This window comes from Diadema setosum, chromosome 8 (genome assembly GCF_964275005.1).
Source record: "Diadema setosum chromosome 8, eeDiaSeto1, whole genome shotgun sequence".
In the NCBI taxonomy this organism is placed as follows: domain Eukaryota; kingdom Metazoa; phylum Echinodermata; class Echinoidea; order Diadematoida; family Diadematidae; genus Diadema; species Diadema setosum.
Genome location: NC_092692.1, coordinates 7,390,947 through 7,451,894, shown reverse-complemented (window position 1 = coordinate 7,451,894; position 60,948 = coordinate 7,390,947). Strand labels below are relative to the sequence as shown.

The 60,948-nt window shown below is 40.9% G+C and overlaps 1 protein-coding gene across 2 annotated transcripts; it reads left to right on the top strand.

The window, feature by feature from the left end:
* The first annotated feature begins 5,674 nt into the window (after nt 1–5,674).
* On the top strand, nt 5,675–40,627 carry LOC140231651 (leukocyte receptor cluster member 8 homolog). 2 transcript variants are annotated; one of them, XM_072311805.1, is made up of 15 exons: nt 5,675–5,877; nt 9,098–9,375; nt 10,477–10,607; nt 11,330–11,705; nt 12,406–12,625; nt 28,061–28,093; nt 29,486–30,064; nt 30,608–30,805; nt 31,545–31,707; nt 33,164–33,253; nt 34,751–34,885; nt 35,363–35,431; nt 36,158–36,290; nt 36,991–37,198; nt 38,354–40,627. In XM_072311805.1, exons 1-15 carry the CDS (start codon nt 5,828–5,830, stop codon nt 38,517–38,519), a joined length of 2,829 nt encoding a protein of 942 aa, XP_072167906.1. In that variant the 5' UTR covers nt 5,675–5,827; the 3' UTR covers nt 38,520–40,627. The 2 variants fall into 2 exon arrangements, with proteins under 2 accessions (XP_072167906.1, XP_072167905.1); XM_072311804.1 differs by lacking the exons at nt 5,675–5,877; nt 9,098–9,375; nt 10,477–10,607; nt 11,330–11,705; nt 12,406–12,625 and adding an exon at nt 23,229–25,086.
* Nucleotides 40,628–60,948: the final 20,321 nt, after the last annotated feature.

The window sequence follows — 60,948 nt, the reverse complement described above, 5'->3', positions numbered from 1 at the left end:
TTTTGTCGACCTCAGAAAAGCTTTCGACACAGTGAACTGTGATATACTAATGAAGAAGCTTAAGGAAATAGGCATTGATGGTACCCCCGGAGCTTGGCTGAGAAGTTTTATGACGGACAGAGTCTGCCAAACATTGGTCAACTCCAAACTTTCCTCCGAATCTAATATAACGTGCGGGGTCCCTCAAGGGTCCCTTTTAGGACCACTGCTTTTTATAATCTATATCAATGATTTGGTACAATATATTAAAGTATGTAAAGTGCAATTATATGCCGATGACACCGTTTTATATTTTTCTCATTCTTCAGTATACAACATTGAACTTGCTCTTAATCTGGATTTAGAAAATGTGTATAAATGGATGTGTCAAAATAAGTTAAGTGTAAATTGTTAGAAAACTGTATGTATGTTATTTGGAAGCAACCACATGATGTCCAAACAAAATGTTTTACGAGTCTCGCTACACAACACTCCTCTGAATCAAGTACGTGTTTTTAAATACTTAGGTCTGTGGTGCGATGAAAATTTAAATTGGAAATATCATATTGAAAAGATGTTGATGAGTATTGGAAAGATGGTAGGTTTTCTCGGTAGACTAAGACACTCTGTAAGTGAATCGATTCTGAAATTAATTTATAAGTCATTGATTCTTCCTCACTTTGATTATGGAGACATTATATATGGGTCATCGTTTAAGAAACACCTAGATAAGCTACAAAAATTACAGAATAGGGCCGGCCGAATTATATTAAGATTACAACCTGATTCTCATGTTTCTGTTCTCGAAATGCATAACGCTTTGAATTGGCAACTCCTTGACCAAAGAAGGCATCATCACTCCCTTACTCTTATGTATAAGATAATGAACAATTTAACTCCTTCTTATTTAAAAGATGAATTTGAAATTGTAATTCATTCCTACCCCTCCCGTTTTGGGCAAAAATTAAGACTTCCCAAACCTAGAACTGAATATTTGAAGAAATCATTTAAGTATAAATATGCTAAGGAATATAATGACCTTCCAATGGATATCAAAATTTCCCCCAGTGTTCATATATTTAAATCTAAAATAAGTATGTTTAAGGTCACTGCCCCGTTGATTTAATTTTTTTTCTTTTTGCTGACGAAAAAGAGTTATTACAGAATTATTTGAATTAGTACAGGTTATTGAAAGTTATGATTTATCATTTTTCCACTCCCTTTCATTTGTATCCTTCTCTTTTGCTATTCGCCATTCGATGTTGTTGTTGCTGTTTTCTTTCTCTCAATCTATGTATACTGTATTTCAAGTATGTACATTTTTACAAGAGTTATGTATTTCACAATGTCACATTGTATTTGTATAACTTCCATGTTCTGGACCCCATGGAAGACCAGCGATGCCATGTTGGCATTGCTGAATATGGGCCATCCAGCCGTTGTTGTTTTTATACGGAAAATAAAATCAATCAATCAATCAAATCAAAGTGGAGAACGGCGCTATAGAAATTGTATGTATGTATTATTATTATTATTATTTTATATGTCCTATGGCTATGAAGGGACAGAGTGTTTTGCCTCTTACTGCTGGAGGGGACGGTATCATGATTACACACGACATTGCTCAGTGGGGCCCGGGAATCGAACCTGGGTGAGTGGGCAGAAGCACATATTTTTCAACCAAATACAGGTTTTCCCGCTTATTTTGTATTTTTGCCATTCAATATAACGTTAAAAGCATGCAAATGCAGGAAAGTTGTGATCACTGAGCGGTGAATGCTTGCGAATCCGTAGCTAATTTGGTATCTTGCCAGGGTACGTAAAAGGTTGCAAAAGAAAATTTGCGAAAAATTTTCCTTGTCGCAAACAAATTTTGAACACTCGTCGTTCAAAATTTCTTTGCGAATTTATCTTTCCGCAAACAGTTGCAACTTGCAAGCGTTTGTAAAACATATAAATCTTTGCAAATGGTCGTAAGACGGTGTCGCTGAAACTATATCACTTCGCCAACCGACACGTAATCATAATTAGGTCCTATATACTGTATGAAAGTGACCCACTGAGAGAAAATAAATTTGCCATGTAGGTGGCCATGCCGAAGAAACAACGCACAACCCTCTAATCGGTCAGAGGTCCATGCCGAGGCCCCGGCTGAGGAAGATAACTCCTTCCAGTCCAGGAGGGTGCTATTATTAACCCCCTTGTTGCTGCTGAACCTCTTGGTGATGGGGCCTCTTCCTAGCAGAAATTAATTTCCTTATTCTGGAAATCTATCTCAAAAATACTGTTCGATTGCGGTCAGAAGAAATCGGAATGCTGGTGAAGTTTTGCTCACCAGGGTTTGGTCCATCAGATCGCCTGGCATTTTCCAGGAGTTGACCAAACAGTCACAACCTAGCAGTGGATATTTTAAGCTAGTATCTCACTAAGCGGCGAACGTTTGCGGACGTAGCGAATTTGAGATTCACCAACTTTTCTGACGAATGTTTGCGAAAAATCAAAGTTCGCTTTTAGCGATGTTTAGCGACAATTTAGCAACACTAACGAGCAAATATTTGCGAAAGTGTTAATGAAACACAGGTGGCGACTAATGTCTATTAGCGACTGTTAGCAAATGTTGGCGACAGTTTTGCAATATTAGCAACTGTTTGCAAATCCCTTGCGACAATTTGCGAATGTTTTTGGACCTGGAAAAGTTCCAGGCGATTAGTCAGACCCATACAACGAATGTACAACCTTCCACTGCATTCAGATCTCTTGTGACCACCGTCCAAGATGGATTTCCAGAATATGGAAATGAATTTCTGCCAACAAGAGGCTCAACGTGCTGCTATCCTTGAAGAGCTGCTTTGCATGGCTGCTGCACACCTATACAAGCTATCGTGCAGCTTAGGAGAAAAAGATGGAGAAAAACAAGAAAAGAAGAAGAAAAGAAAGATTGTTTGGGTCGCAGAGAGTGGTTGTTGCAGAGGACAGACTTTGGTCAATATGAAAAGCTTTTGCAGCAATTACATGATGGAGATGTCAAGAGGTTCAAGAACTTTCTTAGTGTGGAACCTTGCCTGTTTCAGAAGCTTCTATATAGGAACCATACTGGTTACTTGCTAGCTATAGCAGTGGTGAATCAAATAAAGATGTTAGCGACACCGTATTACGACCGTTTGCGAATTCTTACGAGTGTTTTGCGAATGTTTGCAACTGTAAGCGAAAATACATATTTGCAAAGAAATTTTGAACATCTTTGCGACAAGGATAACTGCTTGCGACAATAAAAACCGTTTGCGAACTTTCTTGCAACTGTTAACGAACCTTTTGCAACCCTTAACGAACCCTGGCGAAATCCCAAATTCGCTACGTTCGCAAACGTTCGCCTCTCAGTAAGATACCCCCTTTAGTGATTGGCAATAGTTATTCATCTTCGCAAAAACTGTCGCTAACATTTTTTTTTTTTTTGCTTATAAAAAAAAAATACGGTCGCTAGATAATGGGAACCAACTGCCTTTCGCAAACACTTTCACAAACATTCACTCAAATGTTGCTAGTTGTTGATGCTAAATATTGCTAAAAGTCGCTAAATGTCGCTAATGGCCGCTAGGTGAATTATTCTGATTTTCGCCAACATTCGTCTGAAAGTTGGCGAATCCAGAATTCGCAACGTTCGTGCGTGAGGCATTGATCGCCGCGCATACCCCTTGCTTAATCGTCATTCGAATTCACTATCGCTCATTCAAATTGGTTATTATTTTGTTCAATAAACATTCCAAAGGTGTCATAAAATAGCTTACGATTCAAGTATGGAGCGTTCAAATTCATTCTGTCTCATTCAAATTTCCATATCCTTCCAAAAAACATCTTTAAATGACTCGTCCGAAGATAGAATAAAAACATGCATTTTGTGCAGGAATGAGCTTTCAAATTCATGTTCTTGCATTTGAATTAACATTTGTTTTCGTGATTTGTATTCAAGTGTGTCATCGAAAGTTAGATGAAAAGGAAACGATTTGAGGCATGTGCATACGAAATTATTTTCCCTCATTCGAATCATCCGTGCAAAAGAAATGCAAACAAATCATTCAAATTCAAATGACAGCAGAAGCTCAATTATACTAAATGTTCAGTACATGGTCATTCAACTTTTTAGATGCCCACTACCTTGGACTCTGTTCCGTCATTCAGATTCATGAAAGGGCAAGCATGTTTTAAATAAGTATGCCCTTATGCATTCGAACGTATATCATGATTTTGTATACCCTGTGCATGGATTGGTTACGTTCCGTATGAAAAAAAAAAAAAAACGGGTGAAAAGATGAAAACTAACGCATTCTGTACTATCCTACATAAAACAGCACATCGCAAATATAAACGATGTGTTTAAAGTTTTATGTAGACCTATCGTTGTCATGCAATATTGTGAAAGGAAAGACTCCATCACAAGATTAAAAATGAACACTGTTCAAAGAAAACAATCAGTAGGAATCTATAATGATTCTGTCATCATAATGATAAAAGTGTGACGTGTTTGATATACAGGTCTATACATACAATATAAGTATCATAATACATAAGGGCAAGAGACAAAGAAAGACACATAAACACGCCTGCAAATTAATTACGGAATCAGCGGTATAGTTGATTGTATTCCTATAAAATTATGATTCATTCATTCATTCATTTCATTCATTCACTGATTTATTTCCATTTCCAACAGAAACATATCATATTATATGCCTGTTGGAAACTGAAAAAAGAACAAATGAATTACAGAAATCAAATACATAAATTACAGAAATTGAATTCATAATTTTACAGAAATTTTAGAGAGAGTACATCACAATACATAGTTTACAGAATATTTCAATTACAGTATACTAGTATAGTCTGTATAAGGAAATGCTGGAAGATAAATCTGCCCTACTTTGGCTAAAGGAAGCAACATTTCTCGCCAAAAGAGCAAAATGTGTCTGTCATTTACACTGACGTTACAATGGACTATCATGATGTCTTATCGAACATATCTCTTAGTAGGATGAGTGTTTCTGCATGAAATTTGGCATGGAAGAAGAGATCATTTAATAACTTAAATTCGGATGGTATGTCACTTGCTTCCTTTTGCCAAAGTAGGGCAGAAATGCCCAGACAGGCTCCTCTGGAGTACTTTGTTATTTTGGGTGCACAAACGTTGAAATCCAATGCACGAAATTTGAAATGGTATGATACTGATAGTAGGATCCTTGATCATACTTAGAAACGAAGACCGATCGCTAATTTGAATGTCCCTAAAAATAAATCGAGTGCGGATAAAGAAAAACCAAACGGGCGAATTGGTATCACGTACAGTGTATTACACTCTAACCCCCTGGTACCCTTTGATGTAGGGTGGGTGGGTGTAAACGCGCGTGGTGTATGCCCTTACGCCACTAATACGGTGTATTATATTTCTGTGGTAGTGGTACACCAAAGAGATTTTTGATTTTCCCCATGTGGTACACTAGTATACGGTCTACACTAGAGCTCTGGGTGCATTGCAATCACTTGCAATGCGTGCTTCATGCTTAGCTTCTACAGCTGTATGCGACACACCGAGTAGAGTTCAATCAGGGATTCCACCTTCAATCAAGATGCTACGGCGCTTGGTGAGGGCGCGGTGCAATGTGGGTGTAGTGTTTCTAGTTCGGTGGTACGTACACGGTATGTGTGCGTGAGTGCGTGTGTAAAGTTCGATTCGGGAAGAAAACGAGTCATCGACGAATTTCAGAGTTCAAGAAGATTTGATGACCGAACGAATCTTCGGCTTCAGTGAAACGTTGTCACATTGATATTATTCTGATCAGAGTAATTCTACCAGTAGATGACGACCAATCCTTGGGGTGTATCACCTGCAGCTCAGGCTGCACAATGGTAAGACAAATTTGGAATCGGGGATTTTTCTAGTAGGATGTCTACTGTAGCAAGTTTGGCGAAAATAGAATGGGACATCTATCACTATCAGCGTTGCAATGCCAATGGTTTATACAAATTATAGACGCCATACGCGACTACGGTCCATCGGTCGAGGCGAGGCGTTGTTGTACGGGGTTTACGTTAGTGTACTGACTACTGTAAGTGCGGTGTATAACAATATATATCTACTAACGTTAGAACTCGTAGTTGTTGTACAGTATTTAAAATGTTACAATGTTACATGTTGTAATTACACGGTGGTATGCTGTGCCGCTGTGCCAGCATGCAGTAGAAGGGCCTATACTTGGGTGACCCGCACCTCGTCGTAGTTAATGTTTGCGCCTATTTGAATCATACTTCGCCACTGAAATTCTTTGAAATCCAACTCACATAAACTTTACACGAAAAATTCTGAAAATTCCAATGGAATCACAAGTTCACTGATCGATATCGAAAATTTGCTGGAATCGCCGTCAAACGCGAATGATGCAAAAAAAGTTGCGCGCTAAGGAAGGGGCCCGCAACTCGTCACCCGCGCTCCCATAGACAAAGCACGTAAAAGACGTGTGCAGGTGACCGTGATTTCTCATAGACATACACGTAAATGATGCGTGCGGGGAGAGTGGTGATACTTATAACACGCATTCCGATTAAATTGCAGATTTTCGCGAAAAACTGTTCTGTTTTCACCACAATCTGCTTGGTTGTGGTAGCCCTACCAAGTTTCAAGCGTACTGAACACAGTCCCGGGCATAAATTTTAGTTTAGTGCGCTTAAAACAATTTTAAGCGGGGTGACGGTATTCGGGCCCCTGACGAGGTGCGGGTACCTCACTATATAGCATTATTCACGTCACCTGTCTTCAATAACTTCATCTGTTTTGTCGGGCCTCTGGAAAGACATACTAGTCTTGCTCTTGTAATAGTGAAGTTGTAATGCCCTCCCACTTTAAGCTTCAGCTTCCACTGTAAATCTCTGTAAATCTATGTCAAACTTGATTAAATCTAAATTTTACCTTGTCTTCTTTATTGCTGTAATGTCAGCTGCTAGTTACGTAGTGCTACTATTCACTAATTTATTTGAGATATAAAAGTCTAGGGCCTACCATAAATAGCACCGTTACATGATTACTCAGCAGAGCAGAGCTGAGAGTAGATTATGTGTTTGTGAATTTGCTGTATTTACTTCTTTGACAGGAATGCATCGACTTCTGAATCTGACTGAAATCTGTTACTTTATATGGTTAACTGTAACAAATGCATGTTAGTTTCTTCCACAGCTGACTGCTTGGTAGCATATTCCAGTTTTACTACCCTGTGAACTCATGAGTCTTCACCACCTCGCTCATTGAGTGTTGTCAGTTTTACTATTGACTGATGCGCAATGATATCCACTCTTTCAGGCTACATGCTGACATGTCATCGCTGCCTGTGTGCATAACTCACTTACGTGTACAGTGTAGACATTGGGTAGGCCTACAATACCCTACATGTATGGTTGAGGGGTCTAGATATCGCGCACGAAAATTTGTGATGCTCTTATAATAGAAATTATTCCACAATCGTACCTGAATTTCTCAATAAATATCACGAAAATGCAGAAAAATCACCTCCCAGAATCTCCTGATGATACGATGACGGAGTAGTGCGCTGTCGCCGTTTGTATGTCGGACCTAATTTTATGTGTTCAATTTCTCGGGGTATGTAAAGGTCGTGCAGCTGCCCTATGTAGTTTCATGCGTGAAATTGTCTGCCCCTCTCTGTGGCTGTAACGTGCGTCGGCTTTCGTAGAATACTATAAACGATCGATCGAACAAATTACGAATTCTATCGGCTACGATCATACGAACGAGACAACATCCTTAAAAAAGATTTTAAGCTAAGGTAGGTAAATTACAAGGTAAAAAATTGGAAATTTAGTGAAAAATTTGTTCGAAATCAAAATTTCTTACCTGTTTCCTTCTCATGTTTAGCGGTTGTCCGGTATCCTTAAAAAAGATTTTAAGCTAAGGTAGGTAAATTACAAGGTAAAAAATTTGAAATTTAGTGAAAAATTTGTTCGAAATCAAAATTTCTTACCTGGTTCCTTCTCATGTTTAGCGGTTGTCAGGTATGTTTATTCCATGGGCGTATCGGCAAATCTTGCGCTTAGTCCTACGCGTTATATTGCTTGCTATACGCAGTTACACTATGCGCGATCATTAAGTCCCTGCGCGAGACCTAGTACCCATACTATACTTAGTATTTGCACACTCTAGAGATCTAGACTACAGTAAGCTTTCCGAACATTGACTGCCAACATTTGAATACCGGTACCGGTACTCCTTAGCATCCTTTTTGCATGCAGTCAAGTTTTGGCATGAGCGGTCAAATTTTGCTACCACATTGAGGGCATATTAAACCGCTTAGTTGAATAAACCAGTTCGGGGTTCCATTTTGAGCATTAGCAGAACAAGGTCATTTGTACCAGTGGGGCACGTTGGTATTTAGATTCACTAAGATAAGCAGCTGTGGTGTAACGAGTATTCGTTGATGTAATCTAAACATGGTGCTTGCCAGCACATCCACCTGGGGAAAAAAAAAAATGTATTTGGCAATATCAATAGAAAAAAAAATTGTTATGCAATACATTCAATGCAGAATTAAATGAAATAGATGCTTTCCCAAGTGTTAATTGGTGGGCCATTCTTGTCATCTGGTCTGCACAAATTCATTCTTTGTTTGAATACGACTGATGAATTTCATAAATTGTTACGTCTGGCAAGCTTAAATGCATTTTGTCACTTTGAAAACAAGTGAAGTGCCTAGAACCAACTGAGAAAAATGAAAGGTTATTTGTGCTCAAGTGCACATGAGCTTACCCCGAACTAGCTTATTGAGGTGGCCTTGCCTCTTTGTGATGCTGTCACATGTATCCATACTGCACCAAAGTGACAGCTTATTTCCAATCACTCATGTAAAATGTCTTGACAAATGTGCATTTGGTTTGTGCATACTACTTTAGTAGGTAGCTTGAATGTGATCTCTGTGTGCTCATCTGCATGAGGCAACATACGGTTGTAACATGTCACAGTAATGTGGATCATTCAGTATCACCAGGCATGGTACATGCACCATCTGTTCTGTTAGCTATACGTGCAATTTTACATATTCATGTATGTGTTTATACGCATGCACAGGTCGCAGCAGTTTGGTGGCATGCCATCAGCGGGTACCTCGGAGAATCCCAGCTGGGAGATTGCCCGGAAGGCCCTGGAGAAACTCGGAGACAGTGGTGAGGGGACAGGCGAGGACAGCAGTGCATCTACAGACAGCGCCACCAAGAAGGAGAAGTCGGGCGGTGGTAGCGGTGGTAGTGGGGAGGAAGGAGGATTAGGGGCTGGAGGCAAGATGGGCAAGCAGCAGAACGACCAGCCATCCCCAAACTATGTGAATACACCTCCAGTGAACATGTATGGTACGTCCACATATATATACAGTGTACTCCCGTTATAACGAACACAGTTATAACGAAATTCCGGTTACAACGAAGTAGAAATTCGGGCAGCAACATTATCCACTCTGTACTTCTTTATTGTTTATTTGTTTGGTTATAACAAAATTTTAATATAACGAAAGAAAACTGCTGGTTCCGAGGACTTCATTATAACGGGAGTCCACTGTACGTATAAAGCCAAATACTCCTGAACCAGCTTGGTGTGCCAGATGGTTGTGATCCAGGTGCAAGCCATTTCTCTCAGATTGCTTCACATGTTCTTGCATAATTTTCTTCTTCTTTGTTGTATGTGTGTGTTTGTGTATTTTACATATTATATACAGATGTATTTTGCTATGAGTGTGGGTGAAGAAATCATATTGAACATGTCACACTGTCAGCACCAAATCTCAATAGCAGTTTGTCCCAACCGATCTAGATCTGATTATGCTGAGTTATATCGTGCAGGAAATTGTCAAAAACAATTGTCAATGGCTTGGCACTCATGTATGCTCAGTTCTTTTCTTTTCTATTGATTTAATGTCAAGTGTGCTCAAATGTTGTGTATTCCAATCACATCTTTGCATGATGTGCCGTATATATCATTCAACAAATTGATTTGTCACCTGTACTAAAGGTCTGAGGTTGTATGAGGCTAGTTTTAAAATATTTGTGTCACAGAACAATGAGCGACAGGATGACGGTCGCTACCTGTGTAACAAACCAGTGCCTAGGCTAGTAAGTTGCACTCCTGCTGATATGTCATGCTTTGAGTGATGTGACTGTGGATGGCCTTTGGTCAAATGGCTGAATTGCCCAGATCTCTGCTGGCTAAACATATCTTGTGTCACCCAGCTTATGTATCAGGCCTGATCATCTTCTTATGCTGCCATCTCAGATATGTATGTCAAGGTTGGGTCTTTCTGAAAGATTTATAAATTTTGTAATGTGTACTTACGTGTTTTAATGCTTGCATTGGTATAAAGCTATTGGATGAGACTTTTGCTTTGAATGTGAATACTCTAGTCTTGATACAGATCTGCAGTACTGACCATGTCCTCTTTTGTCTGTCCTTTGCTACAGGTAACTACTACCAGCCGTATGGTGGCATGTACCAGGGCCAGTACCCTGGCTATGGGCCCAACTACGGCATGATGCCCGGTCACATGGGTGGCCCCTATGCAGGCATGCATGGCTACCCACAACATCAAGGGGTAGGTTTATGTATGATGCTAGCAGTGAGTGTCGGGGCTTTTTGTGTCAATGTGGAAAGAGTCATTAACTGGGGAACATCTGTTTAATTGCTGACACCTTCTATGGTTACTTTAAATCACCACCTTTGGCAGGATGTACTTGTAGTACAGTATTATCCCAGCATGAAACAGTTTCGCATTTCACCAATCGCGTTGGTCTGTGATCTTCGTAGTGTTTATTCAGTAATGAAACCAAAGAGATGACTGTTTTCTTCTGTTGTTTAATGGTGATTGTGATTGCTTTTTTGGAGCATCCTCGGCCCTGGGTGAATTACACATCAGGCTTTTTGCTTGCTTGTTTTCCATCTGTGATCAGATACAATATATTGATGAGTAATGATACAGTAGGTGTCAAATATGTGTGTAATGCATATGCTGACCACAGAATTGTCAGTGCTGTATGCTTGCCTGGCTGTATGCTATCAAAGGGATGGCTAGGTTGGTGCAGTGTTGTTCTCAAGAGTAGTCAGATATTCCAGCATGAAGTCACTTTGCCCAATCTTAAAGGAGTTAAAAACAACACAAGTCAGCAGTTTAATGTTCGGTACTAGTGTGATCAATGTTGCTGTCAATTTCCCACTGAAGTACAATACATCAATACAGTTTGCTTTATAAATTGACAGATCAGAATTGGTGGCAATCAAGACCTTAAATTTCTGCTGTATCGTTAATTGTCTCCCCAGGGTATGTATCCAGGCTACCGACCTCCAACGTACGGTGAGGGTGGAAGACCTAGCTTCAATGGTCCATCAGGACCCCACGGCCCCCCTGGCCCCCCTCCGCCGCCGCCACCCACACCATACCAGATGCTTAACAATGGCAAGAACCCCCCTTCTTCGCAGCCCCCTCTGCCCCCGTCCTCGTCCGCATCCTCCTCCAATCCACCATCCCAGTCTCAGGCGCAGGTAAGTGGAGACGGTGGTGGTGTCCGGGGAGGAAGTGGACGAGGGGGCGGGGGAGGACCCCCCCAGCCGCACAGCTACTCAGAGGCGGTAAAGTTCCGGCCAAGTCACCAGCAGTTGCAGACGGGAGGCCGTTGGAACAAGGGTTTCAGTAAACGTGAGTGTCCTAGAACTTTGTGTGGATATACAGATCTCTTCTTGTGATTAGATTCATAGAGACACATTTCTCTTCTTGAATGAACACAAAGAGCCATCACATTATTTTTTGTGGTGTTAATTTCCATTCCTGTGATGTAGTGTTAGGCACTTGCTGATTTTCTCAATTTAACATGACTGAGCTGTGTTGATATGTTATCTTCACTGGTGATTAATGTGTAAATACATTATTTCAAGTATAAAGCAAAAATGCCTTGCAATAGATACACAGTATCTGTATTGCAGGTAAAGAATGCTGGGTATCGGAAGTAAGGTTTGTAGAAAAGCTCAACAAGCCAGAATCTTCAATATATTATAAAGAGTATTTTGAAATATTTTAGGTTGGCATGTAACTGATTAAAAAAAAAAAAAGAATGAATTCAGATTTTACAAGCTGCTAGAACCTCTGCATGCTTTTTTGGGTAATCAAATTCTTAACCATGATTCTTGCTCTTCTTTACCTTGTATGGATAAGATGTGTACACACAAAATGTTCGCATGAATCTATGCAGTGTAGCACAGTCTGTGAAATATGTGACATGGCATACAGTATATTTTGCCATACCTGTGACATTGTTTTAGTAGCCTTTCTTGTAGGGATGAAGAAAGTTTGAGCGATTAGAGGAGTTTAAAACATGCAAATTTCATAACTTTCTTTGTAGAACCTGCCGATGTGCAGGGCATTCGGTTCAGCCTCCCAAGCAAGCGGCCGGGAATGCACCAGACCCCGATGAGTGACATCTCCCCCGGCAGCAGGCAGGGCCCACATCACCACAGCCAGCACGAGCAGCAACAGCAGCAGCAGCAACAGCAGTTTGGCAGGAACAAAGTAACTGGAGAGAAGCAGGATCAACCACAAGAAAAGAAGCAGTCTTCAGCAAGGTAGTGTTACACTCACTCTTAAATCATTCCTTTAGATACAATGTATAACATTGTCAAACCTTGATCACTTTAAATGTATATGTCTGAGTTACACTTTATCTGAAATTTGATGGATTCACAGAGTGATCTGTTACCATTATGCACCAGAGAATGTTAACCCTAAAGGGGCCGGGCTTTTTTGGCTATGCTCAGGCCGGGGGGGGGGGGGGGGGGGGGGGGGGGGGGGGGGGGGGGGGGGGGGGATGGATTCCGCCCCCCCCTGAGATCTCGGCCATCGGTGGCGCGATCGCGATGAAATTTTGCATGCGTGAGACCTGCGTCATAATCTACAAGATTGTGTCATAAGATTTTTTGAAACAATCAATTTCAATTAATTAATTATGCAAATTAAGCTCAAGATCATATTTTAGCCTAATTAAAAGCATTGAGAGTCTAATTTTTGGTCTGTAAATCTGTTGCAGCATATTCAACGATTGTACATCACAAAAACTTCCAAAATTCATTTCAATTCTTATGTATTTTATTGTTTTCAGAATTTCTTATGTATTTCTTTGTTTTTCAACTTTTGTTTTTTCTTTGTTTTTTCATTGGAAATTGTCACTGACCACTTTTCTACCATAATTAGCACAAAACTAATCAATGAAAGTGATTAATTGTAAAAATAATCAAGTTTTTATGACTTTCACGACAGAGCACTGTTTTCCATAGGAAATGTACACAAAATCACAAAATTGTGCCCGTTTTGGGGCGACATTCCGTTGAACAAACAAAGTCAAGAAGCCTCGCGACGAGGCCTTCTCGCGTAACAGAATTATAGCGCGAAACGTCGAGGGGGGGGGGCGGTTTCCGCCCCCCCCCAGCCCTTTTAGGGTTAAGGTGTCTTGGGTTAGAAAAGTAAGTGTGTTTTTTTTTTTGTTTTTTTTTCCTTGACATCTGATTCCAGTTCGGAAAGCTAACTTTGTGTGTAGCAAAGACGCTTAACTAATAAGACACGAAAGTGCGCGGTAATCCTGTACAAAACAAAATGGACAGCGCGCGGTCTTCAAGCGTATTACGCAGGTCACCTGAGACGCGCTGTCTTGACACTTGATAAACAACAGCAGCGGCTTCGGGGACAGCGCGTCTCAGGTGATGTGCGTCTTTCTTTGCCTGAGACGCGCTGTCGTTAAAGATGTTGTTGTTGTTTATCAAGCGTTTTTGATTGTGAGATCATGTTGTTGCCAAATTTTTACCTCCACGAAATAATCCTTATAACTCTAAAATCTTGTTCTTCAAAATTATCCCCTTAATCGATAAAAAGCTACGACTATAATTTTTAAATCTTTTTAAGATAATAAAAATACCACTACCTTTGGAAATGAATGATGTTTCTAGGTGTACTGAGTTTGTACTTAGCTCCCTTTGGTATCGTCATGTAGGGTAGCCATTTTGTGTCCATTTTTATCGCGCGCCTTCGTATCTTGTTATCTACTATCTTTGGTGTGTAGTTGTCACGATGTTTGGTCCCCTTAGAGTGCCATTCATTGTGTGTTTGTGTGTGTGTGTGTGTGTGTGTGTGTGTGTGAGAGAGAGAGAGAGAGAGAGAGAGAGAGAGAGGTTTCTGCAATGGCCCCATCAGAATAACTGCAAAGCATTAGTTTGTATGTGGTCCCATGTATGCATATACCTTGTGTGTGTTTTGCCAACATGCTCTAAGAGGAAGAATCGCTCTGTCTAATGATGTTATTTTGCATAGAGATATAACCACTCTCTACATGAGATCATCAGTCTCAAGTGGAATTTGGCGTTGTCCTTTTAAACAATAAGTCAAGAACAGGGACCAAGCACTGGTAGTCAAAGAGATCTTAGCCTGAAATTTAAAAATGTTTTGCCATAAAATAAGTAAACTCAAAGCTAGAGACCAGTGAAAGTTGGAAGTGATACATTGTATCCATGCAGTATAAACCTATATCCACCCATGTACTCAGCAATGTGTACATGAATGTGCATTATGATTACATGCATAGATTTTTTTGTTCTCATTGAAGTATATAATTTATAACTGAGCAATTGCGTTATACTGCTAGAGTACTGTAGAGGCACAGTATAATTTACGGTACCATTATCAGTGCTGTTCACGTTTTAGGTACAGAAAACCTCCCAAGAGCAAGCAAAATCTCATGTATGCTGTAGTTTGGCATGGTTTCTCGCACTGGTAGTCCCAGTACTTGTGTTTCTCCAGAACTAGTGTCCATTTGTTTGCTGTGTAGTCATACTCCAAACCTCACAATACCATGTAAGTCATCATGAGGTCATTTTAAAATGAGTGTGAGGAGACAGGTACATTAAAGACCAATATAAAAATCTCAGTACATTTGAGTATGGATGAGCATGTACTCTCGTTTGAGTGTGGACACTGGCATTCCTTAGCTGGACTTAGGAGATGCAGAAAGTCGCTCAGAGAGTCACACCTCCGCAGCACACCTCTGGCCAATGGCCAAGCTTTATCTGCTTGTAAGCCGATCTTTTGGAGCAGAGCCAAGAGCAGCTCGAGTGTTTGTGTGATGGTTGGAGTCCAGGAACGCTTCAGCTGTCTCTGCCTGCAAGTAGCCTAATGAAGTGGTAGACCTTGCAAACCACAGCGCAGAACATTGGAAAACAAGCAAAACGCCGTCTCAAGGAGGGAATGGAAAAGGGACCAAACCATCCTGCTTCAAAAGAAGACAATGAGTGCATTTGTGAAGACTTTGACAGATTACTGAACTGATGGATGTCCCCAGATGTTTTCCATCATGTTCATTTGTTCATTCACATGGAAAACTGTCCAAAAACAACTGTTACAACAGCAACAAACTATTTGATGATCCAGAAAGTTTGTCCACAATTGCAGACATACCTTCTTTTTGTCTCTCTATGAGGCCTGTATTTAAATCTCCATGGATTATGGAAAGAATGGAAGGAATTATGCTTTACATCAGAATGCTCAGGTGCATACATTCACATTGTTGAGTGCATGCTCCAATACTGTGAATGAGCTTGCATCCATAGCAAATTTTGTACATAATAAATCGTGTAATCATCGATAACTAATGCATATCAATTACTGGCAATCATTGTTTTGAAAATGTGAAAATGAGTGTAGTAGTGCATCCTGCTGTTATTTACACTTTACTTTCCTTGTATGCATTACCAAAAAAGAATGATGCTGGCAATCGTAGTAGTGATAAAATGATCACAATAACAGTGATATTATTTATTGATGACATTGACAGTGATAATGAAGTGTGTTCTTTATTTTGTATTGATAATTCATCAGTTTTGCTGCAGTATTTTGAAAGAAGTTTTGATCTCATCTCTGTGCACTATTTGTAGAAACATGTTTGTCTCACAGCCACTGGAGTGTCGGTGCCTGCACTTTGTGATTTGTTTGCTGAGGTGTCTATCTTGAATGATGATGATGATACTGCATGTATGCATGAGTGTTTGACAGAGGACCAAAATGATTTGATGAGGGATGGTGATGATAATTACTGATGCTGGTGTAAAGGACAGCTTGCTGAGCAGACGTTCCTTCTTTCGAGTTCCCTTCTCGCCTCTCACTTATTTTACACTTCCCATGAATGATGAAAAAAAAAATAAAAAAAAGACCCCTCGAACAAGGATTGCATGCCAACAACCAATCTGAGTCTCATCCAGAAAAATGTTCATGATGACAAAATTAGAAGAAAAAAAAATCAGCAACACTAGAAAATGACCACTAACTTGACAAAAAATTTCCATGGAAGACAAAGTGGGCACCAGACGTAGAATGCTGCACCTTCACATTCCTTTAAGTCATAAACAGTCTGAAATGGGCAAAGAATTGTGTAGAATCTAGTCTCAAGTCAAAAACCCTGGGCATTATTGCAAACATCATGATTCTGTTTTTCTTTCTTTTAGCCTGAAAATAAAAACATTGAACAGTTGATGCATGTATTACAATTGTTCATTCAATCCTGCAGAGAAAAGTATTGGGAAATGTCAAATTACATATCCAAAGAAATGTACAAAGAGGTTGTATGCCAAGTCAAATATATCGCCAAACAAGGCCACAGTACTTAATCATGCTTTAATATCGCCAGGCACACTATGAATTATACAGACACAAGTACAACACCCAACTGGATCACAGCATGTTCATGACACTGCAAAAACTCTTGCAATCTCGTGCTTGGCAAAACTACACTTTTGTACACGTAACTGTTCAAAATTTGTAGGACTTTAACTGTGAACTGTGCAGTTACTGCAAATTATGCTACTTCAAGGATTTGGCACTCAACAGTTCTTTGCTTTCTGTTGGTATGTAACACATGATTTGTTTTCACTGTAACCAAGCCAGACGCACATGTTCTATTACAAGTGTACATTGGAAGAGCATGCATGTGTGTCGTATATCGACTCGGGTCATGCACAGCTGCAACGATTACTGCGGTGGCAGACATTGGTTTTTTGGTACTGGGTAAGACCCCATTCCACTGACCATCGGAGGCTCATCTGATCCCTAAATGCAAAACATTCCAATGAGTTCCGATGAAATCAGATCTGACAAGCTCCAGAGACTCACACTAAAACTTGCTGAGGGTGATACTAACCCCTGAACAAAACATGTGACTATGCAGTGAGAAATAATTGAAACTGCCCAATAAAGATCAGCATTTGCTTACATAAAAGCCCTGTTTTTATAGAGGATGGAAGAAATTCCCCCTAAGACGGGAAGATGCAATTCCAACAGGGTATGGACGTGTTCATTCGGATAAACTTGGTAATCACAGACAGGCAGCGTGAGAAGCAAGAAAAGATTTTGAAGGCAGGTTATTTGTTTTGATTGAAAACAAATCATTGTTACTGCGCTGCATGTGTTAGTACGAATAACATGTGGAGACAGGAGAGCGATATTTCACGTTTTCCATTGTGCTGCTTACACCTGATGTTCATTCAACATGTTTTGCACTCAAATTTTCTCACGAGTATGATGTTTCTAAAATTTTCCATGTGTTTTCCATGTGTTTGATCACATTTTATTTTGAGCATGTTACCAATTCTCAAGCATGTCGCAGAATGACTATGTGTTGTTGGCACTTGAGCCTTTGTTTTTTCTTCAAGGAAGTAAAAAAACAAAAAAAAAAAACCAAACAAAAAAAACAGCCCTTTCAAGAGCAACATGTATTAAGCCCAATGGCCCTTACCAGTCGCCATTAACCGGAAAGGCCCTTTTCATGAATCGCATCTTACTTAGTGAGAAACATTTAATATTATGTATTATATATCAATCAACGTACATTGCTCTCCAGTGCACACGATGCCCCCAAAAAAGTAAAGTAATGATTTTAAAAAATTTGTTTTTTTATTGGTTATTCAGTGATCTTTATTTGATTTCTATAATTTTACCAAACAAAAATTTTTCTTGTATGTATTTAACAATATTCAATCAACAATGATTAATCAAAAAAGAAAAAAAAAAGATCAGTCAAATAATATGTAATACACACACACACACACACACACACATATGAATAAAATGAAAGTGATAAGTGATGGGGGGCCTCCCAGGCCCCCCCCCCCTCCAGATCTCAGCCATCGACCACGCAGTCACGACAAAAATTGGCACACACATTGCCCATGACGGAATCTAAAGTACCATGAAGTTAATTTTTCAAAAAAATTATCATTTATGCTAGATTATGCTAATTAATGCATAGTGATGCATGAAATCAGACAATTTGGTATAAATCTCTAAATAAAGCTCAAAACAGGCACATTTTTTGCGTAAATATTCTTTTTAGTGTCCTTAGCAAATGTAAGCAAAAAAAATTGTGCCATCAGGAAAAAAATTCTGAAGTATTTTATTGTTTTTTGAATTTCCTATGTATTTCTTTGTTTTTTCTACTTTATGGTTTTCATTGTTTTTTCGATGAAATTTGTTTGCGACATTGTCCCGAACAGGAAAATTATGTTATTAATTGATTTTAATCAATAAAACCCCCAAATAATCATGCCTATATGAAATTTGCCTGTAAGCACAGTTTGCATTGAAATTGTACACGAATTCACGTTTTTTAGCAATTTTTGGTCTGACACGCACATACATATTTATGCGCAACTTCGGAACCGCGCACCCGGGCAAATTTGGTGTCAAAAGATGCGGGAGACTCGAAAGAAAAAAGTCACGAAACGTCGCGGCGATAGCTTTTCACGATAGCGATACATCGCGCCGAACATCGAGGGGGGATCTCGGAGGGCCGCAAATTTAGAGACTGCATATTGTGGATTGGTGATGGAGTGACATTGGCATCATATGAAGTTTGGGAGGGATTAGCGATCAGTACAAATTTTTGTTTTTGTGCAATTCACTTGCTCAGGAATGGTATCAGGAAGGTAATCAGCAGGTGTCCACCGCCTCTGTAATACTGTATGTCTTGTGTTTTTCACCATATTTCCATATTCATAGCAAGTTAGAGTGTTGACATGACAGTGTAGGTACAATATGGCACAGTTACACACACCCACACACTATTGATGCACTGCGTGACAATAAGCCAGTTCGCTGTTCCACTTTGCGCATGAGCAGAAAAAGGTCATTCGTACCAACAGGCATGTTGATTTTTAAAATCACTGGGATAAGCATCTGTGATGTAATGATTATTCATGTAATCCTGATAAATGCTGCTTTGCCAGCATATCCACCTGACAGCAAAATAGTGGTATTTGGCAATAACAATAGAAAGAGATTGTTAATTCAATTCAAGTCATTTTAATCGTCCAATAAAAAACACTACAGGAAATTCAGTGCGGGATTTTTACATCAATGACGAAAACATAACAAATACAATATATACATAGAGAGAGAACGACATGAAATAGTACATGATAGATAGATAAATAACCGAACATGCATGCAAAGTCAAATTGAAAAGAACAATAGTATAAAAACGTGGCATAAAACCGACTCAATTTACATGATGTTAAAAACTCCAGAAACCTTCCCTGTTGCTCCATTCCCAGTCTCACCCCCCGTCCCCGTGTCAGCCTGCGATAACTGAAGCAACTCAAACCAACTCACCCTAAAATACAACACAATAAGCAAATTAACACATACGAAAACAATATCAGTGACTAAACCATCATATAAATTTCTTTCTAAATTCCACCAATATTGCACATACATGTAGATCTAATCACTTTACAAATTATGTGATATATGATAACGAATGTATAATCATTGGAATGTTGCAGGACAGACTTTTACACCACATTTGTGTCATGGGTTCAAAAACAGTTCATGTAAGACATGTGTAGTTGACATGAAACATCGGTAATAGAGTCTTGTCTGATTCACCCTTGTACACTGTTGAGAATGACATGTTGGTACATGTACATGTTGGGTAACACTGGGGTAGCCGGGGGGGGGGGGGGGGGGGGGGGGGGGGGGGGGGGGCGATGGGGGTGGTCGCCTCTCCCCCCCCCCCCCCCTAAGATTTGGAACGGGGATTTGGGAGGCGAAAAAAAATGTGTGTATACTGTATGCATGCATATGAAGCGGGTCTCCTTTGCAACCTTTCATCTAGTAAGATCATATTTTTTTGAGTATTTCACTCAAAGTGTGCACCAGATCATTGAATTTCAATTCAAAATATGCAAAATCTCTCGTGCTTGGGAGGGGGTATCCCTCTCCCAAACCCTCCCCCTCTGTGCCTCTTTTGACTAGCTTAGTACACTTTTTAGATTTACAAAAAATTATGAATAATTCTGAGTGCACAAGACTTATCACTTATATTCCGAAAACTCAAAGTTCCCTCATGTACAAGGGGAATTTCCCCTTTTAATTGACCCTTTCCTCCCTCAGTCTCTCCCCCCCCCCCCATCAGTTTTTTGGTTTTTTTTTTGTGATTTCCCAAATATTCCATCAAATATGCGTATACGAGATATCTCAATTTCAACCCTAAAAAGGCAAAAGCTCCATAGTAAGGGAAGGATGGAGATAACATTCGCCCTCGCTGTCTCCCTGCTCGCCCCCACCCCCCCCCCCCCCCCCGCCATGCATAGAAGTAGACTGTGGCTACACTTTGAACATAAACAGTTTTCCAAATATGACACAAAATGCGCGCACCAAAACATTAAACTGCAATCAGAAAATTATACAGAATCTCCTTCCACAGACTTGCTACACTTCTCTTCTGATTGACAAATTTCCAGAAATTCCAACAAAAGTGTGTGCCAGATTGTTGAATTTCAGTTCTTAAAGCTTAAAACTGAAAAAAAAAGGCTCCCTTGAATATGGGAGAGGTATCTTGCCACCCATTCATTGCTTGTTACCCACTATAGACTTGGTACATTTTTGGGAATGACAATTTCCGAATTTTCCACAAAAAGTGTGCCCCATCGCTTTATTTCAATTCTAAAAACGCAAAAGCTCCGCGAGCGGGAGGGGGAATCCCCCTTCCCCTAAGCTCTACCTCACTAGACTTTGTACATACACACAGATGATGCACATTTGGAATAAGAGCTAAATTCCGTGATTTTAACACTTCGATGAAAAAGTATTGCACCAAAAATTTGCTCCAGATCGCTGAATTTCAGGTCTGAAAACGCAAAAATCACTTTCGTGTGGGAGGGGATATGCCCCTATCCACACCCTCGTGTGCATGCTTTTTCTGTTTGATTGCTGAACAGACAGTGTTCATGATATTCAGTGTAAGAATTAATATAAGCAGATTATTTAAATGATACCATTTTATAGGTAAATTGTTCAATAATAATCTGCACTAAAATATACTGCAACCTTAAACAAGTGGGACTGTTTCAACTCATTAAAACACACGAAAACATGCATAGAATTGCACCATTTGCAACATCAAAATGCAAAAAGTTCTCACCGTGGGAGGGGGGACACCCCCCTCCAACACCCTCCCCTCGCCCCTTGCTTGCTCTGCTCGCTCGGGTTCAGTCTCATTCATGATATTCAGTGAAAAGAATTAATACAAGAAGTGTATTTGAATGATACCATTTTATAGGCAAATTGTTCAATAATAATCTACATCAAAATATACTGCTACCTTCAACAAGTGGGACTGTCGATAAAACGCGCAAAAAACATGCATCAAACTGCTCCATTTACAACATCAAAATGCAAAAAGTTCTTACTGTGGAAGGGGGACACCCCCCTCCCACACCCTCCCCTCCCCCTCGCTCGCTTCGCTCGCTTGGGTTCAGTCTCGTTCATGATATTCAGTGAAAAGAATTAATAAAAGAAGTGTATTTAAATTGTACCATTTTATAGGCAAATTGTTCAATGATAATCTACATCAAAATATACTGCTACCTTCAACAAGTGGGACTGTTTCACGTCGATAAAACGCACAAAAACATGCATCAAATTGCAACATTTACAACATCAAATGCAAAAAGTTCTTACCGTGGGAGGGGGGACACCCCCCTCCCACACCCTCCCCTCCCCCTCGCTCGCTCCGCTCGCTCGGGTTCAGTCTCGTTCATGATATTTAGTGAAAAGAATGAATATAAGAAGTGTATTTAAATTATACCATTTTATAGGCAAATTGTTCAATAATAATCTACATCAAAATATACTGCTACCTTAAACAAGTGGGACTGTCGATAAAACGCGCAAAAACATGCATCAAATTGCCCCATTTACAACATCAAAATGCAAAAAGTTCTTACTGTAGGAGGGGGACACCCCCCTCCCACACCCTCGCTCGCTCCGCTTGCTCAGGCTCGCTCCGCTTGCTCAGGCTCGCTCGCTTCGCTCCCTCGCAGACTAACCGCCCCCCCCCCCCCAAGATGAAATCCTGGCTACGCCGTTGTTGGGTAATGGGTTTATTGTACCCTCATGATAAATTGTACAATGTACTGGTAGTGCTGTATGTATTACGGGAAGGTACTGGGGATTCCCCAAATTCTAATATAGACCATGCTCTCACGTAGTGCTAGTGAATGATTGGTTGCCGTAAATGGAGGAAACAATGGAAAACCAAAGAATATGCCATATACATGTACATTGTGTGCAGTATTGGTATAGAGCACCTCCTTTTCATTGGAATTCCTTTGTCCTTCAGTGGGACAGATGTGGACATAACCAGTTGAGCAACGAGTTGCTTTGACAATATTGCAGTGACACTGCAAAATGCCATTGGATGTGATTTGGATGTGCGAGAATACAGGGAAAAAATTGGATGAGAATGAAATTTGTGGTAATGCAGGAAGAGCATTGCTAAATAGGGGAGGATACAATAGGCACCAGTTCAAGACAGTTGTCGTTGGAAGCAGTAATGAAAGAGGAAAGCAATGCAGAGTTGGTCTCACCACAGACATAATGCTGTGCACCCAAGAAGTCTTTGACCCAGGAAGTGAATGTCATACCAACTTAAAGGAAATTGGAAAATTCCCACTCACTCCTTGGCAGATGATTTGATCTGAACAATTTGTGAGGATTAGGACGCGAAGCATCGTCACACAAAACAGTGCAATGAAATAACGCACCAAATAGTTGCGTAACTTGTGACTCTTTGTGTGCGCTTGTAAACTGAAGCATGCCATGAGATTTTCACACAACATGGTTCAAATTTAATTGCATTTCTTTTCCAAACAAAATGTGAGGACTCATTCGGACATGGGAGTCATGGGTCTATGATTTCATGCTTTGACTGTGAATGCTGACAGCTTTTTACCGCAACATTTCTCCCAGTAATGGAATATTACAGTGAACCTGATTCTCCTCCCAAAAGAGAGCGTGATTCTTCATCCGAAAGTGAGCTTGATTTTCCTTCACCATCTCGGCCTCTCTCTCAGTCTGAATGCCAAGGAAAGTGGGAAGAATGCAGAGACATTCAACTGACTCTACAACGACAGTTGCTCTGCAACTCATTTTTCTATGGTGGATGGCTCAATATTGCTCAGGCGCTTATTGCGAGGCGGTGCAAGGCTCCATCCAGAGCACTGTACCAGCTGGAATCTTGGATCAGTGAAAACTGCACTTTGGAGTTCTCACAGGCCATGGAGCATCTGGCCTTCTACCGGCAGTGTTACCAAACACTCAGCCTGGATGATGTGCTTGGTTTGAGCGCAGTGGAGCGGAACCAGTCTCACAGTGCCTCATCACTGGATGTCCCTCAAGACAACGCCTACCAACTCAACATGAAAGTGGATGTCCTCTTTTTCCAAAATGACCATGAAGCGTCGCTGAAAGATTGCGCTGAGGGGATACGGCACAGCGAAATGATATTTTCTGCAGTGAACAATCACATCATGCGGTGTGCATACATCCATGGTGGGTGGATAGCTCAAGCCTTTGAGGCCTCCAAGATGGGCACTGCCAGGAGCAACTGTGAAGGATATTTCCAGGAGTGGCTCAACAGTACTGTCGCAGATGTCTGCGAAGCCATGGCCCTGGTAGCGATATACTATGCGTACCATGGTAGTCCAGACATTGAGGCCAGTGGCTACCCACTGATGCTGTGGAATAGGGGTGAAGAGGAACCAATGCTCCCTAGTGACTCTCCACTGCCACATTTTGCTGAAGGAACAAGAGAAATACCTGTGCAGTCCTCAGAAGGAAGGCATTATTTTAGTGCAGAAGAAGGAGATCATGATGACCAAATGCCTCAAGTCAATTGCCACATGAGTTGCAGAGAAACAAGAGACGAGGATTGTGAATCTGACAGCTCACAGAGTTCAGCTGAATGCCATCACTTCCCAAGATGGGAGGATCCGAGTCCAAGTGATGTCGATAGCCGTTCTTATCCCTTGAGAATGGAGATGGATGGCAGGCAATTGACCAGCGATGAAGAATTGCAGAAGTGGCCACAGCAGGAAATGGATCCACATCCGCATCCAGTAGGATCTCTCCCAATATGGGATGATCCAAGTTGGAGTGATTTCAGTCGACATTCCGGTCCTGTGAGAATGGAGATGGATGGCAGACAATTGACCGGCGATGAAGAATTGCAGAAGTGGCCACAGCAGGAAATGGATCCACATCCACATCCAGTCAGGGCAATATCCAATGTTCGGTCTTCGCTGGATACGACTTGGCGAGCTACTAGCTTTGCATCACCTCACAATGGAAGAGACATCTATGATGAAGCAGCAAACGGAAGAGACTCGTGTTTTCGCACTTCCTGTGTGTGTTCTCCCAAAGATGGACCCCCAAGTCAAGGAGGAATATCAGACCACATCTATGAATGCAATACTCCCGAAAGCCCAGACGATGGGTACAGTGCAGAGTGGATGTATGATGAGGATGCTGACTTGTCAACAGCAACTGACAGTGGAGGAGATTGCTTTGAACTGTACTCTCATAGTAGTCAGCAGAGTGTGGATCACTCTCTGACATTGGACTATGGAGAAGAATATGACTTTAACAGGAACCAAACGAATATTGGCTCCCCCTTATTGGGCAATTCTGACATCATTGTTGATAGATCAAAGTAAGTAAGACTAGCATGTGAGAGTTGAACTTGAAGGTCTCTGTAAGTATGCAGTTGTGGCATTATTTGGTTAAAGTTAACCCCCCCTCCCCCCAAAAAAAGAAAACGAAAAAAAAAAAAGAACAGAACAGAACACATTACAAAAAGTGCGGTGACATCCTCCATAGGAAACAAGCGTTTTTAAATGCACCACGCAGAGCGCACAATCGGGTATAGGACATTTACACGGACTCTCGACTTTACAAACTCGTACCTCCCAGAATATGTCTTTTTGCTTAAATGCACCTGGTTTTTATGAAAATCTAGATTTCAAGCTTGCTCTACATACCTCATTTGTAGAGGTTTGTGAAAATTTTACATCGGTACCTTTCGAGTTGAAAATTAGGTGTCATTTCTCACTCAAACGCAGTCAGCTCTACGACAACATGCAATTTTACATTGACGGCGCGGTGTGCCAACTGTGAGCCTCAAGGCCATTTTGGGAGGGTTATTTTACTGCCATACCTGTTGTATTTGTACAATGCACCTGCCTAGTAAGTTGCAGCAAATACTCACGTGTATTCATACTGAGTTTGGAGGAATTTCGTGAAACTTCGCCATCGGTACCTTTTCAATATCAATAAACCATGTCAGTTAAGCCCCGAGTGAATTTAAAGCCACCAATATGTTCATACACTAAAGCAATTGCGTGCTTCTCACATGAATATGCTACGCTGATTGGCTAAATGTCATTGGCCTTACAAGGTTGCATAGGGTCAATGCATGATCGTGACTTAGCGCGTATGCAAATTTGTGACGTGACCATAGGTGCGCGCATCTTTATTACTATTTAGATTTCATTAATACATTAGCTCAACGTAGCATTTGCGGCGCGTGATTGCATCATGAATATGTATTATTCTTTAACGCTCAACGCACTGTGATAGGTGGTATGCAAATGACGGATCTATGTCATAGCTCATTATCTGTTTGTCACCGTTGGCGTGTAGACTTTTTGTAATCATATTTCAGTGCAGTATTCAGCTCATACGTAAACTGTGTAAGGGCACAATTATTGACTTACCTTTCAAAAAGAAAGAAAAAAAATTTTGTGGAGTTTGAAAGTCCATATGATGGAAATGGTACTTACATGTACATTAAAGAAGATTTGCGTAAAAATGTTTTTCACAGATTTGTTTTCCCCACCATTACATGGGAAGTTTAGTATTAAAAATTAAAATTCTTAAACCAAACCCAAACAGACACAAAGGGAAAGAGGTACTAAACTCTCCATCTCTTTTCTCTGATATTGATGTGTGAAAGATCACAGGCATGCAGTATGGCCAGTCTCCCCTGTTTGAGCATAACCATTGGACTGCTGGAGTGAAATTGAGTCAACATTGCTGCATGTGATTCAGTAGTTCTGTGGGACCACTCAGCAGACATGCCCAGTCCATGTCTTGCATGAGTGCATAGCAAAGTGTAGTGGACTCTCAGACCCCGTTTACAGTGCGAGGCTCGGCCGTGGCCGAGCCGCGGCCGAGCCGCGGCCGAGCCGCGGCCGAGCCCAGCCCCGCTTCAGTGTAAACGCGCAAAAGGCCAAATGCGAGGCCAAAATTGGCCTCGCATTTGGCCTCGCTCTGGAGGTGGTCTCGGCCGCGGCCGAGCCGCGGCTGACCCGGCCTCTTCTTGGTGTAAACGCAAACTGGGCCAAATGCGCGGCCAATTTTAGTCTGGCTTCCAGACCCTCTGCCCATACTATTTCGCTATTCACGATATCAACCCCCTCAACGTGGAAAACTAGTATAGTTTAAGGTGGTTTTGTCTTGCAAAGGATTTTTCCTTCGGCAAAGGCCTTTGCCCGAACGGCGACTTCGTCGCCACGGTATCCAGTTGGCAAAGGGTCTGAAAACCAGGCTATACCAAATTGCGTTTGTTTACAAGCAGAGCACCACTACGACAAAATATTGAAAAGTTTGAATTAAAAGCGCGGCCGAGCCCAGCAGTGTAAACGGACAAAATTGCGAGGCTCAGCCGCGCAATTGAGGCCGGGCTGTAAACGGGGTCCAAGTGAGTGATTTAACTTCAGCTCGGGTAGACAGGGTGATGCAAACTCACTTATCCACATGCCTAGGACACCAATAAGAACTATCTGCAGAGAAACCAAGTCTCCTTGAATGTGCATGTGGCTTCCTAAAAGCATACATCACTTACTCTTTTTTTTCTCCTTCTTTTCTTTTTTAAAATCCTAACAAGAGAAAAGTTCAGTCTCTGTGATTTAGGAATAAGCACAGGGTGGTCCATAAGGAGTTTGAGCATGTTGCTGCAACATGCTCACATTCTTGCACAACATCCTCAAAAGCCAGCAGCATGTTATGCAATAACTTCATGAATTGGCAACATGCTCAAAATAACATGTAATGAAACATATGAGACACATGTGCAAAAACCTGAGAAATGTTCAAGTACTCTAAAAATTTGTGCACAAAACATGAGACTGAACACCGAATGTAAGCAGCACAATGGGAAAAGAGTCACAAATATTGTGCCCCACATGCTCATGATGTGAGCTCCGCACATAGTATACATATACATATATACATTGTATACAATATACAATATACAATTTCAAAATTCTGAGTAAGATATATCCACTTGCGCATTTCCATGAACACATGTTCAACAGTATTACATCCTGCATATACAGGTCAACAAAATGTGAAAATATGCTTACCAGTATTTCTTCTTTTTTCTCTTGAAGTTCTTTAAAACTACTGTATACCACTCAGGTAGAAAGACTTTTTGTTTGTTCCTGGTTGTACAGATTACTTGACAGTGCCAAATGACTTGCATTGTGCTTGGTTGACAACAACAGTATACAGCTCAATGTTGTTTAGTAGTTTTTCAACACATTTTGTGAGTGTGCAATCATATTTTCAGCAACATGAAATTTAATGTGTTTTCTTCTATTCTTGTTTCCTTTGCATATATGCAGTGTAAGCCCTTCGGACTGGCCACCAACCTTGAAGTAAGTCTCCCCCTGTCCTTCAGTAAAAGTTTATTCATTGGTTCATATGACTTCTCCGAATTGATCTTGCATGGAAGTGCCGTGAAAACTATATAAGTGAAAGTTCTAGCAATCATCAAGTAAACACATTGTCTGTGCTTAAAGTGATCTGTCAAGTCGGTATTCCATTTTTTTGACGTAGTATCAACCAGGGAGGTGGGAAGAGATATCAAGCCATTCGGGTCATGTGACTGTTCTATGCTATTTCAGATGACTTTCATAATTTCACATCATGTAGTGCATAAATCGACAGCCCCATGTATAGATTTGTGGAATTCATTGTGGTCCTTGAGCAGAGAAACCAATACTCTGAAAAACCTTACACGAATTACACTGAACAATGTTGATGATATATGAGGTTTTCATATTTCAGAAATATTGCAGTGTATTTCCATTACAATACTGCCTGCTCAACAAGTTCACCTGTTTAGAATCTATGCATGCCTTCTTCATTTGTTCTGCTTCCATGAGCCCCAACTCATGCATTCTTATGGTGAGGCTGCCATGTCATCATCCTTGTTCATTGCCATTCGTTGTAGATTTTGAAAACATTCTCATTCCTCATCCCAATCACTATGAATTCTAAAACTCTGTATTCAGTACAGCTAATTTACTGTTGTTCAAATTCAAACTGTGTATAAAAGTTTGAAAATCATCCAGAGGTCTCCTTTAACACTCCAACAATGATTGACCAGGGAGGTGGGATCTCACCTCCCCGGATTGGCCTCAGTAGAGGCTGATTTCACTTTTTTTTTTTCTGTGGAGGAACTTCATTGTATTGACTCTTCTGTAGTCACATGTTGATATGATATTCTTTCCCAGATTGCAGAATGAAGAAAATCAAAACCTCTGTGGTAAATTGAAACAAATCACACTTCTGGTCCAGAGAGTATTGGCTGTAATATACACAAGACAACTGTAATATATACAACACAACTGTAAGGCATATGCACAAGGGGAAGCAACCTCTTAATAGTCATGTGACTTATTTGGTTATCTTGATTGGCTCTCTGGATGCCATGACTAACATTCATTGGAAATTTTCATGCGCAGTACCCATCTTTGTATAATTTTCACTAAGTAATGCAGTGTTATATGGTGGTCATCACCTGTGCTAGTCTGCCCTTGCTAGTCAGAAATGACAAATATGTAGACCGTGTGCTATGGCTTTAATACTTGAGATCGCTTGACTTCATTATCAATGTGGCTGTGTGTGTACATGTACATTGTCATTGCTTGTATACATGTGTCTGTTTTGTGTATATAGTATGCATATAGCGCTGTACACAGTAAGTATTGTTTTATATACCGTATGCAACAATGTGATATGTTATACTTTATGTATGTCTGCAGGGACTATGTTTCAAGGGTGTTCAACTCTTGCCAAAATGAGAGTGAGAAGGATAAGGCAGAGACACACCTGAAGAAGATCCTCATGGAGGCTCACAACCAGGGCACCGTCATGACCAAGGATTGGAGCCAAGAGCCCCTCCCCATAACCCATGGCAGTGACCCCGGCCCCCAGCCCCCTCTGCACCAGCAAGAGGCTCCCTGGAGCGCCGGCAGGGGCCAGCAAAAGTCCCAGTACTACAGCCAGGGCCAGACCTACATGGAGCCCACAGTGGGGCGCATGCCAGGACTTGGCCGTGGGCGGGGCAGGGGGCGTGGCCAGTGGGCCAAGAGTCAAGAGAGGGCGCAAGCTGGGGCAGCTGACAACCAGCATAGCCGCGGCTACGGGGCCAAGCCTGCTGAGCCAGCCAAGGGCCGCCATGGACGCAAAATCTATGGCTTCTCGAGGGAAAGCATTTACAGTGATGACAGCGGAAGTTCTAGGTCTAGGTCCAGGTCTAGGTCAAGATCCAGGTCCAGATCCAGGAGTAGGAGTTGGTCGCCTTCGTTGAAAGGGCGCAGAAGGAGAGGCAGAAGAAGAGGGTGAGTTGTTGCACCTGAACCCCATCATAACCACCGAGAATGTTTACGGTAGTAACGAAGCATCATATATCATGAGAGAAACTCTTGGAGATATCCAAGCGATTGATGTTCTTGGTGCATCAGAAGCCCCTCATGAAATTATAAATTATTATGTGCAAGTGGATAAAATGAGAAATGTTTTGCAGAAAATGTGCCATAAATGCTCGATGGATTGAGTCATCAAAACAGAGAGAGAGAAAAAAACCTCTATTCCATTACGTCACCTGGTGTACAGTCAATTTTTCTGCTGAGATTTTTGTGTTCTTTAGGAGAAAATGCTAAGTACAAAAAGGACTTGTGCAACATTGTAGGATGAATGAGGGTCCCAGGGATGCATTCATGTAATAGAATTGCAGAATAGAATGTACGACTTTAAATTTAGAAGTAATAGACTAGTGCATGTCAACCCAAGCCCCTGCACAATGTTTTGATTGTTCAATAAAGTTGTTTTCTTGTATAATTTATTCCACTCACACTCCCATTATCCCACACCTCATCTTTCAGTGAGAGAAGTCCCAGAAGTCCCGATCCCCGGGAATCCCGGGACTACATTCCATTCAGCAGTGAGAAGAAGGGCAAGGGCAAAGGTCGTGGCAGAGGTCGCGGGAGGGGCAGGGGCCGGAGCCCCGAGGCTGAGGAGGACAAGATGCCCAAGCGGGCTGACCGGAATCCAGGAAAGAAAGGACAGAAAGGGAAGAATCGGTGAGTTGGAGAAAGGGTCATCCATTGACTTCTAGAATTGGCTAGCAATTACATGTAGATGACAGTGATTTCTGCCAGTACAGGAAAAGGCTCTGGATTATAGTTTCTGATCTTAAGAACTTCCTCTGGATCTCACTACATGAAAGTGCTACAGTCTTTCCTATTTGCTTTTGAATGAAGGACCATGTTTTGAAAGAGGTCAATTTCTGTCATAGTCAATATTTCTGTGATGCAAACACAAAACCCTATTCTTTGATTGAGATAATTCTGCATGAACATGGTGGGTTAGAGGGGGAGGGGGTTGGATGGCATTATTGATAACAAACAGAAGTTTCGTAAATGCCATGTGCTGCATCATTCCTCTTCCATTGTTTTGCTTGATTTAAAAAAAAAAATTGGGGGGGGAATTTTGGAGTTATATATAAATGTTATGTAAGCTACATGTGTGTTTTGTCATATTGTAAGTACCTCGGGGACAAGTAAAGGAAAGTGTGATACCAAGTGTTGTATGCTTTTTACAAGTTGATTTTACAGTGTATGTAACTTGTAGGCAAAGTGAGAAAACAGGAGAAAAGTGAGAAAATATTCGATATGATGGAGTTTGGAGGTACGGAAAGTAGAGTAAGGATGTCACCTTTTGTATTGAATATATAAAAGGCAAATCGGGATTGAGACCCGCATTTTTTGTGCCTTGAAAATGTTAACGTCCCTTCCGTGAACTTGTTTGTCTACACTCTAGCAATGTGGGGAACATAGACTACGTGGATGAGAGGGAACGTACCATGCGCATGCAGAAGAGAGCAGCCCGCTTCCAGGACATGCTGGGTGAGGAGGAGGGGCCCAAGCTGGGCACCAAGAAGCAGCGCACCCAGAAACTCAGCCTCCAGATCAACGACGTCCTGGTGAGAAACCCATTCTCTTTCCTTGGTTCACCCTCCGTTTGTCTGTACATACAAGAACTGTTTGGCGAATGTCTTTTTGCAGCAGAAATATGTGTTTATGAAGCCTGTGTTAGAATCTTGCAATTGACAGTGACTTAAGCCTATGAATAAATCCTTTTGTGTGCCACAGTAATATAGGCCATTTGACTGCCAATTTTTGATTTTTAATGTCTTATATAATGGTAAAAAAAAAATAATTGATCCTATCTCAGAGCTAAAGAGAGAGAAGGGAAACAAAATCCCAGTTTACACTAGTGACAGTAAGTATCTACCTCACTTAACAGATGTATTCCCCAATCAAAGTGCTACCAATTTACGTCCAAACCCGTAATTTCAATTGCAAATGAAAACATCTGTTTATGAATGTAATTCTTAATGCAGTCATGTATGTTTATAAAATGGGCTTTAGAATGTCTGTAATCTGATTTGTCAATCATCATGCATCGGTTTTTACTGATCAGAATCAGAATCAGAATACTGAGCCATACATCCAGTAAAATCCATAAAATCCAAATGCATGGCTCAAGCTTTGTACTGTGTTGTTGGTGTACCGGATGCATGATGGGGAAAAAGGTTGAATTTCATGTATTTTTGGTCCCATTTTATAAAACAAATAATGCACAGGCCTGTCTCGTGGATCAGTGAGAATTAGATGCTCTTGTTTAACTTTGGAAACTGTCTAAAACCCACTGGCTGCACTCGTGGGTTTAAACAGTTCCAAAGTTAAACTTGCGCATCCAATTCTCACAGATCCACTCTGTCCTGTGCATCATTTGTATTTTATAGAATGGGTAGTGAGAATCCTGCGATCTCATTCGTCGAGAGCTATGTGTTGATTTGTACTGGCCGCATGCTGAGTCACAGTGGTAAACGTGTCATAGCGCACTTGTAGCAAGAGTACGCTCACTTGTAACAAAGGTTCGCACACTAAGCAATCGTTCGCGCAATCAGTACGAGACGCCTATTGGCTAAAACAATCATGCATCAGTTTTTACTGGATGCATGGTTCTGAAGAAAAAACATGCGTCCAGTAGAAACTGATGCATGTTTTTAGGACTCATCTATGGCAAGCCAAAAGGAAATGCACCCAATAAATTTGTCATCGGGTAACACGATAGAAAAATTGGTTTTTGGCAAGAAAATTACCCATTCTATAAAACAGATGACGCACATGTCTATTCGTGCATCAGTCGGAATATAGTGTGCGTGCGGTAACTATGGAATTTACCCTAAACCCACTCGGCTTCGCCTCGTGGGTTAAGCATTCCATAGTAAGCTTACGCACACAATTCCGACTGATGCACTCAGACCCGTGCGTCATTTGTATATTCGATGAAGTCATTTATCCATATATGTGTATTTCAATTTGCCATGTATGATAGTAACTGGAGTGTTCTTGCTTTGATTTTTGTTGCAGACTGGGGATGGGGATGACACGGAGTGGTCCATGGAGCCCATTGTTGGTACCAGTCAGGAGCTGTGGAAGCAATACCTCAGGCTCACCTCAGTAAGGCTGGCCACACTTGATGGCAACCACCTCAAGTTCACACTCCATGTCCATGTGTTGCCAACAAGAGTTTTCTATTTTAAATCGTTTAGATGTATACATTTCGTTTCATTTCGTTTATTTCCATTTCAAATTAAAAAAATACAACAAATACAATGCATACATTACACTTAATCATCTCTTTCTTTCAATCTGAGATTACACCTTTGTTCAAAGTCAATGTGAAATGTGACATAAACAGAGAACTTGAAAAAAGATATGAAGAAACTATAGATGGATGGATGGATGGTTAGATAGAATGATGGAAAGATACATCAGATCAGTAGATGGGTAAATGGATACATACATTCATACATGCACCCAAACATGCACACTTAAATACATTTAAACATGACATACAAATATGGAATACACATACAAGCCAGCACACATACATACATATATACATGCATACATACATATGCACTCACACACAAACATGCATACATTAAATACACATGCATGCTACACACATACATTTACATGCAACAGACATAAGTATACATACACTGTAGATTAGATTAGTTTAGACAAGATTAGACAGATTGATTGTTGATCCTAGGATACAAATATATCCCAATTATTTCCTTCATAGAATTATTTTAGATTTTCATTGAGAAATTCCACCACAATTTAAATTTTTGTGAAATGTTTGTTTGCTACAGCTGCAGTCTTCTCTTCTCTTGCTGTTTTGTTGTTGTTGTTGCCTTTGTTACTGTGAGATTCCAGTAGAATTCCCAAACCTGAAATAAACAGCACTTCAGATGACTGTGATAGAATGGATTGATTGGTTGTCCCTTTCATGTGAAGATGAGCTGATCTCTTCACTCCAACTTTGTGTGCTCAAGCGAGAGTGTGGCCATTGAGAGGCAGAACCATTCAGGAGATAATGAGCAGATGATGTTGGTGCATGCTCAAATTTATCAAATTTCAAGCATACATGTACCTCTATATAACACAGTGAGAAAGCATGCCCAGTTTATTGCCCGACATCAAAGCAAATATTGTTTACACCATAAATTTTGTTGGGGTTTTATTTTTGTGAATTTCGCAAGTTAGGTGCTAGTCGCGAATATATCACTGCAAAATTATTAACTCTGATCTCGACACAAATTGGATGTGCATACATACATTTCTCTATGCAGTATTGTACTCCATGATCATGAATTCAGCCACTCACAAAATTTTCGGGAAGTCCCAATTCACACACACAAAAAAAAATAGAGTTACAAAGTATAACTGGCGCATTCAATTGAGTAATGCATGCACAATCGACTCCACTTTTTGAAATGCAAGAAACTGGAACTGCAGAATGGTTCCTTACAGGGTCTTCATGAAGGAAAAAAGAATGCATGAATTTTGGGTTACCCTTAATCGTAATAACTGCCCTATTTTGAATGTACTTTTCACCATGATCCTAACCTATCACCATATGACCTTTGACCTCTGCCCCGCCAGGCCCCGGATCCGTCCCAGGTACGCCCCCTGTCCGTCCTTCGCAAGGCCTTGACCAAGGTCAAGGAGCGCTGGAAGGAGAAAGGAGACTACAGATTTGTCTGCGAGCAGCTCAAATCCATCCGACAGGATCTCACGGTGAGACAACCCCCCACCCTACCTCCCACAGAAGGGACAAGAAGGGGCTAATCGATTTAGGGGTTGGAATATCATCAGACATTTGCTTGTGTGTTGTTGCTGCTGTTGTCTCTTTGTTTCCATCTAAACACTACCACCACTGAATGAATCTAAAAAACCTAACCCCACATCTAGGAAACGATTGAAACTGAATGTGCGGATCGTGCATGTATTACACCTTTCACAAAGTTGTTTTATTGCACCAGTTCTATTTTCTTTTTTTAGATATCATATCTGTTCTTTGATGAAGGTGTTGTCTTCATATTGATTTGTTAATGATAAGTAATGCTAGCTGAAAGTATGGCCCCATAAATGGATGGTGATTGGAATAATGGTTACCTGTCTATGATGTTAGAATGCTAGAGGAGCAGTAAGTATGATATCATCTTTCTCATATTTTGCTTCATTGTGTGTTTGTCTATTTTTTTGTTGTTCTAGATCCAGTGCATCAGGAATGAATTTTCGGTGGAGGTGTACGAGACCCACGGTAGAATAGCCTTGGAGAAGGTAAGCTGTCAATATACATGTATCTCTCCCTGTTGAGGCCATTGCTTATTTCTATAGAGGATAAATGCAGTGAAGACTCTTCAAGAGAATGGCTAATGCATGTCATTTGAGTTGTATTTCTGTTCTGTCAATTCACACATAGTCAAAGTTTTATGCTTTGGAAGTATGCAAAGAAGGTCCTATGTGCAGTGATCTGTCACTGCTTTCAGATGATCAGCTATTGTGATGAATGAACCAGTGTTACACTAAAGTGTCACCCTGCAGCCAAAACCCACAAAAAATCACATAGATTGATCTTCCTGTGAGCCAGGAAAAATACATATTCGTATTGGGTAAATTTGACTGTTCATGGTTTTGTGTGTTTTCTTACAGAGCTGTGCTGTTTTAATCCACAATTTACGTTTTGCAGCATATAATTTTGTAAAACTAGGGTGTACAACAGTGTTTGTGAACCCTTTTTTTCTGTCTCAAAACAAACAAAAAAACTATTAGAGTAAAAGCTCATCTGTATTGGAAATTCCACTGAAATTGGTGTTGAAGTTTTGATCTCATTGCAAAAATAAGACAGGTCATTCCGCTGATGAAGGCTATAGTGTTGACAGCTGAAAAATTTGGAGTTCAATATTTTGTATTGAGATCAAAAGTTTAACACTAATTTCAGTTAAACAAACCAAACAAACAAACAACACATAAGTGGAGGCATGAATATAATATTTCACCTTTCAGGGAGATGTCCCAGAATTCAACCAGTGCCAGACGCAGCTGAAAGCACTCTACAACAACGACAACATCCCAGGCAATGTGCACGAGTTCCAGGCATACAGCATTCTCTACCAAATCTTCATGGAGAACACAATGGGTATCCTTTTTATCTGCCACTAGAGGGAGATGTCTACCCAGGAAGTGCATGCATTATTTAATCATGCATGATATTCCACCAAACTATCATCTTTAATGTTAAAAAAAAAGAGATTAGTTCAATATTATCACTGATGTGCCTTGTATCGAATTACTGCGGACTCTTTCAGCTTCATGGTTGGTGGATTGATGAATGGCATGCCCGTGAGACTGATGTGTAAGCATTCTTTATCGTGAACTCTAATTTTTTGAGCACCTGCAGAATATACTGCATCATTTACTAGCATGTTCTAGAGAACATCTTGAAAAAGAAAAAAAGAAAAATCAGGACCACCTACTATCATAATTCTACTGGATTAAATGGTCGAAATCTTTAGCCTCGTACTCATTACTATCATAGGATAATGATATGCTTTACTTCCAAGGGAAGACATTGGTAGTAATAAATATAATGAAAAGTTCTTTGTATTTTGCTTATATCATTCTGAGTATGTCTACATGTGTGCACTTTTTCCACTACAATTTTCATTCATTCCCAGCCCTCTGATCTTGTTATAACCAACTTAGGTAGTTTTGATGTATTGTTGTGCCCCTTTGAATTGTTATGATTGGTCCTTCAAAGTAATCTTTCCTTATTCTTTAAAGAGAGAGAGATAAAGATATAAACAAGAGTGATAACCCTTGACCTCCCTGAAATCCAGAAATGAACACTGCCCTCGCACACTTGAAAGCAGAGTCACGAGAGGACCCAATGGTAAAACACGCCCTGGCCCTGCGCTCCGCTTGGGCCATGTCCGACTATCATAAGTTTTTCAAGCTTTATCGTTCTGCCCCACGAATGGGGCCCTATGTCATTGATATGTTTGTAGCGCGTGAGCGGAAGAAGGCGGTCAAGATGATCATCAAGTCGTACGTATTCCTCTTTTGCTCTTTCATCCTGCCATGTCTGTTTGACAGATCCTTGTGTGTGTGTGTGTGTTTTTTAAGGCCAAGAATAAACAACAAACACTTATTTGAAAGATTATTGAAAAGAGACAGAGACTTTATCCCATCTCAGATTCAATGAAAAGTAGGAACTTATTAAAGTATAAGTAAATATTACGAGACCCTGGTAGATTGTTCATGTCATTGATCCCAAAAAGGAATTATGATGCCTACAAGGCAATCATTGAAAAATTTGGCAATAGATCTTCTTTACATTTAATTATCAGAGAGAGAATGAGGATATAACTCAATTAGCAAAACTTCAAATCAATTAAAATAAAGCTTTAACACAACAATAAACAGTCCGTGCATAAATTATTAAGTAAAAGTTGTCTTGCAGATTTATTCAAGCATTCTTTATATATTCTGTTGTACATTCTTTGACAGAAAGAAAGGTAAGTTACTAGTAATGTATATTCAGTTTAGTTGGATACTGTTGATATGATAGTCAAGTGATAGATTTTCACTTCTTCTCTTTAATGTTTCGTATGCGAAGTGGTAGCATGAAGGTTACCGATATAAGCCAGGCTCTGTAGGCCAGCTTTTCATTCAGTGCCTTGCAAGTGCTGCAAACCTGGCTAAACCAATCAACCAGTCATTTTCGTTTGTTTGTTTTTGAAACTTTTGAGACAACAATTATTGCTGCATGAAATAGAACACAACTCTACCTATTTCACCTTCAGGTTTGATTGTGACAATCATGATATATTGTGGGTGCTTTTGAGTATGCTTATGCCACATAACCCCTAAAAAAAAAGAAAGAATATTAATTAATTACTTTGTATGGTAGTCAAAGACTCCTGAGGCAGGTTTTCCCCCAAGGTAAGTAAACAAATTTATTTATAATCTTAATTCATTTATTCTACAAAAAGAATTAGATGACAATTTAGAGAATTTTTGCCCCATATCAATTGACTTTTCATATCTTGATCGCTGTTTGATACACTTAATGGATCTTTTCTGACATGTTTTTATTTGCTTTTCATTACATTCCCCGTCTCTCAACCACCTCTGCGGCCCTCCTTGACGTGATGAACACTTTTGTGGCGCTTTTTTTTTTTCACACTTAAAACGGAGTAGATTCCGACCCACCATCTCAGTAGAGTACATAGTGAGCACTCTGGCGTTCAACAGTACGGAAGACTGCGTTGCTTTCCTTGCAGAGATGGGTGTGGTATTCAATGCAGACAAAACAAAGGTGGACTGCAAACAAAGTGCGGCTGCTGTCACAGCTGCCGGAAGTTAGGGCATCTCCCGGGAGAAAAATAGTACTCCACAAATTCTGTGTTACCATGGGAACCAAATCAAATTGAACAATGGAGAAGAGCCCTGGTTGGGAGCAATTGCGTGGAGAAGGGCTTCAAAGCATTTCCAAACGGTATATTGTATTTGACATGATTTTGCATCATACAGTTCTGGACACGGAGAAAGGGTGTAACTGTTTGTGAAAAGCACCACCAGCAATTTGACGAAAATGCAGATAGCCATGTATTTTATAAGCATTATGTGACCATCAAGAAATTGTCAGTTTCATTAAAGGGGTGCTTCTGTGATTTGGATTTCTTTTCATGATTGGTGATGACAGTAAAAAAAAAAATGCTCATCAGTGTGAAATTTGTGGTCACAAGTTTTCAAATCAATTGAAAATTTCATAAAAGTTACTCCTTTGATGCCAAGATATACTTCAAGATGTTATCTGTAATTCGTGATGCACAACTGATGAAATGATTGACTAATCTTGTTGCTTTCTCTTCTTTTCCCCCTGTTACTTGTCGTACATCTGTAATGGAAAATGAAAACGTTGCTGATGTAATCATTTGATAGTTCTATGAAGTGAAGTTACTTTCTGAGTTAAAATTTTGACACATGATTTACCCACTTTGAAAGGACACAGTGCTTATATGCATCCAGGGTAGATATGTCATTACCTTACTGTAAACTGTGAAGTGTCAGTGACTAGATATTCATATAAGCCATGTATTTCCTTTTAGTCTTGTAACCAGTCATTGCATGTGAACTTCTTTCATAAAGGCATCAGTAGATCTCAAGTGAAGGGTGGAATGCAGGAATTCATGAGGAAGGAAATCTATCAAATTCTAGATTCTTAAAGTTGTGGCAGGTTAGAAGCATGACATCTTTGAATACTGTCATTCCGAAGAAGCAGTTCATTCCATGCTCACAGTTTTCTATTCACAAATCATAAAGAGGAAATACTGAGGAAAAAGTATGCAATCTTAATGCTATGCAAGAATTGGAGTAGAAGTTTTGAAATGTTTTATGTGGTAAGTATTACTGATTCAGGTACAGACACAGATGCTGTGCCTGCATCCAATTCTGATAGCCTTTAGAAATATCAAGAAAGTTGTTTTAATCAAAGACAGTTTGCTTTCCTTGAGCATTCACTCATAAAAGGCATTATACATCACTTGTGCAATCAGAGCATTTTAAAAAAAGGAAAAAAAAAAACACTCTCGAAGACCAAAACTTGATATTGCCATTAAACAAATGACCACCTTACTAAGCTCATGCGCAAAATTCACTGTTGTACCTGGACAGTACACATGTGTTTGTAAAAAGCTGTATGATCTCCTTTGATTTTGCCAGTCCCTGAAATCAGGAACGAGTATGAATTTGCTTCTGAATTAGTGAGATCATAGTTTTTTGCAACTTTATTAAAAATCAATCCTTTGGCATAAGTGAACGAGAAGGCATTTCATTTATTTCATAAGAGTTGTTATGAACATGGCTCCCATCATATGTTTACTGAATTAACCTGCCATTTTTAAAAATAATTTTGCAAACTTTGAAGGCATTCCCCTTATCAGTCTGGCTCCACTGGTGCTTTATGAAAGTAGTACGGTGTGAACTGTAATCATTTATTTTTGTTACCTGCCTTTGCTGTTTTCAACATAAGTTATGATATTTGTTTCCCATGCCAATACTTCTCAAAATGCAGCTGACTGCTGTGCTATTTTGTTTTGAATTATATTTTCTCCAAAGTTGTAAAAGATTCCTAAAATCTTTGTGGAGTCACTCACTAATTTTGGCACAATGGTCTTGTTCTTATCTAACATGCAAATGAGAGTTTTCGGGCCTTTCTTTGATGCTGCTTGGCATTATTTCTGACTTTGTGTAAAAACTGGGGTTGATTGTTCAACAGGACCAAGACGCTTGATGTATGATTGAAATCTTGAAGAGTAACGAGAAAGGGGAAAGATGTCCCTGAAAACTGAAACGAAAGGAGAAACCTTAGGACTGGTGTTAATTCATACATATTGATAATTGCATATTATCATTTGAATTTTGAAATGTATTTGTGTAAGACAATGCAAAATTGTATTTTCTCAGGGAAACAATGCACAAAGAGCTTGGCATGAATGTTTCCCAGTTTTGGGATTGTGATCTCAGGCCAGTAGAGGAGCTCAGTAAGCTCCCTCCTAGGACCTTTCAAATTTTTAGGATTCGTTGCCAACTATATGAATTGGCGTTCATTAATATATTTATGGTGATGACTTAACCGAATTCAGTATTCCATATCAGTGAAGTAAAGCATTAGAATTATGAAAGAGTGTACAGTTTTATCACTCTTCAAATCATGAAAATAGCAGAGCAGGTAGCAAAAGTATGTGAATACCTCTTAAGGACATGGTATCCGAATTCAAATTGTAATGAATACCTGTATTAGTGGTTAGGTGTGTATACTTTCTAGCATGGTGTATGTAAAACCTCTACATTGGAAACAAGTCTGTTGCATGGTCTGGAGCACCAGCTGGGTGATACTGTCTTTAAAGTATATTTAGTCAACTCTTCTATGCCTCCTTACCAGAAGAATGCTGTAGACTTTATGATTTCTGGGCATCTATCTTTCCTTTAGTCCATTTATCTTTCCTTTAGTCCATCTGTATGTCGGTTTGTCTGTCAGTCCATATGTCCCATATTTTTGTTAACATTGTTTGTGAAGAACTTTTCTTGATGAAGATATGCTGAGTTGACTGTGGACAAAATCCGTTAAGGGAAAAAAAAAAATTATATTCCACGCAGTGATAAATATATTTCCCAAAACAATTCAAAAACCTATGTGTTTAGTTTCATATAATTTACCTCAGTACAGGCCATAGCCAGACAGCTTACAGGCTTGTTTCCAATGTTATGGTTGGGTAAACACTGTTGGTTCTCACTGCTATAGTGTCAATTACAGAAATCACATCTTCTTGTCTCTGCACTTGCACTTCGTAGGTGTGGATGGATTGTCAATGTAAGTGTAATGTGGCTTGCTTGAGAGGCCCAGGATAGGTGTTGATAACTTGCAGAACAAGATTTCTGATGAGTATTCATGTAGCAAAACCTAATTCATATGTGGCCGCATCACTTTGCTGACATGTATGCTTTTTTTGTTAAACATTGAAGTGTTTGGACAACAGTATGCATAAATGGCCAGCATTGACACCCTAGTTCTTCAAAGTTTTCTCTGATAGACTGGTAGCATGTCCTTTTCCCTGGTTTACACCACTAATCTCCCAGTGCACTTGGCACTTCCATTCCGGTGTAGCTTTTTGAAGTGATTTGATCATCGCTGCCCATGGTAGGACATGGTTTGGTTTCAATAATTTGCGTTTTTGCTTGTCAGCATGGTAAACTTCCCAATTGTCTGAATGTTGGAGAGCATTGCCTCCCTCCATTTCGCCAAGCCTCAAAAGGAAATTTGCAGATGAGAAGCTGATGTATGAACGGTTGGGCAGATCAGGCAAAGATTATCCAGGCGTTACAGAAGATTGGCACATGACAACAGAGTGGATTTAGGAGAGGTGGGCTGCTGGCTTCTGATCCTGTGGAAAGTTTAGATCCTTCTCCGGGTGTGGAAGCACTTGTTTTTATGCAGCCCTCATCGGATAGTAGTGCCGGAACCAGTGCAAAGAAAAACAGTCTGAAGAGCAGGTTAGCGAGAGAAGTGCAAAACAAAGTTTGGCTCATCCCACTCCCCAGATCATCATCGGTCCAGATTGAATAAATTTTGTCACCCTTCATCGAGATTCTTGTGACTTGCTGTGACCAGATGATTTCATGAGCACTTCACTTTTAGGCATAAGCATTACTGTAACGTTTTTCAACGCTGTTTCTGTGTCAGCATGTGGATTCCAGATGGGTCTCCTCCAAGCCTTGGCAGTAATGAATCTGAAGAAGTACCCTGTCATGTTACTCAGCTTTGCACTGATGTTGTTTCTGTTCATGCATCTTCAAGCTTCCGCTAAGCTGTGTATTGTGTGTGTCCATGCAGTTCTAGAGAGTTCCTTCGTAGTCTTCTGCCAGTACTTCAGCAAGGAAAACTTTGAAGCTATGTTCCTGGAAGATCACTGTCCTGGACCCTTGATTTGCCTCTGGATGGAGGCTGAAATTCAGCTAGTCTAGATGTGTGCATTTCTAAAACTGTTCAGATTGGAGTTCATTGCCTAATTCCAGAGGAGAAGGGCCTTCAGCTACACCCTGCTCTGTCACCCTTCATGACTCCTCTGTTGCTGCTCTTGAGGGAGTTCACACCTTTGCTCGTCCACCCATATGCTGGTTAGGTGCCATTTGTCGCTTGTGCAGAACCCAGGATGGATGAACCTACATCCACTTTTTGCCATGTCACCCTTCATCACACCCCTGATGTGGATTTGGATCTGGCTTGATACTTGACAAACATGCCTCATCGCCAGAGTAGTATGCCCCAGGATTCCCACAACTCCTGCATCCACCGTACTTCTTGCAGCGTCACCCTTCACCCTTCGTCTCACCCCTGATGTCGATTTGGACCTGGCTCGATAATTGACAAACATGCTTCATCCCCAGAGTAGTATGCCCCAGGATTCCAGCAACTCCTGCATCCACCCTGTCATCCCATTTGGTCCAGCCAGACTTCATTAGTTTATACGATCCTCCTGTGCCAGTGCCCGCCCTCCTCTTCATCTCAGAAACAATGGTTTAAGCATCTGATGAGAACCAGTTCCACCCTCCTTCTGATTGTGACTTGTGCAGCATTGCGAGGCAATCCCATCTTTTCAGGCGAGGGCCATCATGAGTAAGTACCCTTCTTCGTTGCTTCCTCTTCATCAGATGTTTTCTGGTTCCAGCAAACACCCTCTGCATCAGTCCTGTTTCATCTCGCTCTTCAGTGATGCTAGAGATACCCTGGTGTCCTTCAACACTATATGATGTTTCAAAGTACTGAATGAGTAATACTGACTCTTGCCTCCATCTTGTGCAGTCCACGATCCAGTCCAAGGAAGAATAGGAGCCAATACTGCTTTACTTCACTTCAGTACAAGTCTAGATTTTAACTTCTGTTATAGATGATGAGTGATGTGCCTTTCATCATGTTGATAGCACCTGTTTCAGCCTCTGCAGTGAATGGCCACTTTACCAACAACAACCTTTGTGCATCTTGAAGATACCATCGTGCATGTTATCCAGAAAAAGAAGATTAGCCATAGATCTGAGCCCAGCTGATAAACAAGACCTCTCAAAGTGTGTCAGCAACCAGTTATCTTATGATATCTCTCCCGCCTTTGACTGTAGACTGAGCAGCTGACTGTAACCCTTTTGGCAGGCAGCAGATACACAAATCCTTTATGCACTGCCACATGTGGCATTCCCCGTCACTGCCACTTCTTGGATTTGTTGCTCGCTTCCATCCTCGTGGTGATCCCTCGCAGGTGTTTGAGATGTATTTGCCTTGTTGCTCTGTGAAGCATGACTTAGAAAAGAGTTCAGGCAGTATACGATTTGCAAGGAATTTTTCGTTGTAGTTGTATCTGTCATCTTGGTGTGTCAATACTTGGTAAGTTGATCTTGAGAAGGGACTAATGGCATGAATTATGGGGAACTGGGGACAAGATACATCTTAGTTTTTCCAGGAAGAGAATGGGTATCGTGATGTCGCCTGTCTGGCTGGCCACATTTTTAGTTGTTGTTGTTTTTTTTTTTTTTCATAGCAAGCATTGAGTCTTATGTTATCAGCTCGTCTCTTGGTATTGCAGCATTGTTGCTATATCTTTGCCATGAGATTGTTAATCCTAAGACCATTATAAACAGCTGTTCATTGTACCATGATAATCACGGATTGTGTGTAACATCAGAGGGCACTTTTTTCATGCTGTACGTAGTTCTTGTTCAGTAGTAATTGTTTGTTCACGATAGTCAGGGCTTGAGATGTGCAATGAACTCAGTGTCTTCTAGGGGAGTATACATAGAGATTTGTGTCCCTAAGCAGGTAGCGGTGCATACTAGACCCCTCACTGAGCTGGAATCGGCGACCAATCCAGAAACATCCCAAGGCTAACGGTAGTAGAGGGGAATGAGAACTACCGTGGCTGTATCATCTCTTGATCATTGTGAGCAGTACCTCAAAGCAAACATGGTCAGTCTGAGCTCCAGGCCAGTATCCAGCTGAAAACATCATCACCATCATCTTCCAGGAGAGGTCTCCCTCACCTTCGGAAGGTTAATCCTCTTCCTCGAGCCAGATGCTGTCAACATATCTTCTATTTTTGTGCACTAGGCCTTATCACTAACTTGTTCTCTCTTTTGCAGGTTCGGGATTTTTACTGCATGGTGAATTTCATTTTCCCCGTATGTTGGTACCAATTCTTACCAATCCAGTATTTGTAGCGTCGGGCGATTATTGAAATGTCATGTCTACTTCCCAGGAGATTACTTTTAAGTATTGTTTACTTTTTGTCTGTGCATGTGTATACATTTTCATAACATTTCGTTTCACTGTTGTGCTCCTCTTTTGTACAATGGATTTACGCATATTTCCTAACTTGCCCCAACTTGATGCAGTCAAAGACGTTTGAGGAATATTACCATTTTTGGAGATTCAAGTTTATATTAAAGAAAACCTCAGTCAGCTCATCTCTTCAATTTAACAGCAACATGAGTATCATGATTTTGAGAAACCTTAATGACCCTTGGGCCCAGCTGTCAGTTGTGTGTCAGTCCTGGTTGTTTTTGGTGTTTTTTTTTTTTTTTTTTTTTTAGCATCGTATGCTTCAGCAGCAAAATGGGAATATGGAAGCCCGAGAGACATTCTTGTATGCCCACATTTTACAGAACAGCGTTGTCAGCTGATGTGCTGTTCCGTCATGAAATGCACTTTTTTTTTTGTGGTCATTCTTGTGTGTAGGAGCTGTTGTCATAACTTTATTAGTATATGTCATAATAGCAATTGTATATGAAATAGTTGCATACAATGAAAATAGAAATGAACACATTAAATGTTTTGTAATAAAACAGTGACCTTCATGAAAGATCCTAACATCTTGCATGTCATTTGCTGCTCTTGCTCACATACTTGGATTGCCTAGAAATTAACTGCAGAGTACCTTGTATAGCTAACCTGTACACTTACGCATTTGTAACATAGAACGAATGCATGAATATATGTATTTACATATTTTGTATATACACCTGTACATTTATATATATGTGTGTGTATACATATTATATGTGTACATGTATAATATGCATACATATGTATGTATACAATATATATATGTATATATGAAGAGTTTGTTTGCAAAAACCGATAAGTCCATATTTGCCAAATGGAGATATTTGCGATTAAAGGTCAAGAAAAATAAAGAGAATAATAAGAAAAATTTTGCTTCTTTTGACCATAACTTCAAAAATATATCTTATATGTAGTGACCAATGTATCATTTAAAAGGTATTATTTTGTACTTTATGACAGAGATAGTACTTCAAAATCTTCAAAAATGGACTTATTGGTTTTTGCAACAAACCCTTCATATATATATATGTGTGTGTGTGTGTGTGTGTATGCATGTATACAAACAATTCTTGGTTTTTTAAAAGCGCTCTGCAAGAAATTATTGCATTGAAATGCAAATGGATTTATTTCATACAAAAACTTTACAAAAGAAGTAATAAGATAACATTTATGCAAAAATGAACTTAACACTAGCTGTCAAGCACCATTTACTAGTAAATGGTAGAGTATGAAAGAATATTTCCCTACAACAATGAAGTGGTTATGAATAGCTTCATAATAAAATTCGCGAAATAACACTCTTCTAATCAGCAACTTAAAACCAGAATCTCTAATTATTTTTTTTACAATGGTCAAAAGAAAAGGAAGGAAAGAAATACTTTTGAAACATTTGTGAGAACGCTTGTTGGTAATTGGTCTCTTGCTAGAATCAGCTCCAATATGGTTTCAAATAGGCTGTCAAAAATGTAAAATGTAAGTCATACGCTATTGGAATATTGGGCATGACACATGACTATTGACAAATCACGTTCATATCAGAAATATACATATAAACAAAAATAAACAAATGACACATTTGAATACGCCTATTAACACTAAATCTGTACAGTACTGTAATCAAGGAAAATATTGTGAACTGACATATAATAAATGTTCAAAATTAATGACAAATACCGAATCAAAGTTGTTAGAAATGGAAGGGACCCGAGATTTCATCTTCATCCCAAAACTTATTACAGTATTGTAAACAGACACACATGACTCGGCGTTTCTACCTTTACGGGACATTAGCTGGGATTTTCGTGAAGCTTTTACGTCTATATACCTTTCGGTAGATTCCTAGGCTGAAGGAAAACGTTTGATTTGTGTGTGTGTGTGTGTGTGTGTGTGTGTGTGTTGTGTTATTATACCCCCGCCAAACGAAGTTTGAAGGGGGTATATAGGAATCAGCGGACGGTCGGGCGGTCGGGCGGTCGGTCGGGCGGTCGGTCCGTTGCAAATCTTGCGTCGCGAACTACTTCCTCAGTTTTCAACCGATTCCCATAAAACTTGGCACAGATGTGTGCCTTGGGTTGTAGATGTGCAAGACGTATTTTTCGACAGTACCCAAAGTACGTTGCCATGGTAACGGCATATTATGGGCAAAAATGGGTACAAATCTTGCGTCGCGAACTCCTCCCACAGTTTTTGATCAATTTTTATGAAATTAGGTACAGATGTTCATCTGAATATGTTAATGTGCAAGACACATATTTCCGCAGTGGCAAAAAGTGCGTTGCCATGATAACGGCATGTTATTGGTAAAATATAGGGCAAAATGCTTCATGGCAAAACTGCTTCATCAGTGTTCTTCCAATTCTCATGGAATTCATATTGAATGTTTGTCTTAGGATATAGGTCAGCATGACACATTTCTTGACAGTGACAAAAGTATGTTGCCATGGTAACAGCTCACATATTATGAACCAAAATGATGGAAAATTTTGTGTTGCAAACTACTTCCTCGGTTTTTGCCCAATTTCCATGAAACTTGGTACAGATGTGTGCCTTTGGTTGTAGATGTGCAAGACGCATCTTTCGACAGTACCCGAAAGTACGTTGCCATGGTAACGGCATATTAATGGCAGAAGATCAAGGAAAGATCTTGCGGATTTAACTACTTCCTCAGTTTTTTTTTTACCAAAGCTTATGAAATGTTGTTTTGACCAAAGCTTATGAAATGTTGTTTGGCGGGGGTATAACCAGTCGCTGTAGCGACATTTCTAGTTGTTTTTGTTTTAAGCGACAAGAGAACAGAGATACTGGACGGGATGGAATAGAGTCTGGAGTATTTTACGGAGTGTTTTTGAAAGACATGACAAGGATCTGTGGATGATCTCGAATAAGCTACGTCGGTGATGATGATTTATAGGAGGATTTCTTTATGATGACATTTCGCCTCTGTCAGATCTGCATTCCATTAATCATGCTATGATGGGGTTCATTTGCATTCACCAGCAAAACATGGTTAATTCTTAGGACGACATTTAAATCCTTGATGGTGAGATGTATAATTCGTCTGTTGAGAATGAGAAGGGCATTAAGTTGTCTTGAACACTATGGGTTTAGTGACAACTTAACGCCCTTATCACTATCAACCAACGAATTTATGTATACTGTCACACCTGAATATAATGCAAGCTGTCTTCTTATCCGGCATCATTTTTTACCATTCTTTGCTATCGAAATAATGTGGGTTCTCCTGCGTCTTGCACTATAGGAAACGAAGAACTGGTGAAAGAAAACTCACATTTTTTTTCTATTTTGAGGCAACCTGAAGAAAGAACGTCCTTCTTGAAAGCAACCTATAACGTTGCTGTCAAGGTATGTGCATTTATGCAATTTTCTCCTTTATGCTTTTATGTGTGTGTGTGTGTGTTCGAAATTACAAATTGATGTGCTACATAATAATCTGTGTTTTTAATTCAAATCTTGTCGAGAAATTAACTCGGCTATGATGAAAAGTTTCAACAGGCGATATGCTATACAGTCCTATATATACAGGGATGCATCCCTGTCACACCTTTCCGCGCAAGCCTTGCGGGCTTGTTACGTGTGGGAATTTTCCAGCACGCAGGATAATTTTCTGCGGGCAGACAAGGATTTGGGCCAGTTTACGTCTTGCCTGCTGAACGCGTGGTACTTGCGTTCTACTTAAGTTTTAGTTACTGACGATATACGGGCACTGCAAAGTACCTGCGTTACAACTGCGCGTGTTACCTGTGTGGGAATTGCCTGCGAGGTGCGGCCGCTACGAGGCGCCCTACTGGTGTTCTGCGTAAGCCTATGCGGGCAATCCTCGCGACTTACCCAGAACAGGTTTTGACCATGCTCACACCTTTCCGGGCAAGCCTTGCTTGTTATTTGCGGGAGACAATTTTTGCTACCCGGAGGTACCCGCAGCTGGCACGCACCCGACAGTATCTAGCACGTTTCTCGCCCGTAGTTGCCAATAGCAGGGGCTGATCCAGGAATTCTGTAAGGGCCCGGGGGGCAACTAATATTTCTGGTGCCACTTCCGGGTTTCATTTAATTTTTTTTCTTTTTATTTTCATTTGTTTTTAACGATGAATAAAGGGGGCGTGCGCCCCTTGCGCCCCCCCCCCCCCTAGATCCGCCACTGCCTGTGAGCGCGCACGTCCGATTTGCCAGCAGCCAAGTTTTGGGCATACTAAAAACTTGCTCCCGGTGAGTCGCGGGGATTGCCAGGAGATGTCCACGCAGAACATCAGTAGGAGGTATATAGCTGCCGCAAGTCACAGGCAGTTAACCCGCTTGAAGTACGTAGGCTGCCCGTGGATCTGTGCCTATGGTATGCACCGGACACGCGCGCTGTCGCCGGGCATCCGACGAGCACAACACGGATGTTTTACTGGCAAGAAATGGTGATACTGCAAACATCCGTGTAGCTGGTCAGTTCTGCATGGAGCGTATTCGAGCAAATTGCGTGCATCATGCTGAAACGGGGGTCAGTTACTGCCTTTCTGCTGGTTTAGTTGAGAGTCGGCTGCGGCGATGACATTCTGTAGCACCTCTACCATATTGAAGTCCTTCAGAGGGATTCCTGCACAGAGTCGTCAGCCCACCAATGCGCCTGACACGCAGGTCACACGGAATGCACGTGAGTAAATCATGATAAGTAGCAGGTAAGTAGCAGGTAAGTCCAGCAGGTAAGACGCATGAGCAACTCGCCCAAATCCTTGTCCGCCCGCAAAATTGTTCTGCATGCTGAAAATCCCCACACAAAACAAGCTCGCGTAGAATGCCCGGAAGGTGTGACAGGGCCTAAACTTGGCTGCGGGTAAATATGTAGGACTTGTGTGCGCAACTCCTCATAATGTGGGCCATCTGCGAGGATCTCCGGGTAGCAAAAATTTTTCTTCGCAAGTCACACGCAAGTTGTCCGGAAAGGTGTGCCAGGCCTTTACGAAAGTCGTTTATTGGGCAAATCATTATGATCCCACTCATAAGGACAATTTCGACTATGTGGAGGAAAGAAGGGGGCGGGGGTAATGGTGGGCGGCCAGACTTCTCAAAGGACCCGTGCTCTCGTAGTCTGCTTCATATTTTGCGGTTGAACATCGATAAGATAGCCCTTTACTCCTTCAATTAACGGACTGCCAAGAAGAGATTGTGCAAAGTAATTATAAAACCTAGAATAATAATAGTACCCCTGTCTCAGGATATAAAATGACATGAAGCATTTGGTCGATCATGTAAAGTTACAGGCAGTTAGAACTCCTTTTCGAACCTCCTAGCATTAGGCTATGAGATTGAATTCCAACATCCTCTTGTTCAAAAGCTGTCGGTATTCAATAGGAATCCATGGGCGTAATCCCGGGGGGGATGGGGGGGGGGGATATATCCCCCCCCCCCCCTGAAATAGAGGAGGGGGGGGGGGGATGGCCTGTACAATCATCCCCCCCTGAATTTTGGGGGAAAAAATGGAGGAAGCAGAAAGTGATTGTATCAATTTTGGCATATTGCATGACGTTTGTACGCCGGCCTTCAGACAGGTAACAGAGCTGAACAGTATTCTATCTTGTAGGAAAATGTATACATAATTTTCTCAAGCGCTCGCTCGCTCGCGAAGAAAGTAACATCGACATACACTGTAAGGTATGGCTCAGACGTTGACAACGTCAAATAGTATAGGCCTATAATGTAAACATGCTATGACGCGAGTAACTGGGGACCATCTGCAAGATATGTAGGAAAACAACAAACAAACAATAACAAAAACTATATCGCCATAATTGAACCCCCTCCATTTCCTGAATCATTCTGAGAAACGACAGTGACTGGTGACTCAGTCAGGATACATCTATGAGCATACCCAGGGAAGATCAGGGGCGTCGAATCTATCGGGGGGGGGGGGGGCAAAGGGGCATTTGCCCCGCCCCTACGGAAGTGTTTAGGCAGACAAATCATTTATCCCCAAGCTATTCCCGAGATGAGGACAAATCTCGAACTTTCTTAATGGAAAATTGTCCAAATATCGCCAGAACTATGCACCAGGGTCCGTTGCATAAACTTTTTTAGCAACCCTTAAAAAATTCAGGTTGGGATTTTCCCAACCTAAATTTTTTAAGGTTGCTAACCTAAGAATGTAAAATCCGTTGCATAAAAACTCTGGTTGGGAGCTTCCAACCGGAATTTTGTGATTTCAACCGGAAAAAAATTCCGGTTGGAGTTTTATGCAACGGGCCCAGATCGTTGTATTGCATATAACATGCAAAAGCTCCGCTATACAGGATCCCTTTCGATAGACTTTGTACACTTTTGAGATTGACGTATATTTCCCTAATTTATCAAAGAGTGTGCAGCAGATCTTTCACTTAACAAAAGCACCCTCATATGAAGAGGCGTCGATGGGAGTGGGGGGGGGGGGATGGTTCCCCGTAAAAGTGGGACAAACAAAAGCGAAAATTATAGCTACAAACGGCAGTGTTTGGAGTGTAAAATGTCAAAATTTTAAAGCTCGCTCGCTCCGCTCGCTCGCATTTAATCGCTATGCCATTCTCCTGATGTTGCTGCCTGTGAATGGCAGCAGTTGCGCCCGGTGCGCCCAGGCCCCTTAATTTCCAAAGCGAAAAATATAGCTACAAACTACAAACGGCAGTTTTTGGACTGTAAAATGTCAACATTTTGAAGCTCGCTCGCTTCGCTCGCTCGCATTTAATCATTATGCCATTCTCCTGATGTTGCTGCTAGTAATTGCCAGTAGTTTTCGCCCGGTGCGCCTCCTTAATTTCCAAAGCGAAAAAATACCAGCCACAAACGACAGTTTGGGGGACTGTAAAATGTCAAAATTTTCAAGCTCGCTCGCTTCGCTCGCTCGCATTTAATCATTATGCCATTCTCCTGATGTTGCTGCTAGTAATTGCCAGTAGTTTTCGCCCGGTGCGCCCCCTTAATTTCCAAAGCGAAAAAATACAGCCACAAAGGACAGTTTTTGGGACTGTAAAATATCAAAATTTTCAAGCTCAATCGCTTCGCTCGCTCGCATTTAATCGTTATGCCATTCTCCTGATGTTACTGCCAGTAATTGCCGGCAGTTGCGCCCGGTGTGCCCCCCCCCCTTGATTTCCAAAGCGAAAAAATACAGCCACAAACGACAGTTTGGGGACTGTAAAATGCCAAAATTTTCAAACTCGCTCCCTTTCATTTAATCGTTATGCCATTCTCCTTATGTTGCATGCTGCCAGTAATTGCCAGCAGTTGTGCCCGGTGCGCCCGGTGCGCCCCCCCCCCTTTAATTTCCAAAGCGAAAAATATAGCCACAAACGACAGTTTTGGGACTCTAAAAAGTCAAAAATTTTCAAGCTCACTCGCTTCGCCCGCTCGTATTCAATCGTTATGCCATTCCCCTGATGTTGCTGCCAGTAACTGCCAGAGTTGCACCCGGTGCACCCCCTTAATTTCCAAAGCGAAAAAATACAGCCAAAAGCGGCAGTTTTTGGACTGTAAAATGTCAAAATTTTCAAGCTCGCTCGCTTCACTCGCTCGCATTTATTGTTATGCCATTCTCCTGATGTTGCTGCCAGTAATTGCCAGCAGTTGCACCCGGTGCGCCCCCTTAATTTCCAAAGCAAAAAAATACAGCCACAAATGACAGTTTTTGGACTGTAAAATGTCAAATTTTCAAGCTCGCTCGCTTCGTCGCTCGCATTTAATCGCTATACCATTCTTCTGATGTTGCTGCCAGTGATTGACAACAGTTGCGCCCGGTGCGGCCCCCCTTGATTTCCAAAGCGAAGATGTATAGCTACAAACGGCAGTTTATAGCATGTAAAAGCATTATGTCAAAATTTTCAAGCTCGCTCGCTCCGCTCGCTCGCATTTAATCGCTATGCCATTCTCCTGATGCTGCTGCCAGTGATTGACAGCAGTTGCGCACGGTGTGCCCCCCCCCCTTAATTTCCAAAGCGAAGAATATAGCTACAAACGGCAGTTTTGGGACTGTAAAATGTCAAATTTTCATGTAAAAAGATTTCATCGTGGGAGGGAGAAACCCCTCTACCATACCCTCCCCCCCCCCCCCCCGCTTGCTTCGCTCCCTCACGATCTCATAACCGCTCCCCCAAGATCAAATCCTGTCTACGCCGGTGATAGGCCCCACTATTTAGTAGGCCTTCGCAGTGATGTCGCACAGGCGGAGCAAGAGCTGAAATACCACGATTTAGTCATTCAATAATATATTGTGAATATTTCATTTTCTATTGGTTTTTTAAAGAAAAAACAAACAAAAATTTCACCAAAAGTGTGCAGCAGATCGCTGAATTTCAGGTCTGAAAATGCAAAATCTTCCTCGTGTGGGAGAGGAACCCCCCCCCCCCCCCCATACACACCCTCCCCCCGTAACCGGTCGCTCCGCTCTCTCTCACAGATATTTCAAAAACAAAAATGTCTTCATAGTTTTAAGGTCTGATTTTCCGCCGCAAGTCATCTGACAACCAAAAAAAAAGCAACAGCAAGAACAAAAAGTCTTCATATTTTGCTGCCACTTTCCCCCACTTTATATTTCATGCAAAAGAGTGGGACATCCGATCCCTGTAAAGTGTGCGTGTGGGGGGGGGGGGGGGGGAGAAGCTTCTCACAAAAGTGAACTGAAGCCGATTTTATCACTTTTCCAATTACTTCTGACAAATGAAACTATAAAGGTCCCCGTTCTTTATAAATCGATACATCATTGAGTAGTTTTTATATTATTATTCAAACAATATTTGCGCAATTTGTATTCGGGCATCCCCATATCTTTACCATTTGCCTTGCTCATCTTTTATAAGTAGGGATAGCGAAAAGTAGTTATCATCATGAAGACATAATCTTCCTCCGAGATAGGCAGCATCAAGGATGGGTTCAAAGGGAATAACACAGTAAAATTGTGACTACATTTATCGAACCCCTTGATCCTATAAGAGCCTAGCAATTTACTACCAGCAAATAACAATAATAATAATAATAATTGATATGATTTATATAGCGCCAAATCCACTCTGCAGAGTGCTCTAGGCGCGGAAGGAAGAGAAAGTGAAGGAGATAAGGGACATACAAATATCAAGTACATGTAATGAGTAGTCAAATTGAGGCTTTAAACAAGTGAGTTTTTAGACTGCTTTCAGAGGAGTCTGATGAAGAACAATTTTTTACGGCTGAAGGTAAGTTATTCCATAAGGTGGGAGCAGCATGGCAAAGGTACGCGAAACTGCATATTCGAAATTCTGTTGACTTATGTCATCTGTATTATGCTACCATTTTCCTTCCACTGATTAATATGATTTAATGTATTTCTGTTTTCGTTTCAAGGAATGTTGATAACTTGTGAGAGCAGAATGCCGTGCGGGCCGTATTCTACCACGTTTCTTCTGACACTGTCTGTGCTATCTGGTCTTTTGTCATTGGTACCAGCGCAGAGGAGCATCTGTGACATGTGTACTTGCTATGCCGTTCAGCAAAGTGTTACGTGCGAGAGTGTATTCAACGTCCCGAAGTGTTCATCTTGTCTTGAAGATAAGACTTCAAGTACATTTGTCGATATTGATCACATACAGGAGAGACTTTCTCCTGAGCTGTTTGAAGGACTCACGACAACGAACTTACTCGTGCTGAACCGAAATCATCTGAGGAATGTTCCAACAAACATGTTCATTGATATGAGAGAGCTCCAAATTGTAACGCTTTCCTGGAACTTGTTGACAGCGATTCCTTTGTTCAGCAACAATACCTCACTAAGATCCCTTGTATTGTCAGAAAACGCTATTTCGAATGTTGGACAACACTTAAGACAAGATGTCCCCAGACTTGAGCAACTTGTCCTTTCATTTAACCGGATCAAGCGCTTTAAGGCAGATCAGTTTCCAATTAGTCTTCGTTCCGTCGATTTAAGTGCGAATTTGATTGAAACGTTGGACAAATCGTCCTTCGGTGGTCTTCTTCAATTGCAAAGGATCGATCTTGGTGAGAACCGACTTAGAGGCATAGTGTCTGAAACGTTTATATTACCGTCTCTGCGCATAGTGCGTTTACAAGATAATCAAATCTCCTGGGTTTCCCCTGATGCCTTCTCAAGCAACATGACATATTTATCTCTCTTACGCAATAGATTGACTGAACTCTACTCTGCCGATGGATTTCCTAACTTACAAAAATTGTATCTACCAAGCATTCGCTGGATCTCGTCTGGCCTTGAAAAACTTGAGTATCTTTCTGTTTATGGGGAAAACGAAGATTTCAAAGTTGGGTCAACTCTAGAAAACGTCGACACTCTTAAAGCGATTGTTATTACAGGTAGTGCAGAAGAAATTATTTCGTTTACCAACCACTCCTTTCTTAGTGCAATCTTCATGTACTCATCGCAGGTTGAAAGCCTCCAGCATGTCACAAAGTTGTCGGCATTGTCAGTTCTTCGGGTAGCGGACAGCAAACTTCGCGTTGTTCCTCTTGTCGCTGGACTGAAAATGCTCAGAAACATCGATCTGGTAGGAAACGAAATTACAGCAGTACATGCTTCGATGTTTGAAAATCTCCCGAAACTGGAATACATCAGCCTAGCAGAAAATAGAATTTCATATCTAACTGGGCACTTTCAGACTCCGAATCTGCATACTATTGACTTACAGCAGAACAGAATATCGTCCACTGACGCAGAAATAAGTTTTCCTCCTTGGGTACAGGTCCTTCATTTTTCCGACAATAATCTACAGCGTTGGTTCCCGTTTACGGATACACGGTTCCTCCTGAGACTGTATGTTAGTCGAAATAAATTGGCATTCGTTGACTGGAACACCTTTGGTATAGTGTATAGCCTTGAAGTATTGGTTCTAGCTTACAACCGTATTGCAGCAGTTTACGCATTCCCCTTCTCACCTCGACTCGGACTTATAGATCTCAGCAACAATCCCCTTATTTATATCGATCCCTCAGCCTTTTTGACTACTGTAAAAGTTACTGAGTTGAACCTCAAGAACACCCGTATTTCAGAATTTGAGTTTAGACTTCCTTTATTGAGGACACTTTACTTGAGTGATAGCAAACTCCAGGGGATCCCGCGAAATCTTTCCCAACTATGTCCAGATCTTTATGATTTTACGCTATGCGGTATCCACATTGTTGATCTGGACCTAGATGTTTTAGAGCCACTGCCGTTAAAAATAATATGCCTCGATAGTCGAGCAGCGCACCTTGCATCAAAACAATTTCAATTTCTGAAACGAGTAGATTCCGTAGATCTCTTATTGCCGCCGTCTATGGAGCTTACCTGCAGTGATTTCGCTGCCATAGCGCCAAGAACGTCCCTAAGAATAACTGGAGGGTTTGTCAAGGAATTCAATGAGACTCATTGTAAGATACCTCACTTGTTCGAACTTTCGTTGACAGAAGTGATCGTCGAGGACAGCATACTTAAACAAATATTAGCTGGCGGACTTGTCACATATATCACCTTGAAAAAAGTAAAATTAACTTCAGACTTTTCGTTTCAAAACGAGGACAAAATTTTACATGCAAGAAACCTCATTAGCTTAAAGTACTCATTAAGTAGACTAAAGAAAATTCCGCCGATCTTTGCGCCAAATGTTTTCAATCTGTACCTCAATGGGAATTTGCTGACGAACTTCGACTGCGACCGGGTCTTGTATTTTTACCGACAGCTTCGCAAACTTGACTTATCCCACAATCGCATTTCTTTTATTTCCAGATGTTCCAGAATAGTCAACAGTCACCCGCTTGAAACGCTCATCCTGAAGGGTAACAAAATAGGTTTACTAAGGGTCCAACATTATGATACATTAAATTATTTCAGCATATTTTCGCGCCTTAGATATTTGGACTTAACAAGTAACAATCTACGATATCTGAGTCAGGACATCGTCCCAACAAGTGCTTGGAATATGCCCTTGTTTTATCTTACATTGAATGCATACGATAACCCACTCGTCTGTGATTGCAACCAACGTTGGCTTCTCGGCCTTGATGATCGTTTGACTTTTCAAAATGGAGTCTGCGCAGCTCCAGAGATAAACGAAGGGCGTCTTGTGACAGACCTTATCAAAGAATATTTCCCTTGCCCGCCACTCATTACGGCTTCGAAGGTGTGTGCCTATATCAATGACAGTTTAATTGTGTCTGTTACGTGTCCGGTGACATCACAACCAAAGCCTAACATCACGTGGTTCTCCTCCAGCCTGCTGCTTAATGATACCCTCTTCACTCAACCCGGTGAACCCGGTGAGAAAGGTCACGTAGAAATCGATATGAATAATTTCGTCAATCAAGAATTCATCTTATCATGTGTCGCAAAGAGCATCTACCAATCCCTCGAAATGGATATCGAATTATCTGTAGAACTATCATCTGAAACCGTGGAAAGACGTAAGTTTCGGAACGCGTCGTTAATGTGCAAAGCTTCGGAGCGGCTACATGGAGTTACAAAGCTAAATGGTGTTACCGATCTTCCCTTGGGCATCCTGAAGAGTGGGGCAGCTGGAAGGTTCAAACTTAACAAGCCTCATTTCGTTGCCTTATTATATCTTTGTTATTGTCAACTTTGCTTCTTGAGTAACAACTGCCAAGACATGCTATTGTAAATGATCAAATCAGCAAGTCATTGACAGAGCGCGATCAGTCCATATCTTGTAACAAACAGACCTCCCTGCTATACATAATGCAGCTTGACATTTTCCTCATCTTCGTGCCCCTCAAAAATGCCAACCAGGGTCTAATATAGAGGCACTAACATTATCCTGTTTAGAAATCAAATACTAAAAGCAAAGAGCAACAAAAGAATTGTGACAAACTTTCTTGATTGAGCTGTGTAAACTGTTGTCCAAATAAACAAAATATCTGACACCGTGACTAAATCGTATAATATCACAGAGGCAGATCCAGGAATTCCGTGGGGAGGCGCCTTTACAAAGTTAAAAGGGACGCACGCGCCCCCACTTTTTTTTTAATTTCTTTTGTTTTCACCCCCCCCCCCCCCAAAAAAAAAAAAAAAAAAAAAGTATAATAAAGAGGGGGCGCGCACCCGGTGCGCCCCCGTCTGGATCAAAGAAAAAAAATAAAGAACTTTGATGAGTTTGGAGACTCAAACAGTCCATCAAATAAAACAGTTAGTATCGAACCTTGATTACAGAGAGAGAGGCAGACAGACAGACAGATAGACAAACAAAGAACAGAAAATGCTTTCTGTTTATCAAACCTCATAAGTCATGTGGAATACATGAGATATAATCCATAAATTGTCTCTACAAGGCCATCCTAGCGATGATCCGTAATACCTTGTTATATAACCTAATCCCTTAAAAGCAACCTCAGTACCCTACGGTCCCACAACATCATGGTGTCTTGTAGCATTTAACATCTTTTTTTTTTTTTTTTTTTTTTACATAATCTCATGTCAAACACGATTGATACCATAATAACATATGCACAATATTTATAGCGTTAGCACTTTTCAAAAGAAAGAAGAAACAGCAAGGTCGGAAGGCATTATCAAGTATTCAGCGAACGAACGTGTAAAATATATTCATATTACCATAATAGTGTTTCTATTTGTGTTCGCGGACATTTGACATTTTGTGATGTGACTTAATGATATGTTTTGGATTTTTTCTGAAGCCTTTCCGCTTTCTTATCAACCTCTTCAAGCAGGCGAACGTTCATTCGTTTGTTTTTCTTTTCGTTTTTGTTAGACAGTGTAAAAATAAAGTATACGGTGGTGATTAAATCTGCATTTCCGGGTGTAATTTTATATTCTCCGTCTGTAAAATATTTGAACTGTCAAACAGGACACTCATGCCACGAATTCCATCATCAAAAAAACAAACAAACAAAACCCAACAACAGCAACAACTCTGTAAACAAACTAGAATTATCACTGAAGGTGATTAAAGGTGCATAGTCCCGGTAGTGTAGAGGGCGCTGTTGATGATACTGCCGATCACTGTTAGCCAAAGATCTGTTAGCATTGATACGAAGATTACCGAAGTTGAGCTGTCAAGAGTAAAGTGCGTAGGTGTTACTAAGTAAAGTTGTCTTCGTTGTCTTCTCTGCGCATCGCGCAGTCTGTAGTAATGCCAGGGTGCGTGCATATGTGCTTGTTATTATGACATCACAAAAGAAGTTTGCTAAAGCTGTCATCCCCCTCAGCCGAATCATGAGCCGAACTGTGATCCGACCACTGACTATACAGTGAATCGGACTTCTTCGGACTCGGGGAAGTGGGCCAAAGCGTAAGCGCTAAAGAGGAGTCGATAGCGTAGGTCTCTATAGGAAACTTGCGCCGTGCGCCCGCGTACGCATTTGACTAAAACACCGGGGCCCTGTTTCATAAAGCTGTTCGTAAAGTTACGAACAACTTACGAGCGACTGGTGATCAGTTCTGATGTGCTATACTTATCAGAATTTCCATAATTCACCACAAGAACTGATCACCAGTCGCTCGTAAGTCGTTCGTAACTTTACGAACAGCTTTATGAAACACCCCCCCCCCCCCCCGGGACCAGTGCCGTATATACAGAGAGTCTGGCCAACTCGGTTTTTGGCTTATGTGTTTTGAAGCCTGTGATTGCATGGTCAAAAGCTGGTCCCGTGATCTACAGGCGCCATGCCGTTACTGAAGTGCGTTCATACGCAATGCCCATTGTTAACTACCCCTTATTTGGCTTGGGCCCCGTTGCAAGAAAGTTGCAATCAATTGCAAATGATTGCTAATTTTGAAACAACCATTCTGATTGGCTCAGGGTCGAAGAAATCATGCGGTTACCATGGCAACGCTTTGTTAAGTACAAACACAACGAGTGTCTTACATAACTACACCTATAGATCATCATAGATACCAATTTTGATGTTGATTGCTTAAATACTATGGAAGTTATTCAATCCACAAGGTTTTGGTAAAATTATGGTTACCATGGCAACGCATTGTCCGACAAATAAAAAAAGACATGTCTTGCACATCTATACCTCAATATCATCATTTAGCCTAAGTTTCATTTAAATTGCTTCAAAACTGTAGGAGGAGTTCGCGACGCAAGATTTTGCAACAGACCGACCGACTGACCGCCCGCCCGCTCGACCAACATCACGGCGATTCCTATACTGTATATACCCCCTTCACACTATGTGTGGCGGGGGTATAACAAAACAAAACAAATAAAATTAAACGGGAAATATACTCAGATACCCAACATCAGAGAATATGGATAGCTCATCATCATGACTTAATTATTGATTTAGTCAAACAAAAAACACAGGACGAGACTGGTTTCAGGTACTGTCTGCTTAAAAACAATGCAATACATAAAGCAAAACAAACAACAAAATCACATAAAGCCACGGAAGCGTAGTCTGCTGGTGCGCCGCAGTATGATTAGCGCTACAGCCGCTGAATTACTCTAGTAGCAGTATGTTTGCAACAGAACCGCAAAATATGCAGTTGTTTTGCGTTATTGTACACAGACGCGGTTCCATTTACTCGGTTTCCAGTACTTTAAATTGCCCTTGCTGGCGATGGCTTGATTGGCGGGCCGAGGCACCGGGCGCGCAGGCTGGGATTGAGACTGCTGTCTAGGGTGTTTGCGTGCAGCAGTCGCGTATAAGCAATGCGTGCCGATCGTGAATTTCATGCAAGGAAAAGACCATAATTACATGAACGAAACGCAACCAAATGTTAGAGAAAGTGAACAGTTAACCGACAGACATTTGCGACAAGACCCCAGCTAGACTAGGAAAGTGTGACGGTCATCTTTCTTCTGTAAATTGCCTTACAATTGAGTCTACCTAACTGTCTCTACTTAGAGTTGATATTTTATCAACTGTAAAGTTATCATGGATTTGGAGCGGTTGAGAAAATTTACAATTG

Excerpts from the sequence above, each read along its gene's own strand:
- LOC140231651 (XM_072311804.1), top strand. The coding sequence starts at position 23,348 with ATGGAATATTACAGTGAACCTGATTCTCCTCCCAAAAGAGAGCGTGAT. Across the intron at positions 28,094-29,485 it reads GACTGGCCACCAACCTTGAA|GGACTATGTTTCAAGGGTGT; the intron begins GTAAGTCTCCCC and ends GTATGTCTGCAG. Across the intron at positions 36,291-36,990 it reads CTTCATGGAGAACACAATGG|AAATGAACACTGCCCTCGCA; the intron begins GTATCCTTTTTA and ends CCTGAAATCCAG.